The sequence below is a fragment of the Hemitrygon akajei genome, chromosome 13 (genome assembly GCF_048418815.1).
Source record: "Hemitrygon akajei chromosome 13, sHemAka1.3, whole genome shotgun sequence".
Taxonomy (NCBI): Eukaryota; Metazoa; Chordata; class Chondrichthyes; order Myliobatiformes; family Dasyatidae; genus Hemitrygon; species Hemitrygon akajei.
The window spans coordinates 66,606,042-66,678,130 of NC_133136.1; positions in this window are offsets into that span (position 1 = coordinate 66,606,042).

Below are 72,089 nucleotides of genomic sequence, written 5' to 3' on the forward strand. Positions count from 1 at the left end.
GGCTTTGTCCCAGGGCTGAAATGGCTAACACAAGCAGTCACAGTTTTAAGGTGCTTGGAAGTATATACAGGGGAGATGTCAGGAGTAAGTATTTCACACAGAGAGTGGTGGGTGTGTGGAATGCACTGCTGATGATGATGATGGAGGTGGACACAATAGGGTCTTTTAAGAGACTCTTAGATAAGTACATGGAGCTTAGAAAAATAGAGGGCTTTGCAGTAGGGTAATTCTAGGCAGTTTCTAGTGCAGGTTACATGGTCGGCACAACATTGCGAGCCAAAGTGCCTGTAATGTGCTGTAGATTTCTATGTTCTGTATTCTAAGAACTTCCAACTAGTAACAGATCTACCAGCCCTGATAGTAACCTAATTCTGCGGGATAGCCCTTACCAGACTTGAACCTCTGACTCAGCTCACACACAGTCTTTGTGGTCAATTTTACGCTCCTGTGGGCTTAGACAAGCTGTGTGCTTTGCTGGTATGGCTGAGCTGAAAAGTGGAGCATTCTGTTAGCAGTGACAAGGCCTCAGGCAGAGTCTTGTTGATCTTTTTTAAGCCTATTCCATCAGAAACCTTTCTAATTACTTCTAAGTGTCCCCAATAATCTCAAATGACCCTTGATTCTGTGAGACCCCCTGTAAAGAATTGCCCAGCACTCAAAGATATTGTAATATTAATCTCTGGTGTTTGAGTTCTATGTAAATTCAAGTATTTACATGCTGGATTAAACCATCAAAGAGTTGCTTGGCACTCATTTTAGTTCAAATGCTCCAAGTACAGTCAGGAGAGCTGGCAGCAAATTCCATGATTCCCAATCACTTCTGTGATCCGGAAAATCACTGGAGAGAGAGAACTTGCCCCCTCCTCCCGAACTCCTTTCCACAAATATGGAATCCACAGTTGACCCTGTCAGTAGGAACTTAGATTATAGAACATAGAACAGTACCACACAGGAATAGGCCCTTCGGTCCACAATGTTGTGCCAAAAAACAATTAAATTAGTAATCAAATAGCTAACTATTTATAAATATCTTCTGTATACACAATGTCCATATCCTTCCATTTTCCTTTCATTCATATCCCTATCTAGACTTCTTTTGGAAGTCGCTAATGTTCTGCCTCCACCACTCCCCCAGGCCAAGCATTCCAGGCACCCACCATTCTCTGTGTGTTTAAAAAAACTTGCCTCTCACATCTCTTTTGAAATTACTCCCTCTCAGCTTAAATGCATGCCCTATTGTATTAGGCATTTCAACACTGAAAATAGATACCGACTGTCAACTCTATCTCTGCCTCTCATAATCTTATAAGCCTCCTCCACGTTGTTCTAGCACTTGCCCTCTAATTCTAACTTGTAGCCTAATATTTTAGTTTTTATGTGATCATGACCTGTGCCAGATCAGTCTATAATTGCTGACTCTTGTTTCTTCAATTAAATAACAGTAGACAGGCCAGCTCTATCTCATCCCTGTGACTTGTCTTTTTCCACTAGCAAATATGTTTTGCAGCCATGCTATTTTGTTGACCTGTTCACATGCAGACCTTTCCATTATGTCGTTTACTGAGTACAGACACATCCTGCTACAGAGCTTGAGGGCTCACGATCATTAACCATTGTATCATGAGCAAAAGTGGAAGGGTGATGTTGCCCGGAAGGCTGGCTGCCCTGCACTTGGACAGTTAATTTTAAAGTTAAATCAATGTGTTTTTCGGAAAAGGAAAATCAAATGACAGGAGTCAGCAGAAGTCCAGCATGTGCAGTGTTTATGCTTTTGTACCATATGATGTCCATTGACTACTCCATCAACAGTCAGCGTAATAGTCCACGCTTGGCTTAAAGGCTAAGGTATGTGGTGGAACTGTGATGAGTCACCAAACCCATATGTCTGGAACCAGGCTGGAGGAAGAAATAGCACACATGCCAGCTTAGAAGGTAAAGCTGAGCCCGCACATCAATTTCCATTAACGTGCAAATGGGTCTTAAAACTAAAGACTTTGATGGACCAAGCAACAGAAGATAAAAGAAAATGCTACAAACTTTCAAAAGGTCGGGCAGCATGAAGAACCATTCAGATTTATCAGGCAAGATTTTGCCTTAAGGAAACCATACTGACTTTGGCCTATAATTCTAGGTCTATAATTTCCTTTCTTCTGACTCCCATTCCTCCAATCTGTTTAAGTCCTTCTGCAGATTCCCTACTTCCTCGATACTACGTGCCCCTCCACCTATATCTGCAAACTTGGCCACAAAGTAATCAATTCCATCATACAAATCACTGACACATACCTTTCAATATCCCTTCCAAAATCTAACTTAAGTTTTAGCCCAGTACTTTTCTAGACAAGCATGTTTTCATCATTATCTGTTCTCAAGGCTGTAGACTGGTACTCTCTCTAAGTTCTAAAAACATTGCTGTGGACTGTTTTCCTCACTTTTGGGAGGTTATAAGGTATCAAGCTACATTTCAAAAATAAACTTACTTCCCTGTCTAGGCTCTGAAGCATGGTCTAACTGCCAAAAACCCACTATTTGAGTGGTGGGTTTTGTGTTCATTTTTGAGGGTTGATGCAGAGCACACCTGGTCAACAGCATGCAAGATACTCAAATAAACTTCATTGAATACCCTGCTTGTACAGTATGTGAACTGCTCATGGCTAACTGAGTGGCAGAGGAATAGCACTATTAACTACTGCTACAGTGGGTTTCCACTCTCTACCAAGGCGGAGATACTTACAGCTAGCAAAGTGGTTTAAACAGTTTACTTTATTATTGATGATACACATCTAAATATAGACATGTAGTTTTTAAACACACTTTTAAATCTCACAGAGGATTTTAAAAAGATTTCCAAATTATGAAAGATTTATAAATTTTGAAGGATTTCCAAACATAGGTAAAATTCTTATGAGCTAAAGGAATATACTAACAAGTAGCAGACAACCGTATCATGCATCACAGAAACTGAGTGTTAAGGAATGAATTCTCATTCTTCTTTCTCTTATCCCATCTTTCTGTCATTCTCCTTGTCATTCTCAACAATCGCCAATGATCTTTAACATTTCTACTATTTTGCTCTGGGTTGGCATTATTTGCTTGCGACGTCTCTCAGAATCTTCTGCTGGGACAGATTAATTCATACAGATGAGCTGAAAGCTTCTGGAGACAGAGCTCCCAGACACCCAAAATTAATATTGTGAGAGCTGACTTTCTGTGTATACAAATATCCCATCTATTGATTGATCATACCTGTGCCCATGTTTGATGTGCTAAGTGACAAAATAAATCTGTTCTGGAAACTACCTTGATCTCCATCGCAATGATGCAAATAACTTAGTTAGAGTTGCCTGTCTTGATGTAAACCAATTACCATAACCCCATTATTGGACACTGACAACATGACACTGCTGGACATTAAGACGTTCAGGTACTGCAGGTCTGTCTCTTCAGCAAGCCGCTCGATCGTGGGGGAGCTGGGCTTGGTGCAGACCATGTTACTCCTTGCTACAGGAAGGAGTCAGAGCTGGTGCATGAAGGCAGTGTGCAGTTCAGCAGCGAATAATTGTTGTTCTCATGGTCACAAGACCCAGATGGACATTGTTAATGTAGAATCAATGGACCTGTTCAAGAACTCATCTGTGGATCTGATTGAATACATCATGGTTGTAATGGACTTTATTTAAACAGCTGTAGAAGAGTGAATGCCCCCACAAAATCATTCAGAGTCTTCCCTGATCAGAAGCCCTGGATGAACCATGAGATCCAAAATCTGCTGACAGCCAGATCAGAGGCATTCAAGTCTGGTGACCAAGAAAGTTACAAGAGCTCCAGATATAATCTCCGGAAAGCCATTTCACAAGCAAAGTGGCAATTCCGGACCAAACTAGAATCAAAGAAGGATGCTCGACTGTTGTGGCAGGTCTTGAATACTATCACATCTTATCAATTTAGATCAAGTGACATTGTAGACAGCAGGTCCTCACTTCCAGGTGAGCTTAATGCCTTCTGTGCTCGCTTTGGCGGTCAAAACATGGAGGAACCATCACAAACTCCCACATTTCCCAATGATCCTATGATTTCAGTCTCTGAAACTGATATGCATGCAGCCTTCAGGATGTTGAACCCGTGAAAAGCATTTGGCCCACATGGGGTACCTGGCCAAGTAGTAAAGACCTGTACTGATCAACTGGCAGGAGTGTTCTCTGAGATCATTAACCTCTTGCTTCAGCAGTGTGTGGTACACACCTGCTTCAAACAGGCTTTAATTATACCAGTGCCCATAAAGAGTATGGTGACCTGCCCCAATGACTATTACCCAGTAGCACTTACATCCACAGTGATAAAGTGTTTTGAGAGTTTGGTGATGAAACATATCAACTCCTGCCTGAGAATCAATTCAGATCTGCTCCAATTTGCCTACCAGAGCAACATGTCCATGGCAGGTGCTATCTCATTGGTTCTTCACCCAACTTTGGAATATCTGTACAGTAAAGATACATACATCAGGATGCTCTTTATTGACTATACCATCAATTCCTCAAAACTAATGAATGGGTTTCAAGACCTTAGCTCAATACCACCTTGTGCATTTGGATCCTGGATTTCCTCACTTGTAGACCCCAGTCAGTTTGGATTGACAACAGCATCTCCTCCACGATCTCCATCAGCATAGGTGCACCATAAGGCTGTGTGCTTAGTCCCCGTTCTACTCACTTTGCAGTTATGATTGTGTGACTAAGCACAGCTCCAATGCCATATTCAAGTTTGCTGATGACATCACTGTCGTAGGCAGTGCCTCTGTTAGGAATTTGTGGAGATTCAGCATGACATCTAAAACTTTGACAAGCTTCTATAGATGTGTAGTGGTGAGTATACAGACTGGCTGCATCACAACCTGGTATGGAAACATCAATGCCTTTGAACAGAAAATCCTACAAAAAGTTATGGATATGGCCTAGTCCTTTCAGGTAAAACCCTCCCAACCACTGAGTACATGAAATTATGTCACAGGAAAGCAGCATCATCATCGGAGGCCACCAGCAGTCAGGACGTCCTGCCTTCTCATCGCTGCCATTGGGAAGAATGTGCAGGAGCCTCAGGACTCACACCACCAGATTCAGGAACAGTTACTACTCCTCAACCATCAAGCTATTGAACTAAAGGGGGATAAGTTCATTCAACTTCACTTGCCCCATCATTGAAAGGTTCTCACATCCAATGGTTCACTTTCAAGTACTCTTCATCTAATTTTCTTGATATTTATTGTTTATTTATTTATCATTATTATTTCTCCTTCTCTTTGTATTTGCACAGTTCGTTGCCTGCTGCACTCTGTTGGAGCGCCCTAGCTGGATGACCTTTCATTGGTTCTGTTATGGCTATTATTTTATAGTTATTAAGTATGCCCACAATAATGAATTTGAGGGTTGTATACAGTGACATCCACTGTATGCACTTCGGGAAGATAATTTACTTTGAACTTTGAGCATCATTGGTGATGTCCCATTGGTAGCAATAGAATATACACTATGTTGCCAATATCTTCAGTGGCTTCCATTCATAATGCGGTTCTTTATCTGCGCAGAGGATGCTTCGAAGGTTTCTGTCATATCTCCTGTAATGAAGAAAGTAGCTCAAACAATGGCTGTCATTTAAGTCTGAAGAAGAGAATTCCTCAGTTAAAGACAAAAGCCTAATATGCCACCCCATGAATATAAGGAAATGATCTTTGCACAATGCTTTGAAATGCAAAACCAAATCATCCTCTGCACTATATAAACTTTTGGCATGGAAAACACTGAGTGTATACTTTTAAAAAAACTATATTCATCTGGATTTTATACAATCAGCCACTGCAGGCAAAACCCGTATTTATTGCCTCTTTGTAACTGGCGATAAGCTGCCTTTTTGATCCTCTGCAGTCTGTTCTGCAACAATGTTATGGATAACAAGTTTTAAAAAAAAGATGAAGAAATTGTGATATGATTCCAAATCCGGGTGAATTGTGACTTGGAGGGAAGCTTATGGTGGTGGAAGAAATTAAAGTCATAGCTTTCTGAGGAGATTTTAATTCACACTGCAGTGGTCATTAGGTCTCCTTAACAACATGCCCATGATCCTGTTCAGCATGGTAAGATTTTGCCTGAAAGGAAAATGCCTCAGTAGTTTTCACAATCAACTTTTGCTTCTTTGCACAAGTTTGCTGGGGTTCTATCTTTTCCAGATGCTACGCAAGAGTTTAATTATAGGATGGAGATACTGAAATGAACGTCTCTTGAATGAAGAGGCCTGAATTCTTTAAATGAAGCACATTCATCAGGAAGTATAGAGTTATTGTTGTGAGCAAACATTAAAGTAATTAGAGCAGGGATTCAATTATCTGTGCACTACATTCTGTGAAGTTGGACTGCACGGCAGGATGTCATAGAAATTTATTCTTCAAAGTTCTGTCTTACAAATCGATGGAGCTTTTTTGATGAAGTAATGACGGTGATCGTTTAACGCAGAGCTATGGATATTGTCTAAATGGATTTTAATAAGGCATTTGACAAGGTCCCTCATGGGACGCTCATCCAGAAGATTAAGATTCATGGGATCCATGGCGAATTGGCCGTTTGGATTCAGAGTGGCGTGCCCATAAAAGACAAAGGATGATCGTCAAGAGGACTTCTCATAGCTGGAGGACAGTGATTAATGGTATTCCACAGGGATCTGTACCAGGATCTCTGCTAACTGTGTTTTATATAAGTGACCTGAATGAAAATGTACCATAGATGGGTGGGTTAGTAAACCTGCAGATGATACAATGCAGAAGTTTGGTGGTGTTTTGGATGGCAAACAATACAGAGGGATTTTGATTGGTTGCAGATGAGGGCGGAGAAATGGTAGATGTGGTTTAACCCGGCCAAATGTGAGGTGTTGTAACTTCCCAGGTCAAATGCAAAGACACAAAGCAGTTTTAAGGACAAGATCCTTAACAATGTTGATAAGCAGAGGGATCTTGGGGTTCAAGTTCATAGCTCTCTGGGATACTTAAGTTGATAGAGTGGTTAAGAAGGCATATGGCATGCTTGTCTTTATTCATTGTACATTGAGTTCAAAAGTCAGGAGTTTGTCTTGCAGCTTTATAAAACTTTATTTAGGTTGCATCTGGAGTACTGTGTACAATTCTGGTCGCCCCCATTATAGAAAGGATATCAAGGCTTCAGCGAAGGTGCAGAAGAGGCTTACCACGCGACTGCCTGGATTAGAGAGCATATGCTACAATGAAAGGTTGGACAAACTTGAGTTGCTTTCTCTGGAGCGACAGAGGCTGAGGGAAGATCTAGAGGAGGTTTATAATAATATTATAAGTGGCATCGATGGTGTAGAAAAAAAGTATTATTTTCCTAGGGTTGAAATTTCTAATGCCAGAGTGCATTCATTAAAGGTGACGGGGTAATTTCAAAGTAGATGTGAGGGGCATTTTCCTTACAAAGAGGCATGGGTGCCTGGAATGCGTTGCCTAAGGTGTTGGTAGAAGCAGTTATATTAGAGATGTTTAGATAGACACATGAATGTGCAGAAAATTGAAGGAAATGGAGGCAGAAAAGATCAGTTTAGTGGCCATTTGATTACTAATTTATTGTTTTTGCACACCATTGTCGGCTGAAGGGCCGATTCCTGGGTTATACAGTTCTATATTATCAATATGCTCAGCTCAGATGAATGGTGGGCGATATGGACATGTTAAGGATTGTGCATATTGGTTCACCTGATGTACATTTTATTTTGCGGGTTTTACATAAAGTTTGTCTCTAATGTGGCGCATGCCATGTCCTCTGTTGCTATCTGCTTCCTCCACTCATTTGAGAGATATGGCTGTGGATGCTGAGAGGGACTGTTTGCCTGGCAGTCATCTTGATCTGCTACTCTCCAGTATCTGTTTCATGGCCATATGTACTGGATCTCTTTGGTCTTCTTCCCCCAGCAGTGGTTACCATGGTTGATTGACAAAGCCATGCAGTATACAGCAACTGACTATCATGTAGTGTTGCCCGATGATCCAGTTTGATGTCGGTGACAAAATATCTTTGGAATCAGAATCCAATTTATTATCACTGATTTTTGTCTTATTTGGAATTACTATCATTGAAATTTGTTGTTTTGCTGCAACAGATATCCAATTACTATAAATTACAAGAAAAAAGTGTTAAGGGGGAGGAGCTGTTCCTGAGTCATTGAGTTTGAGTCTTCAGGGTCCCGTACCTCCTCCACAGTGGTAATAACGAGCAAACAGCATGCCCGGATGATGAGGGCCTTTGGTGATGGATGCAGTCTTCTTGAGGCACTGCCCCTTGGAGTGGAGAGGGTTGTGTTTTCCAGGAGACCCCCAGCCTGGTTATTGCATGGCTCCATATTCATCTGCAGTACTTCAAAAGCAGACTTTATTTGTTTAAAAAATATATATACATGAAATATAAAACACCATTCTTTACATTCATTGTGCCATTAAACCATTTATTGTATGCTCTAATACAATATATTGTGGTGGAGGCAGATACAATAGGGTCTTTTAAGAGACTCCTGGATGGGTACATGGAGTTTAGAAAAATAGAGGGCTATGGGTAATTTCATGTTCGGTAGTACATCGTGGGCCGAAGTGCCCTTATTGTGATGTAAGTTTTCTATGTTTCTATGTTCCTAAAACATCAAAGTCACTTCTGTTTTTCTCTTTATATAATACATCTAATAAGTGCTTGTTACACAGGTCCTTGTCAATCAGAGTCCAGAAGCAGCAGGAGACAAAACTCCATCCTTTCTCAAAGAGCCTTTGCAGATGAGGTGAGCTGAATTGAACTGAATTGAATTTATTACTTACATCCTTCATATACATGGGGACTAAAAATCCTTTATGTTACATCTCCGTCTAAATGTGCAACGTGCAATTTATAGTAATTTATAATAAATAGTATGTACAACAATATAACATAGAAATACAGATGTGTCAGCATGAATTAATCAGTCTGATGGCCTGGTGGAAGAAGCTTGTCCAGAGCTGTTGGTCTTGGCATTTATGCTGCTGTACCACTTCCCAGATGGTAGCAACTGGAACAGTTTGTGTTTGGAATGGCTTGGGCCCCCAGTGATCCTTCAGACCTTTTTTACACAACTGTCTTTGCAAATGTCCTGAATACTGAGAAGTTAACATCTACAGATGCACTGGGCTGTCCGCACCACTCTCTGCAGGTACAGTTCCCATACCAGGCAGTGATGCAGCCAGTTAGGATGCTCTCAATTGTGCCCCTATAGAAAGTTTTTAGGATTTGGGAGCCCATACCAAACTTCTTCAACTGACTGAGGTGAAAGAGGTGCTGTTGTGCCTTTTCACCACACAGCTGATGTGTATAGACCACGTGAGATCCTCGGTGATGTTTATGCTGAAGAAAATAAAGCTGTTCACCCTCTCAACCCCAGATCCATTGATGTCAATAGGGGTTAGCCTGTCTCCATTCCTCCTGGAGTCCACAACCAACTCCTTTGTTTTTGCGACATTGATGGAGAGGTTGCTTTCTTGAAACCATTGTGTGAGGGCAATGACTTCTTCTCTGTAGGCTGCCTCATTATTATCTTAGATTAGGCTAATCAGTATAGTGTCATCAGCATATTTAATTAGCAGAGTCATGGGTATAGAGAGAGTAAAGGAGGGTGCTCAGGGCACCTGTACTGAGGGTCAGAGGGGCAGAGGTGAGGGAGCCCACTCTTCTCACATGCTGGCAATCTGACTGGGAGTCTTAGATCCAGCTGCACAAGGCAGGGTGAAGACTGACGTCTCTGAGCTTTTTATTGAGCCTGGAGGGAATTATGGTGTTGAATGCTGAACTGTAGTCCAAGAACAGCATTCTCACATAAGCATCCTTCTCCAGATGTATAAGGACTGTGTGTAGAGCTCTGGCTATTGCATCATCTGTTGATCAGTTGTGTCGGCAAGCAAATTGTAAGGGGTCCAGTGTGGGTAGTAGGATGCTGCAAGTGTAGTCTTTGACCAGCCTCTCAAAGCATTTGTTTATTATTGAGGTGAGTGTGACAGGACGCCAGTCATTCAGGTACGTTACCTTGGTCTTTTTAGGTACAGGGCCAATGGTGGATGTTTTGAAGCAGGAGGACATTTTACACTGGGAGAGGGAGAGATGTCTGTAAAGACAGCTGCCAGTTGTGCCATGCACACTCTGAGTACTCGCCCTGGAACCCTGTCCAGTCCCACAACTTTGTGACTGTCCACTCATTGGAAACACCTACGTACTTCAGCCTCAGAGATGAACAAGCTGCCGGTCGCTTCAGCGGCTCTCCTCAGGGTTCAGTGTTGGCAACATCGAAATGAGCATAAAAAAGATTTAGCTCATCTGGGACAGAGAAGGTGATGTTAGAAATCTAAAGGTGACTATTTGGTTGAGGGAACACGAGATAAAATGCACTTTTTAAATACTTAATGGCTCCAGGAGAGAGAGAATCAAGGGTAATGTTATAGTCACAGAATTGTACAGCATAGAAATGTACCCTTCAGCTCACCATGTACATATTGACCTTTTCGCCTGTCTACACTAATTCTATCTGTCAGCAATAGGCATGTTAGCTTCTATGCCTTGCCAATTTCAGTGACTTTCTGTGTCTCTTACATATGGCAAATTTATCTAACTCAATTGGATCTGTTCTCAAAGTTCATCATGTCAGAATCAGAATATTTATTTTCATTGACTTATATGACATAAAGTTGGATATTTTCAGCAGCCACACAGTGCAAAGGCATAGAATAACTAATGTTCAAAAAAAGTATTAAAAAAAGCAATAATGGGTTCACAGACCATTCAGAAGTATGATGGTATGATGGCAGAAGAAAGGAGATATTTCTGAATCATGGACTGTGGCCTTCAGGTTCCAATAACTTATCCCCGATGACGGTAATGAGAAGAGTGTGTGTCTGGGAAGGTGAGAGTCCTTAATGATGGATGACTCCTTCTTTAATACCTCCTCTTGAAGATGTTCTTGATGGTGGAGTGAGTTGTGCATTTCTGGTTATGTGTAATCTGCAGATTCTGAAAAATATTGATGGTAAAAGAAGTGAGAGAAAACAGTGCCAGTAAATTCCAGTCACATCTTCTAAATGTACAAAACAATGGTAGTGAAAAGCTGGATTACTTTATCTTTAATGATATCACCATATATATTGGCAGAATAGATCACTGAGCAATCTTCTTTAAATGATCAATAATCTGTTAGAACTTTTTGTTGTCTTATCCAAAATCTAGAAAATCAGGTAATTCAAAGTTCTATGAATTTATCCAAAAATATTTATCAGCAGAAACACCAGAAGCAATGGGAAGTCAAGATTACATCAACAATGTGATTCAAAAGAATGTGTAATGCTCTTCAATTTCTTGATTCTGGCAGAAACCCACTAGACAATCATAGACTAATATTGCGGATCTTGTCAGCAGCATCGGTTCACATTTCATTCCATGTGTAAAAAAACTCAATGAACTACATGGGATCAAGGAACAGCAGACACTTTCTCCTCCAGAGTATAAAATTGGAAAGATTGACACTGTGTACATTGAACTAGCTGGCACCAGTAGGCACAAATTTTCGATCCATCAGTGAACAGTTGCTAAAGGGAATAGACGAACCCATATCCAAATTAGATTGCTTTACTTCAATGAAGGAACATTAGGTACTAGACTCATTACTTGCTCTGATGCTGGTTAAGTACATCAAACACCTTTTAGCCTTTCAACAAATGTGAATTGAGAGGAAATTCAATAGGGTAAACTTTGTGTGATTACGTTAAACAAGCTTTACAGAAGCAGCAACTTTCATTAATTTCCAGTTGTCCCTGCCCAAAGGGAAGATAATTAGGTGAACTGTTAACCTGGCTGCACTTCTACCCCTGCCAGTTCCAATCCATTTTATCTATTGTTGGTCTTCTGGTATTTTTTTTGCACCATGGCAATACCTGACTGAGGACCTGGTGGAGAGTTATGAATAAGCATTAGAAATTATTACTTATTGTTGATAACTGCCTCTGATAATATAACTCAGGGAGTGGAGAACGAAAAAGAAACGTGGACACAGACACTTAGGGCCACAAATTGGTATTAACCATTAGCCTGACATTAATCCCATTTTTTTTTCTCCCACATTCTCATCACTCTCTTCAGATTCTGCACACAGACAACACCTGAAGTCTGAAATGAACCCAGGTCTCTGACTCTGTGAAGCAAGAGTTCTACTAGAAGTGCCACTGTGCCACCTGTAACAGACCCTTTGTTCCACCAAATCTGTACCATCTATCAAGCCCCGATCCACAGCATTCCTACAGCAATGAGCCTTTATCTACATGCCAGCGGCATTAAATACTAGGCTAGTGCCATCTCACCTACTAAATGATTTGGGAGGAAACTTTGATGACAATTGGCATTAGAAACTTAACTATTGACACCTCCTGGCACCAGGTATCGTGCAACCGCAGTGATGAAGTCAGTAGATAATAGAGTCAATGCAAAATTAGTATTTTGAGAAATGTGCGCTTGGAAATTAATGAGTGAAAACTAAGTCCACAAATTCATTAAAATACATGAAAATGGTGGGGAGAGCCAGTAAATCAGGTGCATTTGGATATATCAGTATTCAATGGCTAGTAACATTATAAAGTCTGCCAACAACATGAAACTTGGTGCAATTATAAATTGTATGAAGGAAGTAAAGGGGCTTCAAAACCAGCTGGGCAAATTGAATGAATGGGAAATTATGTGGTAGATAAAATATAGCATTGATAAAGAGGAGAATAGAAGAGTCTGCAGATGTTAGAATCTAGAACAAAAAGCACAACACTGGAGGAATTAAATGGATCCTGGAGCACCTGCAGAGGTAACGGGTGCAAATTTACATTTCCAGTCAAGACTATGCATCTGGCTGGGAGAAAACAGGAAAGGTTACCAATGTATAGAAGGGTGAAGAGGGTAGAGTCATAGAGTAGTTCAGAAACAGGTCTTTCAGCCCATCCAGTCTATACTGAAACCATTTAAACTGCCTACTCCCAACAACCTGCACCAGGACCATTGGCATCCATATCCCTACTATCCATGTACCTATCCAAACCTCTCTTAAATGATGAAATCAAGCTTGTACACACCACATGTGTTTGCAGTTTATTCCACACTCTTATTACCCTCTGAGTGAAGAGCTTTCCCCTCATGTTCCCCTTAAATGTCACATTTCACTCTTAACCCACGACCTCTGGTTGTAGTCCCACCCAACCTCAATAGAAAAAACCTGCTTGCATTTACCCTATCAATACCCCTCATAATTTTGTATACCTCTAGCAAATATTTTCTCAATCTTCTATGCCATAAAGAATCCTAACCTATTCATTCATTCCTTATATCTTAGGTCCTCCAGTCCTGGTAACATCCTTGTAAATTTTCTCTACACACACTTTCAACCTTGTTTACCTCTTTTCTGGAGATAGATGACCAAAGTGCACACAGTTCTCCAAATTAGGCCTCACCAATGTCTTATACAACTTCAATATGACATCCTATTTTCTGTACTCAATATATTGATTTATGAAGGCCTCCATGTCAAAAGCTTTCTTTATGACCCGTATACCTGTGATGCCACTTTCAACTAATTGTTTGTCTGTATTCTCAGACCCCTTTGTTCTACCACAGTCTTTACTGCCCTACTGTTCACTGCGTAAGACCTGCCCTGGTTTGTCCTACCAAAGTGCAAAACCTCACACTTGTCTACATTAAATTCCCTCTGCCATTTTTCAGCCCATTTTTCCAGCTGATGCAGATCCTTCTGCAAGCCGTGATAGCCTTCCTCGCTGTCCACCCCCAGTCTTGGTGTCATCCACTAATTTTCTGATCCAGTTAATCACATTATCATCCAAATCATCAAAGGACCCAGCATTGACCCCTGCAGCATACCACTATTCAGATGCCTTGTGTCAGAGAGGCAACCCTCTACTCCCACTGCCTGGCTTGTCCCACAAAGCCAATGTCTAATCCAATCCTGAATGCCAAATGACTGAATCTTCTTGACCAGCCTCCCATGCGGGACCTTGTCAAATGCCTTAAGTCCGTGTAGGCAACATCCACTGCCTTGCCTTCATCCACTTTCCTGGTATCTTCCTCAAAAAACTCTATAAGATTGGTTAGACATGACCTACCACACACAAAGCCATGATGACTATCCTTAATCAGTCCCAGTCTATCTAAATACTTGTATATCCAGGCCCTCAGAATACCTTCCAATAACTTTCCCACAATTGATGTCAGACTCACCAGCCAATAGATTCTTAGTTTCTGTTTAGAGCTTTTATTAAACAGTGTAACAACATTGACTATCCTCCAATCCTTTGGTATCTCTCCTGCCACCAAGAGTGATTTAAATATCTCTACTAGGGCCCCAGCAATTTCTGCACTAGCCTCCATAGGGTCTGAGGGAACACCTTGTCTGGCCCTGGGGATTTATCCATCCTGACTTGCCTCAGGAGAGCAAACACCTCCTCCTCTGTAATCTGTACTGGTTCCATGAAGTTGATGCCACTTTGCCTCACTTCTATAGACCGTGTATCCATCTCCTGAGTAAATATAGATGCAAAGAATGCATTTAAGATCACCCCCATCTGTTTTGGCTTCACACATGGATTACCATTGTGGTCTTCCAGAGGACCAATTTTGTCCCTTGCAATCCTTTTGCTCTTAATATACCTGTAGAATCCCTTAGGATTCTCCTTCACCTTGTCTGCTACAGCGAATTCATGCCTTCTTTTAGCCTTCCTAATTTCTTTCTTAAAGTGTTCTTTTGCATTTCTTAAATTCCAGAAGCACCTCGTTTGTTCCTTCCTGCCTATACCTGCTATGCACCTCTTCTTTCTTATTAACCAGGGCCTCAATATCTACTGAAAACCAAGGTTCCCTACACCAGTTATCTTAACCTTTTATTCTGACAGGCTCATACTAGCTTTGTACTCTTCATAATTTTGTTTTTGAATGCCTCCCACTTTCCAAGTACACCTTTGCCAGAAAACATCCTGTCCCAATCCACACTTCTCAGATCCTTTCTGATTGGCCTTTCTCCAATTTAGGATCTCAACCCATGTGCCAGACCTATCTCTGCATATTTACTTTGAAACTACTGGCAGTATGGCCACTGGATACAAAGTGTTCACCTACACAAACTTTTGTCACCTGCCCTGTCTCATTCTCTAACAGCAGATCCAGTACTGCATGCTCTCTTGTTGCGACTTCTATGCACTGATGAAGGAAACTTTTCTGAACATATTTGACAATTTCTATCCCATCTAGTCCTCAACAACCTTGCCACTAACTGTTCTGCCACTCCTGTTCCCATCCCCCTGCATCGCCAGTTTAAACCCCACTGTGCAGCATTAACAAATCTTCTCTCTAGGATATTAGTCCCCTCCCAGTTCAGGTACAGACCATCCCTTCTGTATAGGTTCCACCTTCCCTAGAAGAGAGCCCAATGATCCAAAAACTTTATTCCCTCCCTCCTACACCAACTCCTTAGCCACATATTAAACTGTATAATCTTCCTTGTTCTGGCCTCACTAGCACGTGGCACAGGTAGCAATCCTGAGATCACAACTCTGGAGGTCCTGCCCTTTAACTTAACTCCTAACTTCCTGAACTCTCTGTGCAGAATGTTGTCACTCGTCCTACCCATGTCATTGGTACCTACATGGACCACAACCCCTGGCTGTTCATACACGCACTTTAGAATGCTGAGGACTCAACCTGAGATGTCCTGGGCCCTGGAATCCAGGAAGAAACATACCATCTAGGAATCTCGTTCTCACCCACAGACCTTCCTGTCCATTCCCCTAACTAATGAATCCCCTATCACCACGGCATGCCTCTTCTCCCCCTTCCCTTCTGAGTCACAGGGTAGGGTAAAGGCTCTTAGATGACAGGTGAAACCAGATGGGAAGGCAATAGAGGACAAATAGAATGAGGGGGCAGGGAAAGAGAGAGAATGGGAGGGATGAACACACAAAAAGGAGAAAATTAGGTGGTCAGGTGAGTGTTTATAGAAAGAGAGGGGTATATAAATTTGGAAAAATCAATTTTCAGGCCTGGTTGTGGAAATCAATACATTGAATATAAGTAAGAAGGAGAGTGGCTTACAGGCACGAGGAATTGAGAGCTATGGGAAAAAGGGGGATATGATTTTATAATAAAGGATAATCTATAATCATGATGAATGACAGAGCAGGCCCTATGGGTTAAATGGTTTAGTGCTGCTCTTCTGTTTCTATGTTTCTATATTATTAAGTGACTGATTTCACTGACTGATCAGCAAGGTGAAGGTAGGTAAGTTTGACCCTTTGGGGAATTAGGTGATCCTGCACTAGATTATGATAAGTGTTTTCAATATGGGCCTAGTATCTTTAGGGTAGAGAAAGGAATAAAAGTCTTCTTTGTCCCTGAGACTCATCCACCTTCAGCACTTTAGAGCACAAAGCCTGATCACCCACTGAAGTGAGGAACACAGCTGGTTAAATAGGACCTAGTCCACACTCATGTTGAATGGGTGCCTTTGGCATCAATGTCCAAATTGCCATTATCTCAAGGGAAACATTCTACGATGAGTAGTCCCTGTACTCAAGAGGAAAAGTAAAGCCAAAGGATCACATTTACCTGATTCAGTCAAAGCACAGAAGGTCATCCAAGCTCATACTCTTGAGCTGTGTATCAAATATTCATCAGCATTCACTTGCATGCATCACTAATTGGCACATGTGGAGAATCTATGCTTTTTGTGACTATGCAAATCCCACAGCATATGTGCAAGGTGTCTCTACATTCACAACTTCTAGTGTCAAAGATGCTTTCATCTCTGCTTCCAGTCTGGACCATTTAAACCCTTCAGACTAACGTGGCAAACTGAGAAAAGTTCTTTCTGCCGAAGAAAAATGTCTATTTTGATTAGGTCATCAGCAAGCTGAAGAACGAATAATCCCAGCTGTTGGTGATTCTGAACGGTTCATTGCTTAACTTGGAATGAATTGTAAATACAGAAATAGTAGGGGAAAAATATATAACCAAAAATGAATAAGTGCTATTTTATCAGTGCTCATTTTGGTAGGATTGATAACCTGAGACAAATTTGTTAAGTAGCCTAATATGCCTTTTAGTAAAATGAATTACATTGATTATAGAGCATGCCCTTTGGCCTATGATGTCCGTGCTGAACATTATCCAGATTAGACTAAATCTCTTTTGCTTGTACATGATCCATATCCCTCCATTCCCTGAATGGTCATATGTCTATCTAACAGCAGGATCTGTGCAAGAACTAGAACCATTGGAAAGAGCAATTCTCATGTGTGAGTTTCACTTTGAAGAACGAGAACATGACCTGGGAAACATTGAAAAGAGTAGGCCTCTTTCTGTGTGAGTTTCACTTTGAAGAATGAGAAAATGACCTGGGAGACATTGAAAAGTGTAGGCCTCTTTCTGTGTGAGTTTCACTTTGAAGAACGAGAACATGACCTGAGAAACATTGAAAAGAACAGGCCTCTTTCTGTGTGAGTTTCACTTTGAAGAATGAGAACATGACCTGAGAAACATTAAAAAGAGTAGGCCTCTTTCTGTGTGAGTTTCACTTTGAAGAACGAGAACATGACCTGAGAAACATTGAAAAGAACAGGCCTCTTTCTGTGTGAGTTTCACTTGGGCCAATAAAAAGAAGTGAGTTTTAAGCAGCCACTTTGTGAATGCCCAGTGTTGAAGTGGGATGGAGTTAGAGAGGAGAACTGATGCTTTGCCTCTCAAGGCTTCATTGAAAGGAGGTGTTGGCTGATGAGTGAAGTTATCCCCCTTGGTTCAAGAGCCTGATGTTCCATTCAGTAAGAGGGAAGAGAGGCAAAGGATAGGAAATCAAAGGCCAGTTAGCCTGACTTCAGTAGCTGGCAAGATGTTAGAATCAATTATTAAGGAAGAAGTTTCAGGGTAATCGGAGTCACGTGATAACATAGATGGAAGTCAGCATGGTTTCCTTAAGGGGCAATTTTGCCTGAACATTATGTTAGAATCCTTTGAGGAAATAACAAATAAGATAAACAAAGTCAATATATATAGACAACAGAATCAGTCGACATTGTTCACCTGGATTTTGAGAAAGCCTTTGACAAGGTGCCACACATGAGGCTGCTGAACAAGATAAGAGCCCATGTATTACAGGAAAATACTCGTATAGATAGGAGATTGGATGACTGGCAGGAGACGAAGAGTGGGAATAAAGGGGGCATTTTCTGGTTGGTTGCTAGTTGCAAGTGGTGTTCCACAGGGGCCAGTGTTTGTTCTGCTGCTTTTCATACAATATGTTAATGATCTGGATGTCAGAATTGATGTTTTTGTGACCAAATTTGTGAATGATACAAAGATAGGTGGAGGGGCAGGTAATGTTGAGGAAGCAGGGAGTCTGCAGAAAGACTTAGACAGATTAGGAGAATGTGTATAGAAGTGTCAAATGGAATATCGTGTATGGAAGTGTATGATCGTGCACTCAAACAAAAGGAATAAAGGCATGGACAACTTTTTGAACAGGTAGCAAACTGAGAGATCCAGGGTGCAAAAGGAATTGGGAGTCCTAATGCAGGATTCCCTGAAGATTAAATTGGATGTTGAGTCTGTATTAAAAAAAAGGGCAAATGCAACGTTAGCATTCATTTGAAGAGGACGAGAATAGAAGCAGGTCATTGGTCAGACCACATTTGTAATTTATTTTTTTTATTGAAGTTCATCATCAAACAAACATTTCCATAAGATGTATTTCAGACATTGTACATATATATCATATAATCATATATGTCACAAATCTCCACATAGTATTTATCTGAGGTATACACTTATAGAAAAGAGTGGAGAAAAAACAAGCAAAAGGAAAACACTATGTACAAGTAGGGAGTGATCTTTTTTTACAACAGATTCATTGATTTGTGAGAATAAAATCAGGCCTGTGAGGCATTATGTAGTTAAACCATTTTTCCCAGTATGAATCAAATTGTTCCAGCTTATGATTAACAGATGCTGTTACCTTCTCCATTTTGTAAATGTCCATTGTAATTTCCATCCATGTATTTAAAGTTGGGCTCTCCTGTGATAACCATTTCCTAGTAAGAGTCTTTTTACTAGCCACCAACAGTATATTTGTTAAATATTTATCTCTTTTCAACCATTCTTGAGGTATATATATGGTCTTACTTTCTAAGGGTATTTCACATTTAAAGATGTCTTGTAGGGCATTGTGTATCCCCCTCCAATAGTCTTTGATAACAGGGCAGTCACAAAAAAAATGATAATGATTTGCATTTTGATTTCCACAATTTCTCCAGCAGACAGGGAGGTTACTATCATAGTGGGATTTCTGAGGGGGTGTAATAAAATATCTTATCAAGTTTTTCCATCCAAACTCACTTCATTTCTGTAAATTGGTACACTTCCATTGATACCTCCATATTATTGTCCATTCTTCCTCAGATATAACCACATTTGAAGAATTGTGAGCAGTTTTGTGCTCTTTATCTAAGAAAGGATGTGCTGCCATTGGAGAGGATGTCAAAGATTATGGGAAGAAGGCAGGAGGATGGTGTTGAGAGGGAATAATAAATATAATAAATCAACCATAACTGAATGGCCTAACTCTGGTCTTTTGTCTTATGTCTTAAGTTCATCTAGAAGTGCTGAGTAGATGGTCCAGCTTGGCCTTATTTTGAAATCCCCACCACTACAGAAGCCAGTCTTCAGGTAATTTGACTCACTCCTTGTGATATGAAGAAAGAAATTGTTGAGAACACTGGATACAGCAAGGCAATCCATTTGGCCACAGCAGCCTTTTGCGGATCCAACAAAGAAACAAAGGTAATTTTTCATCCTTTGCATCTTTTGTGCAATCACAAGAGACTGTTGGATATTGAGAACATCAAGCGTGGCAGGTCTGTCCCGCTAGCGAGTTGCTCGATACTGGTGGAGCTGGGCTTGTTGCATACCGTGTTGCTGCCTGCTACAACCACCTCAGGAGGAAGGAATCAAGGTCAGTGCATGATTGATTTGGACATTTTTGGTGTGGCCACAAGACCTTATTGGACATTGGTAATGTAGAATATTGCAAGTCTAGTTCACTGTTTCATTGGTGAGACGGCGGGGGAACTGTGTAGCCTCACTTGTTGCGTAGACCACGCCTTCAAGCCATGGGGTCACCTGCTGCTGCTGCCCCAGGAGGTGGTGTGTGAGAGAACTGGAGTCCGTGCTGTGTTGGGGGCTGCCCCTCCTGTCAGAGTGGCCCTGCATTGTCCATTTAGAGTAAGACAAATTGGATTGTGTTGGTCTGTGGCTGCAATAATACAAGATGTGTACTTGTTCTTGCAGAAATGTGGGTTCAGGACAACATCCCATGCACCAGCAATCTTCTGTCATGATGCTCAGGGATTTGGGCTATTTTACTTCTTTTATTCTGCTATCATAACTATATCCAGAGGAACACTGTTCTGTTTGGCTGTATTTGGTAACCAAGTTCAATGGTATCAAGTGTAATGGTAGGAGTTGAGCTCGCACCAAAGAGGATGCTTCAGCTTGTTGGAGTTGATCAGCTCAGCTCCAGGACGACACAGAAATTGTTCCTCAGCATGGTGTCCTAAGTGCAGCCATCTTCAGCTGTTTCATTAACAACTTTTCATCTATGATAAGGTCAAAAGTGTGAATGTTTGCAATTGAATTCGCACTTTCAACTTATATTTGCACTTTCAAAATGAATAGCTGAGTGTTTGAGCATGATTGATAAATGACAAGAAATATTCACACTACCAAGTAATAGACAGTGGGCACTTTCATCAAAGTTCCCCACACCAGTGGGTTCAGGAACAATTACTTCCCTTGAACCATTCGGTTCTTGAACCAACTGAGCCAAACATGATCACTACAGATTAGCAACCTACTAAAATGGACTTTGTACTTATTTAGCTCTTATTGTATTCTTTCTTATAAAAATTGTGTGTAATTCAGGTTTAATTTATGTTGTTCTTGTCAATGCTGCTTATATGATGCTATGTGCCTACGATGCTGCTGCAGGTTATTTTTTTTCCTTGTACCTGTGCATGCATGTACTTGAGCATATGACAAAAAACTTGGCTATGATTTTAACCACCTGTCCTTGATTTTCAAATCATTGGTATTACTCAGTCTTAGTCATCAACATCCTTTGGTTCACCACTGACTTAAAAACTCACTTACTTCAGCCACCTAACTTGCAAGGTAACTATAAGTGACACCAGTACTGAAAAAAACTCTTGACAAAATTAGAATGAAGCTGTCCACTTAACTGACCAATTTTGAATAGTCCTTGCTGTTGTGCCTGTACAATTACATTTCAATTAAACAAAAGCACGCACATGGAAGTGAAGTTAACGGGTATATTCACTTTGCATCGAGAGAGAGCGATGCAAGGCACGAGCGCAGGACAACAGATCGATGCGCATGGGTAAGTTATCAGTCAGTAATGGTGCTCGGGGAGTTATAATGCTAAAAGAAATAGATCCATACATTACACTTCCTCCCACTTTAGATTAATATAACATAAAATGGTATAAAATGTATAAATGTATAAATGGTATAAAATGTAACAAAATACTCAAGTCCCTTAAACAACCCATATTCAAATGAACATGCTTTTACAATAACAGTCCATAACTAACTTCACTGAACTAAACGTTCAGTCTTTTGGGTGGCACACTTTTACTTTCAGGATAGCCCCTCTGGACCTGTGGAGTGGCGTCAGGTTTGGCCACTGCCTTGTCAAAGACAACTTCTTCTGTTGCAGGTGTCACGTTGCTGTTAGTGACATGATCATCCCTGAAAGGTAAGTCTAGTACCTGTAATGTGTCCATCTTGTTGGATGCAGTTGACTCAGGTGTGTTCTTTGGCTGAGCATCCAGTATCTAGTCTATGTGATGTCTCCATGTCTGATCTCCAACATCCACTGTGTACATCAGTGGTCAACCTCGAAATTCCTTGCTGATTTACTTGGTGGCTGGCTGAACTGTATATTCTGCACTTCCCTCCATAGATCAGTTTTCAGGAGATCTTTGTGAAATCTCAGATTGCTACCCATGAACCGCATTGCAGGTGGTTGATGTGTTGTCACATGAACAGAGTTCCAATACTGTGGTAAACTATGTATACCTGTCTGGACACTCCCCTCTGCTGACAGCTCCTGTGGCTCCTCCCACAGACCCCTGTATAAAGGTGATTGGGGCACTGCTCCTCCCTCAGTCTTCGACATGGTCGTGCTTCCTTTTCGCTGTTAATCAAAGCCTATCATTCACTTCCAGTCTCCTAGAGTTATGGATGGTGCATCAAATACACAAAAAGGAAGCTGACCACCTTGCGCTGTAGAGAAATGTCCTCCTTGTCCATCGCTTTAATGGACTTCTTGAAGGTTTGGGCAAACTTTTCAGCTAACCCATTCATTGCTGGGTGACGAGAAGCTGACTTGAAATGTCTGATGCCATCTTTCTTCATGAATAGTCTGAAATGTTTCACTGTGTATTGTGGTCTGTTGTCACTCATAACCTGTTCGGTTAAGACATTGCTCAGAGCAGAAACAGATTTTTCTGAGGAGGTTGACTTTACTTGTGTGACATCTGCCACTTCAAGTGAGCATCCACAGTAATCAGAAACATGGAGTCCATGAATGGCCCAGCGAAGCCAATATACACTCTTTGCCATGGTTAAGAGAGTCATTTCCACGAGTGAAGTGGTGCCTGTAAGGGTTCATCCCTTGTGGCATCTCGAACAGCTTTTGATCAAGTCTTCAATCTGTCCATCTATTCCCAGCCACCGCACATAACTTCTGGCAAGACTCCAGGTGTCCTTCCTGCAGATTCTCTAACATTCTGGTGTGAGGAAACCACACCATGAGATCCACACATCAGCATTCTTTGACATAGACAGTTGGTCTCGTCTCACTGAGAACTCTGGAAACATAGGATTACCATGAGCTGGCCATCCGTGCATGGCAGTGTCATAGACTTTTGTCAATGTCAGGTCAGTCCTTGTTTCTCTTTATATTTCAGAATTTGTTACTGGCAACTGGTCCACCAGTGCTGTGTGGAACATCTCTGCTGGGCCACAGGATGAAGAGTTTTCTTCAGTTGCCAAAAGTTCAAGATGTGACAAGCTGTCAGTGTTGCAATTTTGTTTGGTACCCTTGAATTCTATGTTATAACTGTAGACTCCTAGGAAAAGTGCCCAACGTTCCAACTGGGTAATAGACATCATGGGAATTTCCTTCCTGGGATTGAAAGTGGACACAAGGTACTGGTGGTCTGTCACTAGAGTAAACTTTTGTCTGTCGAGGTAGTGCTGGAACTTCTTTATTCCCATTACTAGACTAAGTGCCTCTATATCAATTTGTGCAAAGTTGTGTTCTGTGTTCATCAGTAATCTCGAAGCAAATGCAATCCGATGTTCAGATCCATCTTTCATAACATGCGACAAAACAGCTCCAACGCCATAAGGGGATGCATCACACGCCAGTCTGATGGGTCATAATGGGTGAGTAGTTCAACTGATGTTATTAGTGTCTTTGTTTCCTTGAATGCTCCTTCACGTCTTTCTGACAATTCCCACTTTGCTCCTGTCTGTAACAGTTCATTCAATAGGTGCAGCATTGCTGCAATGTTTGGGAGAAACTGGTGGAATTAGATTACCAGGTCCAAGTATGACCTGAGTTGTGACGTATTTTCCACTTTGGGTGCCTGCAGCACTACTTCAATGTTGTCCTGTGACTTGGGTGTGGCATGTTTGTCAATGACATGTCCACAGTATGAGATTACATTCTTGAAAAACTCACGTTTCTCCCTTTTTGTGCGCAGACTATACTCACTCAGCCTGGTAAGCACTTTACCAAGGTTCTGGAGGTGCTCTTCATCATTTTTGCTAGTCACAATGATGTCATGAGGTAACATTGTGTCTCTGGGATATCTTGAGGAGTTGGTCCATTTCTCTTTGCCAAATTGCTAGGGTTGATGTGACACCAAAGTCGAGACAATTATACTGGAACAATCCCTTGTGAGGAACTTCCTGCTAAACTCCACGATCTCCATTTGCTGACAGGGTTGTGACAAGTCAATCTTTGAAAACTTCTCCCAACCTGCCAAAGACACAAAAATATTTTCTATTTGTGGCAGGAGGATACTGCATGGTACACAGCACAAGGTTAATGCTCACCTTGAAGTCCCCTCCATATGTGAACAGCTCCCCTTTCTTGATCACCAGGTGAATGGGTGTGGCCCAATCACTCCACTCAACCTTGCAGAGAATGCCAGACAATTCTGAGCTCTGAAGTTCAGCATCCATTTTAGATTGTAGTGTGTAAGGGACTGTACGTGCTTCATGGAATCTTGGTGTTGCTGCTTCGTTCAGTTCAATTCTGGCATTCATGCCTTTGAGTTTGTCAATACCTTTCCTAAACACATTCTAATTAATATTAAGCCACTGTGACAGTCTCTGGTTAGTGCTTCCATTTGGGATGCAGTTGTTCGTTGATGACACATGGACAACTTTGATAGTGTGCCAGTCTAGATGGATTTTTCTCAACTATTCATGTCCAAATATCTCCAATATCTCCATATCACCATCTCAATATCTCAATATCACCAAGACCAAGGAGATGGTGGTGGACTTTAGGAGATCTAGGCCTCATATGGAGCCAGTGATCATTAATGGAGAATGTGTGGAGCAGGTTAAGACCTACAAGTATCTGGGAGTACAGTTAGACGAGAAGCTAGACTGGACTGCCAACACAGATGCCTTGTGCAGGAAGGCACAGAGTCGACTGTACTTCCTAAGAATGTTGGCATCATTCAATGTCTGTAGTGAGATGCTGAAGATGTTCTATAGGTCAGTTGTGGAGAGCGCCCTCTTCTTTGTGGTGGCGTGTTGGGGAGGAAGCATTAAGAAGAGGGACGCCTCACGTCTTAATAAGCTGGTAAGGAAGGCGGGCTCTGTCGTGGGCAAAGTACTGGAGGGTTTAACATCGGTAGCTGAGCGAAGGGCGCTGAGTAGGCTACGGTCAATTATGGATAACTCTGAACATCCTCTACATAGCACCATCCAGAGACAGAGAAGCAGTTTCAGCGACAGGTTACTATCGATGCAATGCTCCTCAGACAGGATGAAGAGGTCAATACTCCCCAATGCCATTAGGCTTTACAATTCTACCGCCAGGACTTAAGAACTTTTTAAAAGCTATTATTAATGGCTTTTGAGATAGTGATTTAGATGCATATCATATTTTTTACTGAGTTAAGTATTGTATGTAATTAGTTTTGCTACAACAAGTGTATGGGACATTGGAAAAAAAGTTGAATTTCCCCATGGGGATGAATAAAGTATCTATCTATCTATCTATCTATCTATCTATCAAAAAGTGCTGTCCCTCCACTTTTCAACACATAAAACCCTATCTGCTATGTTTTGTCTCTCTGCATCACATTTATTTTCCATTTGTCTTTGGGAGACACTTTCTACTTGTGTAGGTCTTTAGCATCACTGAGGTTTTTTCTAATGGTAGCTTATAAAACAATCTGTTGTAGTCAATCTCTCAAATTATAGACAAAAGTGATCCTGTATCCATCTCCATTTTCTGTTTTACACCAGACACATCTGTTATGATCCATACGACTTCGCGATCTGTTTCAGTAATGTTGTGCAGTTCCAGGCATGACAGCTCACCTTTGTCAGACTCTGTGTTGTCCGATTCAACTTTACATTCAGTTACTTTGTGCACTTGTTTAGCTTTGTGTTTCAAACTTTTCATACTGTGTGGTTTTTCTTCTTTGGTTGTGCTTTTTGTCTGACTTGCACATTCTCTTTATGTGATCTAGTCTGTGACAATTTCTGCAAAGTTTTTCTTTAAACCAATAGTGATTTGCATCATGAAAGGATTTGCCACTGATGAAATTTTTGGCTTTTTGCAGCATTCAGGGATATTTTGTACGATCCATGTTCTAAACTCTTTTTCTATAGTTCTGATGCGTCCTTGTCTGCTGTCACTAATGATAATGCAATGGTCATTGCCTGTTCTAAGGTTAGGTCTCTTTCTGATAGCAGATTTAATTTGGCTTTTTTGACACTGATTAACAGAAAAAGAATATTTCATATCAAAGTGAAAACAGAACACTACAAAGTAATCTAAATTAACTACAAATATAAAACACAAAATAATTGAATGCATAAATATTTACCCCCTTCAAGTCAATATTTAGCAGAGCACATTTGGCAGCATTACAGACTTTAGTCTGCGTGGATTGGTCTCTATCAGCTTTGCACATTTGGACACTGCAATCTTTTTCCCCCCATTCTTTTTTACAGATCTGCTTAAGCTCTGACAGATTACATGGAGCTCATGACTGGACAGCCCTTTTCAAACCCAGCTACAAATTCTCAATTGGATTGAGGTCTGGACTCTGACTTGGCCACTTGAGGCCATTAACTTTGTTGTTTTTAAGCCATTACTGTGTAGCTTTGGCTTTCGGCTTGGGGTCATTGTCTTGCTGGGAAACAAATCTTCTCCCAAGTTGCAGTTCTCTTGCAAACTGCATCAGGTTTTCCTCCAGGATTTCCCTGTATTTTACTACATTCATTTTACCCTCTAGCTTCACAAGCCCTCCAGGGCCTGCAGCAGTGAAGCAATCCCACAGCGTGATACAGCCACCACCATGCTTCACGGTAGGGATGGTGCATTTTTGATGATGTGCTGTTTCTGACTTATGCCAAATGTAGCATTTAGTCTGATGGCCAAAAGTTCAATTTTAGTTTCATCAGATCATAGAATCTTTTTCCAATTGACTTCAGAGTCTCCCACATGCCTTCTGGCAGACTCTAGCTGAGATGTTTTCTTTTCAACAGTGGTTTTCTCTTTGCCACTCTTCCGTAAAGCTGTGACTGGTGAAGCACCCAGATAACAGTTGTTGTATGCGCAGTCTCTCAAATCTCAGCCACTGAAGCTTGTAACTCCTTCAGATTCGTCATCGGTGTCTTGGTGGCTTCCCTCACTAGTCCCCTTCTTGCATGCTCATTAAGATTTTGAGAATGACCTGCTCTAGGCAGATTTACAGCTGTGCCATATTCTTCCCATTTCTTGATGATTGACTTAACTGTACTCCAAGGGATATTCAGTTACTCGGTAATTTTCTTGTAACATCTCCTGACTTGTGCTTTTCAATAACCTTTTTGCAGAGTTGCTCAGAGAGTTCTTTTGTCTTCATAATGTAGTTTTTACCAGGATACTGACTCACCAACACTTGGACCTTCCAGATACAGGTGTATTTTTACTACAATCAATTGAAACACCTTGCTGTGCACAGTGATCTCCATTTATCCAATTAGGTGACTTCTAAAACCAATTGGCTGCACCAGAAGGGTCCTGACGAAGGGACTCGGCCCAAAACGTCGACAGTGCTTCTCCTTACAGATGCTGCCTGGCCTGCTGTGTTCCACCAGCATTTTCTGTGTGTTGCTTGAATTTCCAGCATCTGCAGACTTCCTCGTGTTGGCTGCCCAGTGATGTGTCATATTAAAGGGGGTGAATACTTAAGCAATCAATTATTTTGTGTTTTATATTTGTAATTAATTTAGATCACTTTGTGGAGATCTGATCTCACTTTGACACAAAGGAGTCTTTCTGTTGTTCAGTGTCAAAAGAAATCTAATTAAATCCACCATGCTTCAATATTACAAAACAATAAAACATAAAAACTTCCAGGGGTGGGAATGGGTAAATAGTTTTTATAGGCCATGTATCAGAAATGCTTTCATCATTTGACTGGTTCCTTTTGTGAAATTTAAATCTCTCAGCTGCTACTAGTAGTTTAGGGCTCAAGTGATTTGTAAAATTGCAACAATTTCTTTGATCGTTTTGCCTGATGGCTTTTCAGGAGTCACTAAGTTGCATAAGATCCTATACATTTTAGCCCCATTAAGCTAAGAACTGTGGATGCTTTCTTTTCCTCATCCATATCGCTCACATTACAATATCGTTCAACCCTCTCGATATACAATTCCCAGTCTTTATTAGCACTATCAAATTCATCAACTTTCCCAAGTGTTAGAGAAATTAATTTGCTAAGGAAATTAAATTAAAGTTGATCGCAAGTAAATTAGACACAGACGTTGCAGTAAAGAGTGCTTTATTCATGATATCATGGGGAGTGGAACCTCTAACAGTGGGTTTCAAGCTCCCAATAATACAGAGAGCACAGCTCCATTTATGCATGTACAAATCAATTGCAAAAGCAAAGGCTGCTTGATTAACCTGATGAATTGGAAAAGATAGGCTAGGCTCACATGCAGTTCTCTTGTGGTAAATTGTATCCATAGCAACAGCCAAAAATTAAAAATTCAGTCCTGTGTCCAACTTTATATTAACAAAGTGTTTGTCTCATACCCTTAAGTCTAATTTTTACAAGATAAGCAAATGCAAGTATTTCTTATAAGAATTGTCTCTAATCAAAGCCAAGGCAATATTTAAGACAAACTAAGCTGCAAACTGGTTTCCATACTCAAAAACCACCCTTTGTCTATCAAAATCTTTAACACAATATTTTTCTCCACAGCCCCTCCTTTTTGATTGCAAGACCAGTCATAATATCAGAGTTAGCATATGGGACCTTATAACCGGATGGTAGGGGTCTCATTTCCTCTTCGTTATTCTCTGGGTCATACGTATCAGTAATAAGCCAAGGGAACACAGAAATGGGGCGATTCTTTAACAGGGTAGGGTTGCACATATGAGTCATGGCCAAGACACACACTACTACAGTTGGCCCTCCTTATCCGCGGGAGATTGGTTCCAGGACCTCCCGCGGATACCAAAAAACGTACATAGTCAAGACCCTTATTTAACCTGTGTCAGTGCAGTGGACTTTAGGACCCAGCAGAACCCCAGACCTTATTTAACCTGTTTCATTGTGCTGGACTTTAGGACCCGGGGAGCTCTGAATCCGCAGTGTTTCTGTTCACAAAAATAATAACGATCACGATTGAAAATAAAGTGGAAATAATAAAGTGATCGGAAAGAGGTGAAATGCCATCGGTCATTGGAAAAGCATTAGGCTATAGTCGGTCAATGATTAGAACAATTTTAAAGGATAAAGTGAGAAAGGCTGTGCCCTGATGAAAACTACAGTAATTACTAAGCAAAGCAGTGGTTTAATTATTGAAATACGTATGTTTCTTAAGTTGTTTATATGCATAGAAAGGTAAAATATATACTATATGCTAAGACAAACGTTTGACTAACTGATGCTAAATAATATCGGATGTACCTGTTCCGACTTACTTAGTAAGAGAACTTCAGATTTTTTTTCGATCCCGATCTGTGGTAACCTACACACACCCTCTGTAGACTTTAAATCATCTCTAGATTACTTATAATACCTAATACAATATAAATGCTATGTAAATAGTCCTTTTACTGCATTGTTTAGGGAATAATGACAAGAAAAAACATCTGTACATGCTCAAGCAACAAGTGCTGGAGAGAGAACTTCCAGGTTTTCCCGATCCGTGGTTGGTTGAATCCGCGCATGCGGAACCCACGGATAAGGAGGGCCAACTGTACCACAGTGATAATAATTTCGTCACGTAATAACATTCTCCACCAAAGACCTTCCCAAAGAGCCCCCAGAACCCAAGACTGTTTTGGTTATGGAATTCTTCTCCGATCTTATGTATCTGGTTTCCACTCCTCTGGGTATGGTGGGTTATATTTTCAGATTCATCAGGAATATAGATACAGCATTCTTGCCCTATAACAACACATGTTCCTCCTTTCTCAGCTAAAATAAAATCTAAGGCCAACCTGTTTTGCAGGGCCATGGTTCAAATGGCTACTACTTCAGCAGTTAAGCCTAAATAAATCCATATATTGTTAACCACTTCATTTTTTTTTCAGTCTTCCATCTTTTCCAGTACACTGTCAGATTCCGGAAGAGAGGGCTGATTCAGCATACACTTGGTTCTGTGCACCCAGTTGGCTTTGCCTTGTATCTTGACCATCGTTAGCAGCATTTGATAGGGTCCCTTCCACCAAGGAGAGAGTGTGAGAGTCTTTTTCCAGTGATTTAATATGTACATAATCAGCTGGTTTAAATGAATGTGCATTTCCCTCCCTAGAGCAGCAGTCACTTTGCCTTGGTTCATTCTAATAGTTTCACCGGGAGCTTCTGCTGTTTCGAGGGTTTTCTTGTCAATCCATATTGGTGCTGCTTGAGCACTTGTCAAAGGGGGTTTAGAACCCCTGACCATAGGTCTTCCCATCAATGCTTCGAAAGGGGTCAATTTGGTGGTCCTGTTGTCATGTATACAGAACAATCAGTAGTGCCTCGCCTTTTGGCATGCTTTGGCTAGAGTGTCTTTCAGTACTCCATTCATCCTTTCCACTATTCCCGATGATTGAGGTTCCCAGGAGAATCCGAAGGCTTGCCCAATGCTTTAGTCAATTTCCCCCATAAAGTGACCTCCCTATCACTATTAAACTTACAAGGAAGCCCAAATCGAGGAATAATCTCCTTCATCAGTAATTTACCTTCTGTTCAGGTGTCACCTTTTCATGCGGGAAAGGCCTCTATCCATTTTGAAAACATGTCCACTATTACTAACAGATATTTATATTCCCCGCTTGCTGAAATATGTGCAAAGTCTATTTGCAGATTCATTAATGGTATCGATATCCAGAGCTTTGCTCTCAGCTGAGATGCAAGCTAGTGAGAACAAAGAGCTCACCGGCGTGCGCTGATGTTTCTGAAGGGATGAAACCCACTTCCAATACCTCATAAGGAGTCACCACAGCACACCCAGCCAGTGCCTCAAAACCATTAGGCTTACACGCTGAACCATCCAGTACAAAGAATGGGTTATCTAAAGGGACAGAACTCAAATGGGAACGAGGGGAACTAGTGGCTTCTACAATTGACAGACAATCATGCCGTTTGGCATCACTGTGACTGGGGACAAGGGTGGCCGGTTTAAGGACGGGTGCTCTTTTAAAACTCAAATTGGGTTCTGATAATAGCATGACCTCATACCCTGTTCACCCAAGTGTTGTGGTGCAGCTGAATTGAGGAGCGGCATTACTGCATGCAGAGTCAATACTGTGCAGAAATGGTCCAATATTACAGGCCCTGCCTTCTCAACCCTCACTGCTGTTGCTGCCACAGCTCATAGGTGGTCAGACAAGCCACACATTACAGAGTGGAGTAATATGCCTCTGGTCTTTTCAAGCCAACATGTTCCTGAGTCATTAGAGTGCTCACAAATCCCCCCCTCCCCCTTTCGATTTGTAAGTAATCTGGAAGGATTTAGAGTCGTTAGGAATACCCAAGTCTGGTGTGTGGAGCAGTTCCTTCTTCAGAGGCTTATTTGTCTGTTCCATTTCTGGGCTCCACCGGATCTGCCGAACATACTCAAATAGGTAACAGTCGTTTAGCAGAACTGTAACAGGTAATAAGGCTCGGTGCCTATGGGCTGCCAGGTGGTTTAACAATGCTACAGAGTCTTTCTGACAATCCGCCAGTGTCTTGGAGGCCAGCGGCAGATCATCAGCATATTGTAAGGTGACATTAGTGCCTGGCAACAGTAATGTGTTCAAATCGCCTTGTCCAATAGCTGCACATACCACTGGCCTCTCAGTATAGCCCTGAGACATCTCATCAGGTATATTGTTGTCCATTATACATAATGGTGAACAGGTATTGACTGTCCTTGTGCAGAAGGACCGAGAAGAAGGCTGAACAGAGGTCAATCAGTGTATACCATGGTGATTCAGATGGTATAGAGGCTAAAATAGCATTTGTGTCTGGTACAACCGGGAAAATGGGCTGTACTATCTGCTTGACAGCCCACAAGTTTTGTACAGACCACCATCTGTCCAGCCTGCTCAGTTTTGGGATTGGCAAAATGGGTTATTGCAAGGGCTTTGCATCATGCATGACACTCCTTGCAGTAAAATAATCTCGATAACATGTTTACTACCGTTAAGAGCCTCAGGAGATAAACAGTATTAGGAATGGAGGAGAGTCTCAAATTTTTCTTAAGTGTGATTTGGTGGGGTGCCGCAGAGGCAACTAAACCCACATGATTCTTGTGCAATGCCCACAAGGATGGGTCCACTTCTTTCAGTCAAAGTGGAGGGTCATACAGAGGCGAAGGGTTGGGCTTTTCCATCTAAAGATACACAGGATCCAAAAAAGGAGAGTCTTAAGCGGCATTGTCACTATCGCTCCAGTATCTAGACCAAAATAGACTAAGCCAATTGGAAGGGTGCTCCGAATCGCTCTTTTAACCGTTTCACTCTCCGACCCAGACCTTTAGGCTTAGAGGGGGGCTTTATTCCCAGGAATTCATGAAGTATGGAGTTGTCTCCCTCCAGCAGGTAATTTATCTGAGAAGGGTATAGCTGTATTTCAGCAGCTATCCCTTCAGGGCTAAAAATACTTGGCCCCGAAAGCACAGATTATAATGCCTCAGCCTCCATCAGTTTGAACGAGTGAGCTACTTTGGGTTGCAGACAATTTGTAAAGGTTTGCACCATTGGAGGTCCTCTCTGTTCCACTTGTATTCCTGCACTACTCTCCCATGCATCTTTAAACCGGAAAATCAAATCTGTTATGGGCTCACCCTTTTTCTGTTGGCATCTCATTACCTCCCCAGAATCACTGTGCTGTCTGGCCCCTGCTGGGGTTGTCTCTTTGGCCTGTCCTAACCATGTCTGCCTGCATCCTGAGGTTGCCTTCACCTCCATCTGCACTCGGAACCCAGTCACCACTTGTTCCCTGGGGTACAGTGTATTGCTGCTTGAGCGTGGATCTGGAGCTGCCAGAGGCGACCCACAGGAGTTGCTGCAGATCTCCAGGTAAAGGGTTAAAAATTTCACTAGTTTGTACCAACTAATTGTGGAATGCAACAGGTTTCTTAATAGGTTTAGGGGCATCTCTGATCATATTCCTAATCTCTGCAGGGGTCCAGGGTTTGAGGATTGGTATAGCTCCTACCATTATACCTGTGTATGTGTTGTACTATCAGATAGCTCACTTTCCCCATTGTAACACCTGTATAGCACCAGTCTTATTGTGTGTGACTAGTCATCACACTCTTTAGAGAAAATCAACTTACATTAGGTGCCAGTAGGCCATCAGAAGAATCCAGGTATTGGAAGGAGGCAGAGAATGGAAACCACACACTTCTGGAAATAAATTTTGTTTATAAGAAAAAGGCAATATGTAACAAAATATTTACATGAGCAAGAACAATTCAAATAATCTTTGCCACTCCAATTTCTCTAATTAGATCTAGTGTTATTCCCTATTTAAAAGTCTACTGAGAAATTGGAGTAACAAAGGTTATGCTAACTAAACAGGAATTTGGTTTTTGTTGATAACTGAGATTTGGAACCTAAGTAGAATGCTTGAATTTTGAATTGTGCTTGCTCATGTAAATATTTTGTACATATTGTCTTTTTCTTATAAACAAAACTTATTTCCAGAAGTGTGTGGTTTAGAAACATAGAAACAAAGAAAACCTACAACACAATACAGGCCTTTTGGCCCACAATGCTGTGCTGAACATGTACTTACTTTAGAAATTACGTAGGGTTACCCATTGCCCTCTATTTTTCTAAGCTCCATGTACATATACAGGAGTCTCTTAAAGACCCGATTGTATCTGCCGCCATCACTGTTGCCGGCAGCACATTCCACGCACTCATCACTCTCTGAGTAAAAAATTTGCCCCTGATGTCCCCTCCATACCTACTTCCAAGCAACTTAAAACTGTGCCCTCTCGTATTAGCCATTTCAACCCTGGGAAAAAGCCTCTGACTATCCACACGGTCAATGCCTCTCATCATCTTATACGCTTCTATCAGGCCACCTCCCATCCTCCATTGCTCCAAGGAGAAAAGGTCAAGTTCACTCAACCTATTCTCATAAGGTATGCTCCCCAATCCAGGTAACATCCTTGTAAATATCCTCTGCACCCTTTCAGTAGTTTCCACATCCTTCCTGTAGTGAGGTGACCAGAACTGAGCACAGTACTCCAAGTTGTGTCTGACCAGGGTCCTATAAAGCTGTATCATTACCTCTCAGCTCTTGAACTCAATCCCATGGTTAATGAAGGCCAATGCACTGTATGCTTTCTTAACTACAGAGTCAAACTGTGCAGCAGCTTTGAGCATCCTATGGACTCAAACCCCAAGATCCCTCTGATCCTCCACTCTGCCCAGAGTCTTAATATTAATAATATATTCTGCCATCATATTTGACCTACCAAAATGAACCAGCTCACACTTATCTGTGTTGAACTCCATCTGCCACTTTTCAGCCTAGTTTTGCATCCAATCAATGTCCCGCTGTAACTTCTGACAGCCCTCCATACTATTCACAATACACCCAACCTTTGTATCACCAGAAAATTAACCAACCCATCCCTCCACTTCCTCATCTAGGTCATTTATAAAAATCACAAAGAGAAGGGGTCCCAGAACAGATCCCTGAGGCACACCACTGGTCACCGAACTCCATGCAGAATATGCCCGTCTTTTGTGGTCAAGCCAATTCTGGATCCACAAAGCAATGTTCCCTTGGATCCCATGCCTCCTTACTTTCTCAATAAACCTTGCATGGGGTACCTTATCAAATGTCTTGCTGAAATCCATGTACACTACATCAACTGCTCTTCCTTCATCAATGTGTTTAGTCACATTCTAAAAAAATCAATCAGGTTCGTAAGGCATGACCTGCCCTTGACAAAGCCATGCTGACTATTCTTAATCATATTATGCCTCTCCAAATGTTCATAAATCCTGCCTCTCAGGATCTTCTCCATCAACTTACCAACCACTGAGGTAAGACTCACTGGTCTACAATTTCCTGGTCTATCTCTACTCCCTTTCTTGAATAAAGAAACAACATCCGCAACCCTCCAGTCCTCCAGAACCTCTCTTGTCCCCATTGATGATGCAAAGATCATTGCCAGAGGCTCAGCAATCTCCTCCCTCGCCTCCCACAATAGCCTGGGCTACATCTCGTCCGGTCCCGGTGAGTTATCCAACTTGATGCTTTTCAAAAGCTCCAGCACATCCTCTTCCTTAATGTCTATGTGCTCAAGCTTTTCAGTCCACTGCAAGTCATCCCTACAATCACCAAGGTCCTTTTCCTTAGTGAATACTGAAGCAAATTATTCATTAAGTACCTCCGGTTCCATACACACTTTTCCACTGTCACACTTGATGGGTCCTATTCTCTCATGTCTTATCCTCTTGCTCTTCACATATTTGTAGAATGACTTCTAGTTTTCTTTAGCCTGCCTGCCAAGGCCTTCTCATGGTGCCTTCTGCTCTCCTAATTTCATTCTTAAGCTCCTTCCTGCTAGCCTTATAGTTTTCTAAATCTCTATTATTACCTAGTTATTTGGGCCTTTTGTAAGGTTTTCATTTCTTCTTGACTAAATTTTCAGCAGCCTTTGTACACCATGGTTCCTGTACTGCACCATCCTTTCCCATCTCATTGGAACGTACCTATGCAGAACACTACGCAAATATCCCCAGAACTTTTGCCACATGTCTGCCGTACATTTCCCTGAGATCATCTGTTCCCAATTTATGGTTCCAAGTTTCTGCCTGATAGCTTCATATTTCCCCTTATTCCAATTAAACCTTTCCTAACTTGTCTGTTCCTGTCTCTCTCTAATGTTATGGTAAAGGAACTAGAATTGTGACCACTATCTCCAAAATGCTTTCCTACTGAATGACCTGACACCTGACCAGGTTCATTTCTCAATACCAGATCAAGTACAGCCTCTTCTCTTGTAGGCTTATTTACATATTGTGTCAAGAAACCTTCCTGAACATACCTAACTAAGTCCACCCTGCCTAAACCCCTTGCTCTAGAGAGGTGACAATCAATATTGAGGAAATTAAAATCTCGCACCATGACCAATATGTACCAATATGTACCAGGACCTCTGCTTGATCACCTTCCCACTTCAGGATATCATGGACGTGATCAGAAACAGCCCGGACCCTGGCTATAATGTTTTTATTCACTGCCTCCTTCCAATACCTGGATTCTTTAGATGTCCTGTTAGCACCCAATGTAATCTGATTTTCTCTAAAGTGTGCAACGACTGGTCACACATGATAAGACTGGTGCTACACTGGTGTTAAACTATGACTGTTGCTAGGTCATGCTACCTGCTCTGTAGGTTGTGCTCTCTTGGTCTGTGAGCGGCTGTGCATCCCTGCACCCCCGTGGAATGTCCACAGGTTGTGACTGCTCCCATTCCATGGAAGCTGAAGCATTCCCTGTGCTCGAGGTACTGGGTGCGGAAACCTGTTCATATGAGGGAAGCTGGCTCCCGGAATCGAACTGAGATAATTGCATTTGTCATTGCAGCTGCTGGGCTCTATGTTGTGAGGTGGCCGTGGCAAACTTTGCTATTTCCATTATAGGATTTTCCAGCAGCCTGTCATCTCAAATTATAGGACAGAATCCTGCAGGGGGAGAAAGAGTGGGAGGATGGGGAGGATCTCCTTCCATTTTTTGCATTTTTCCTTCTCCATCTCAGGTTTAGGTTTTGGTGGCTGATGCATTTCGGCCACTTCTTCCCATTTATTGAAACATCATATAATATATTCCAAAATTCATTTCCGGTCTCCATCCCTTCCTTTGGTCTCACCTTCCCAGTGATGAATTTTCTTTAATCAGAAAAGCCTCCATAGGGCCATTCTCCCTGGTTGCATCCATATAAAATCACTAGAAGAAGGAATCACGTACCTGCTAGCTCCAGTTTCCAGCCATACTCTGTCTGCCAGGGAGCCGGGATGCACTAGGGGCTCACCCAGAAGTTACTGCTTTATCCTTTTCTCAGTGTGTTTATTTATCAGAGCCTTTGTTGGCGAATCAGCAGGCCTCGAGGATATGACTTTTCTCTTTGGCATAGTGCCGGCAGCAATTGCACATTTACTTTCATTCCCTCCTATTAGTTTTAGGTCAACCTGCAATCAAATTTCATGAGTTTTCGGTCATAATACAATTCCTTACCTCTTTCTGGCTAGAATTTTTTCTCAGTCTTCAAAGTCCATATTGTCCTTTAATTTGACTATCCAGAGGACTTCCCTGTGGGTTTCGAATTCTGCCTTCCATCGACCGTCTTGCCCCTCTCTTTATGAGCTCAGGGATGGTCACCGGCTGGTGGGGCCCCTCTACCACCGGCCTTGTCCTACTGATCTTGTCTCCCCCAGAGACTCACAGCTGTTCACAGTCAACTGTTCCCCACAAATGCTTCCCAAGCCTAACTCAACTGTCAGAGAAATTTACTATCACTGGGGTTTGCTTGGATCCCAAATCTATAGAGATCTCATCCAAATCACCAAATTGAAAGGGAAGTTAATTTGCTAATGAAATTCAATTAAAGTTCATTGCAAGTAAATTAGACATGGACTTTGAAGTAAAGAGAGCTTTATTCGTGATATTGTAGGGAGTGGAATCTCTAACGGTGGCTTTCAAACTCCCAATAGTATAGAGAGCACAGCTCTGTTTATGCATGTACAAATTGATTGCAAAAGCAAAGGCTGTTCGATTAACCTGGTGAATTAGAAAAGATGGGCTAAGTTCACTTAGAGTTCGCTTGTAATAAACTGTATCCATATCAACATCCAAAAATTAAAAATTCAGTCCTGTGTACAACTTTGTATTGACAAAGAGTTTGTCTCATATCCTTAAGTCTAATTCTTACAAGATAAGCAACTGTAAGTATTAATTCTAAGAACTGTCTCTGCTAAAAGCCAAGGCCTTATTGATAAACTAAGATGCAAACTGCTTCCATACTCAAAAGGCCAATATTAGCACTTTGTCTATCAAAATCTGTAACTCACAGTATTTTCCTCCACACCAACTAAGGCCATCGTCACCTTATTTTCACTTTAACTTTGCTAGTTTGTGTCTCTCACTATGAACCGTGGATGATTATTCATGTATCTCCGTGTTAGCATCATGACTGTGTCCTCTGTACTGATTCATTCTTTGCTCTTGCTGTTTCTCTCTCTTCCTCCAAATTCTGCCATCTTGTAACTGTCGGTGCATTTGATCATATTTGCTGATATTTAGGTTTGTACTCATCGTCAATTTGTTGTGCCTGTACAATTATGTATCAATTAAACAAAAGCACACACGTGGAGGTGAGGCTAACTGGTATATTCACTTTGCAGCGAGAGAGAGCGGTGCAAGATGTGTGTGCAGGACAACAGATCGATGCACATGGGTAAGTTATCAGTCAATAATAGTGCTCGGGGAGTCATTGCTCGAAAAGAAATGAATCCTCCACCACTATTACAATTTGTACCATTTATAAAATGCACTGCATTTGTCACTGTCAGCATCTCTGAGAGTCTATCCTGGTCCCAGCATATCGATGCAGTTACAAAGAAGGCACAACAGTGACTATATTTCATTAGGGGTTTGAGGAGATTTGGTATGTCACTAAAGACGCTTGCAGATTTCTACCAATGTACTGTGGAGAACATTCTAACTGGCTGCATGACTGAATGGTAATGGCGTGGGGGGGGGTGGAGTTGTAGGGCAACTGCACAGGCTCGAAAGAAGCTGCAGAAAGTTGTGAACTCAGTCAGCTCCATCATGGGCACGGGTTTCTGTCACATTCAGAACATATTCATGGGACGATGCCTCAAGAAGTTGGCATCCATCACTCAGGACCCCATCACCCATGTCATGCCCATTTCTCATTGCAACATCAGGAGCCTGAAGGCACACACTCAATGATTCAGGAACAGTATGGCTGCCGCAAAAACAATAAATTTCACAACACATGCCGGTGGTTTTAAACCTGACTCTGATTCCAGTTCACTTGCCCGGGGACTCTGGGTGCACCCACCTTTCAATCTTTACCACCAAGAAGAACAAAGGTAGAAGGTGTGAATGAAGGGCACCACTGCCATTTATGTTACAATATAATATACTGTCACTCGGTCTAAATTCTGCTTCTACGTACTAATTCTGGGAGCACTTCATTAGAGAGGCTGCAGCATTTTAAGAATGGTGCCTTACCATCACCTTCAAAAGGACCATTTGGGATAGGAAATAAATGCCTGGCCAATGGCACCTGAATTCCACAAAAAAATATTAAATTCAAAGAGAAATTATAGTCTTTGTGGAAGTAATGAATTGCCATATTACTGAAGTATCTGGAAGCAGCATGAATACATAATAGCCCAGTCTGTGGTTAAGGCGACCATAAATTTATGATCATATTACTCCTTACATTAAAGTGAAGGAAGTATAACTTCTAAAGATGAGTGACTAGACAAAGTTGTGGTATATTTTTGTGAGAAAGGATATTTAGGTATCTGGATTTAGATGGAAAGAATTAAAGGATCAATATATATATATTAAAACATGAAGGAATAATTCTTCACATAATTTAGTGCTCATTTTTAGTGCCTGAGAGGTTGATCGATCTAAAACATTAACACCAGTTGAGTGACTAACTGTATTTTATTATGATTTAGAACTGAATATCATTTTCTCACCTGAATTTGATATATCACTTGCAGAAGTACTGTAAATGTAGTGTGAAGAAGTCTTGAATATTTTATACATTTTCAAATGGCATGGCCTCCACAGAGCCCTGATCTCAAGATTGTCAAGGGTATTTGGGATCACCTGGAGAGGCAGAAGCAAGTGAGACATCCAAAGTCTGCAGAAGAACTGTGGCAAGTTCTCCAAGATGATTGGAACAACCTAACAGCCACTTTTCTCGTACCTAAGAGAACTGATGCAGATTTAAAAGCAAAGAATGGTCACAGCAAATATTGATTTGGTTTTTTACAGTTTACTGCTCCTTATGGTAATCTTTTGATAGTTAGAAATGTTCCATTGCATTATTTTGAAAGTGTCGTTGCTTTACAGATTTTTAAAAGTGTGCCCAAGTCTTTTGCACAGTACTGTATGTGTAAGAGACAGCAGGTAAAATCGGTGATTCAGTTGTTGAGATAAAAAGATCTACATCATTAATATTTCAACATAGCTAATACTTGGATGTACATTAATATCAAAAGCATTGCTAGGTAAATTTACATCTTGCCATTAATTTTATGTATTCTGAAACTTGTGTTGTTAGCTTTGATTGGTGGTAGGTACCTGAACGATATCTGGGCCTAAGAAAGGTTTCTAATGAAATCTAGAACTAGGTAAAGCTCTCTTGTTTTTATGCTCTGTAGAACCTTTAGCTGAATCTGTTAGAAAAGATATATGAACATAAAAGTTTGAAGTTGATATTATTATCAAAGTACATATGTATACTGGGAGATGGGGTGGAGATACAGCTCTACCAAAGGAAGTGAAAGGCACCCTTCCTTCTGCTAGCCTGCAGGTCACCCTTGGGCAAGGTGTAACACCTGCTTGGACCCCGATCAGGGTCACATGAAGCCATGGGAGCAGGTGCATATCACAAGTCCTGGTTATGCAACCACGGATGCCTGGCTCTGAAGAGTATTGATATTGACTGGGGTGGCCCGTCTTGTAAAGCCACTGCCCAGAAGAAGGCAATGGCAAACCAGTTCTGCAAAAAAACTTGCCAAGAACAATCATGGTCTTGGAAAATGAGATTCATTTTCTCAGGGTAGAGCTGAAATATGCCTCTCAACTCAGCCTCTGAATTCTGTTCCACTATTTTATAATATCATGGCTAATCTGATTGTAATTTCAACTCTTAAACATTTATTCATATTCTGCTTCCATAGTTCTTTGAAAAAGAGTTCCAAAAACTCACATCCCTCTGCTAGAAAAAAAATCCATTTAAACGCTTAAATGGACAAAGCCTTATTTTAAAGAGAAATGTCTATTCTCCCACACAAGTAGCCATCCTCTCCAGATACACTATGTCAAGACTCTCCATGATCCAATAGGTTTCCATCAAATTGCATTTCACTCTTCTAACTTCCAAAGGATACAAGTCTGACTTGTCCTGACTCTTCTCATAGGACAATGATCCCATTCTAGGTATTCATCTGCCTCCAATGCTTCATCTATCTTCACATCCTTCATTAAGGAAGGAGGCTGACACTGTCCTAATAGTCTACATTTGATTTAATCTATGTCCTATAATAATAAAGTATAAAAACCTAAATCTGCAATGAATTTCATTGGCAATTAACGAAGTTATTCTGTAGTTTTCCTACAGACTTGTTGTCCTTGCATACTAACCGTTGAAAATCCTGATCTCTCTGCATTTCAGACCTCTATAACAAAAACCATTTATATATTATACTTCCTTTTAAAAATATTTTCTTTTAAGATTAACAGCCACATTTCCCACGTTATACATTATCCACTTTTTAACCTAATTGCATCATTTGCAGCTACTTCATGTCTTCTTCATAACTTCCCTTTCTATTTGGGGATAAGTAAGTGACTATGAATCTCAGATAGTGGAGACATTCTGTTTAAAACTTCCAGTACGTAGGCAAAAAATAAATAAAAAAGGTGAGTGAACAAATACATAGATGGATAGACAAAATGACTCACACTAGACCAGTAGTCCTGCATTCTTCCAATTAATTTACCCTCTTCATCTGTGAAAAAAAAACAGAACATAATTATTTAACATCTTTGCTCTTCCCTTTGTTCCATCCATAAATTTATCTGTATCAGTTTTGGAGAACCTCATTAACTTTTCATTGAGTTTTTGTTTTCATATACCTGTCAAATCTCCTGCAATCTGCTTTTGCATTGCTTGCAGACCTACTCTTGTGTTCTACTTTCCCCTTCCTTCAAAAGATCCTCGTTCCTTCTTTGCTGAAAACTGTTTTGCTTCACCATCCTTATGCTTCATTGATCTTTTGACATCATTATAACCATTTTTCTTTGATCCAGTACTATCTATAATTGTTCATGATAACTGTGGCTGGACAATTTTATCTGTTTTCTTTTGTCTCAAAGGAGTACTTGTCACAAACAGCAATAATTTTAAAGAAGAGTTATTACTCAGAGAGTTCTCAACAAATCAAAAAGTTATTCAAATATCTCAAAAAGTTATAATTTGGTATTTTCATCGCCATGAGACTAGCTTTCCAATCTACCAAAGACAAATCAAGTTTCGTGCTTTCAGAGCTTGCCTTATTCAGATTTAAGACTTTGTTGACAAATTAAAATAGATTTCTTCCTAACTTTAAATTCTATATTATTATGTTTACTATTTCCTAAAGCTCCTTTATCCAAACGTTCTCAATTAACCCTTTCTCCTTAATACTAAATGTATCTTGGCTTGTTATCTTATTGGTTCCTTTACATATTGATCACAAAAAAAAGCATACACACCATAAGTCTATCCTTTGCATTGTCACTGTTAATTTTGTTTGCCCAATCTTTATGTAGATGAATACCTCCCATGATTATTGTCTTTCAGACTCAGATCATTTGAATGTCATATACACCAGGGTGCAATGAAAGTCTTTGTTTACGTGAAAACCAGAATAGTTTTATTCCACACACCTGCAACACCCTGTCTATGCCTTGCATTAGAAGTATTGTTTGGAAGCCTATAAACAAAAACTTCCTATGCTTTCTGCTCCTCAGTTATACTTTCACAAAAATATCACATTACAGGAATCCTTGGCTTGTGACCAGCCAAAATGGAGAAAGAGTATTTGGAAAAGCATTGAGCACCTCAAGTCCTATTGACAGGAGCATGCAAATGGTGAAATAAAAATGGCAAAAAGTGTGCAGGACTATCCAATCATTGCAACAACAGAACACAAACTATCAAATCCTTTCAGGGCAGAGGTTTCATCAGGCATCTCGGAAACCACCTCAGAACTGTGGTGAAAACACATCATCCTCAGCCTTAACGTACTACCTGCGAAGTAGAGCCCAAGCTAAGACAAACTTGGGTTGACTTCGCGGGAGTGGCAGAGGCCGAAGAGGAACCTGACAGAAGTTTGTAAAAGTCTGAGCAACGTGGATATGTTAGACAGCGGGTATCTTTTTCTCAAGGTCAAAATGTCCAATAGGAGAGCACTTATTTCTAGTGAATGTTCAAAGCAGATTTGCAGTCAAGACTTTTGCATGGAGAGTGGTGTGTGTTAACTTAATTAGTTTCATACAACTTTGTTCACTGAAGGGCTGGTTCCTGTGCTGTGTTGTTCTATATTCTATGAATGTGTTAACCACGTCCTATACCCAAATCAGGCAAAAGTCATCTGTCAGTATACACTTTATGTCTATGATTAACTCAATTCTTAATTACACTTTTCTAGTTTAACTGGCTTATAAAAACAACTCGTGCTGAAAACAAAAATGAAATTCATACAAGATCATTCACAACATTTCTGTTCATGTCCTTGAACCTAAGAATGTCAATATGGAGTTTTCTGAAAGGCTCAGAAATGAGTGGATTACTGGAAACTAGTGCTCCCTGGACCATAGTTAACTATGTGGACAGAGCTAATTCACTGATCTGCATTGTCATCACTGGATCCTCCAACATCAGTATACAGGGGTCATCAGAGACCAGAAATCTTGTTGAACCACTCGTATATGTACCATAGTTACAAGAGCAGTTTGAAGGCTGGGTGGGCTGCTGTTAACTCAAAACTTTTAATTTCAACATCTATGTATGCCAGACTTGTGATGTAATATTTTCCATTTGTCTGGATGATTGTAGCTCTAATACTGCTCAAAAAACTCGGTAGCATTCAGGTCAAAATGGCTGATAATTACAACATACTAATTATCCTGAACATTCACTACCTGTACCACTAACTGATGTAGCTGTAGTGTGCGCCGTGCACAAAGTGCACTTGACAGACCTGCGGAAGTTCCTTGATAGCACTTCCCAAATCTTTTCCACTGTATATGGTGGGATAAGGGCCATCTCTGGTGATAGTAAGCCAGCATGTGCTGCTACAGTGTATCAGTATGAAAATAGCCAATATATAAGCAGTGCTAATTGGTTAAATTAGAAATGTTTGCAAAATAAATGTACAGGTAAGAAGCTTTTGTAACTTTCAACTGAGAACAGCAGGGGTTTGGGACTGTATTGGTTTCCTTAAACCAAATATCATCATTACCAGTTCAACAGATCTTAAAGCAGACATTCTTGCTAGGAACCATTGTGATCTTAGGAAACAACACAACACCAGCTTCCCAGAGGCAATAAGAGATGGGCATTATATTCTGTCCCACATATCTCATAACTGAATGAAATAGAGATCTCCCACATCATTTAACTAACTCTGTCTCAGTGTAACTGTTGCTTGGGCAATTTTTGCCTGTCCTGCACATTCACCCACTTGACTGCAATAGGGAAGCCTTAGAAGTCAGCTGCACCCAGAATACATCAATTTAGCACACACAAAAAAATCAATCCTTCCTTTTGCTGTGTTTCTCATTCTCTCTTTTTGTATTGTACTTCCTGTTCTGTAAACCAGGTTTTGTCTGTCTGCCTGTGAGTTGTCGTTTTTTCTGCCTTTCAGTCTGCTTCTCCACAGGCTCTTGCTGTAGGTTTCATGTTTCTCAAATCCTAATGTGCTTTTCTCTGCCTTGTCTTCCTATCACTGCAACTAACGACATACATCTATGCATACATCTGTGACCAACTGCTTTCTTCACATAAGACCCCTCTTACTGCACCCAGCCCCGTTAGCACAAGAATGACTGTGCCCCTGAAGTACTTAATCAGCTCACTCATCATGCATATTTAATGTTAGTGATGAAAATCAAAATGCTGAAGAAGATTAATTATTAATTTACATTTTACTGCTTCGGGTGAATTGTATTGTTAATCGTTAGAGCAATTGCTTATCATTTTTAAGTTTATTCTAAACTTGTCTTGTTAATCAGATTTAACAACACTGTTTTATTCCACTGCTAGAGAAAGTAGATTTGAATCGTTTTTCCCAAACTTTGGAAGGAAAATCTGTTTCATTCTTTTTGCTTTAGAGAAGATAGAAAAGTCTGTAGTTATTGTGAAGTTGAAATAGCAAAAGGAGGACAAAGCACATCTGATAAAAGACTTTTCTGAAACACTTTCTCTTGAAGCTCTTCATTGGCTTGTTTACTATGTGCATTATTTCAACGCTAATCTGGTGTACTATAATTACATCGGTATGACATGGTTCCAGCTAACAGATGTAGGAAATTCTCCAGACAAGTACTATATCAGCAGGACAAGAAGTTATGTTAACTTCTGCTTGTCTCATCACTTGTACCCCAGTAGCACTGAGAATCCAGATACATGCTTTGCACCCAGAGTCCCTCGGGATGTGCAACATTCAGTGTTAGGACACTTTGTATGGTCTGGAGATGTATCAGACAGAGTTCTGCTCTTTTCCCATCACTGCCTGGCGAGTGTGTAACCACATACCACAGACCATACAGGTCCTTTCCCAGTGACAGGCTAACATTCTGCAGAAGTTTGTCTTGTCATTTGAGGTTCCATGACAAATCAAAGGGTGGCAAGTATATACATCCAGTGATAAGATAGTTCAATCTGCTGCTTCCCAGCATGAGAGAGACTGAAATATTGAGGCAGAGAGATCAGTGACTTCCCTTGGTAATATCCAAGCACCCTACAAGTATTATGAAACATAACAGTTCATTGACATTGGTGACCTTAAACACTGAGAATGTCATTACCTCAGGATAGATGTTCTGGCTGCCACAAGTAGCATACTTCCAAAAAAAGCAGCATTTTTATGAAATACAGAATCCAACATAACATTATGTATTGTTGTAGGTTCCAGTTTACTCATGAAAAAACAGGCCATATACACATCAGAAGTCAATGTATTTGGTATTCTTCAAACACTCGATAATCCTACTAAATCCATGACCTTTTCTAACCAGAATTCTTGAGAATTAAATTGGGCCAGTATTTGCTTTTGATTAAGCCTCTAGTACTTGCAGTAGATTGGGACACAGAAGTCTCTGACCAACTGGTCGATTATTCCTTTGCTTCTGAAGCCATGGTACCAATACCAGTCATGTACTAGATAAACCTTGAAGCACTGTACATAATAAACAAGTCAATAAACAGTCTGAAGAGAAACTGTTCCAAAGAAGCCTTTTATCAGATGTGTTTTATCCTCCTCCATCTGCTTTTGTAAGCTTTTCTGCTCTTTTGACTTTACAATAACTATAGATTACCTTCTCCTCTCTGAAGTAAAATGCTGAAATATTCAACAAAGAGAAATGGATTTTCCTTGTCATTCAAAATAGGGCATCGAAACCTAATCCTTGTCACATATCTTTTCTCTTCACTTGAAAGATGCAGCAATCCCTGCCTCAGAATAAAATGGGGATAAATTCATGATCTTCCTGTGTAGTACATTCACAGATAAAACAGACAGACAACCAGTCCCACAAGATTTAATTGGATCTGTTATTCAAGTCTACATAGTCTACTTCACTTTAAGACCCAATTTATGGTGAAACTGCTGAGAAATAACAATAGAAGTAATCATTCCAGATGAAGGATTGATGCACCTGACTTGAAATGCTTAGAGATATCCTTGCCTTCTTTCAGCGATAAGTAGGCTGATGCTCCATCCTCCAGGGATGTATCTTGCACAGCATAATTCAACCGTCTCCTTAATTGTCAGAGTTTCAGTATGGGTCTGCTATCAGGGAGCAGGAACAGCAATGAGATGACATTGAGGAATTGGAGTGTTCCCCAAATCCAAAGAGTGTTTTCTTCTCCATATCTCCGCTGAAATAATTTGGAATGAGATTCAAAAGAATTTTTTTTCAGAGACAGGAAGAAATAAATCTGAATACCATTAAATTGCTTCTATTTTTTGTTACCTTAACTAGATAAATAAACAGATCAATGCAGCATGGAACAATTAAATGTGGACTTTGGTTGCTTTCAGTTTTAATGCAAAATAATTATGCTACTGCAATACTAACAATGTGCTCAAGGAACTCAGCAGGTCAGGCAGCATCTATGGATAGGAATAAAAGAATCAATGTTTCGGGCTGAAACCCTTCATTGGGACTGGAATTGTAGGGGGAAGAAGTCAGAATAAGAAGGTGGTGGGGTGAGAGGGGAAGAGAAGAAAGTACACCGTGGCTGGTCTACTGTACCCGATGCTCCTGCTGTGGCCTATCAGTGAGATCTGACATAGAATGGGAGACTGCTTCATTGAGCACCTTCACTCTGTTTGCCACAGAATGTGGGATTTCTCAGTGATCACCCGTTTCAATTCCACGTCCCATTCCCATTCTGACATGTCAATCCATGGCCCCCTCTACTGCGATAATAAGACCACAGTCAGGATGGAGGATCAACACCTTATATTCAGTCTGGGTAGTTTCCAAACTGATGGCATGGACATTGATTTCTCAAACTTCTGGTAATTTCACCTTCCCCCATCATTTCTCATTCCTGTTTTCCTCTCACAGCTTCTCTATTTACTTGACCATCTCTTCCCTCTGGTGCTTTTCCTCCTTCCCTTTCTTCCATGGTTTTCTATCTCCTCCTATCATATCTCCCCTTCTCTAGCCCTTTATTTCTTCCACCAATCAACTTCCCAGCTCTTTACTTCAGCCCTCTCCCCTTACAGCTTCACCAATCACCTACATCCTCTTCCCCCACATTTTTATTCTGACTTCTTTTTCCTTCTTTTCCAGTCCTGATGAAGGGTCTCGGCCCGAAACCTTGACTGGTTATTCCAATCCATAGATGCTGCCTGATGTGCTGAGCTCCACCAGCACATTATGTGAACTGCTCCAGATTTCCATCATCTGCAGTACCACTTGTGCCTATAATTACGCTATAATCATTTCTGCATAAATGAACAGTCTCTTTGAAGTATGAAAATAAACTTAAAAAGCATTTACCTGTCAGAGCAACTTAAGAGAAATGTCATGAGTTGGAGTATTTTATTTTAAATGTTTATAAAAACAATCTCATAATTATTGCAACGATCAATAGAAATCCAACACTAGGATAATTATTCAAGGAATTCAATACCACTAACAGGATTCTATTTTTCTTTTTGAACAACTTATTGAGTTTCTGTTCTTAAATCAAAATTGATGAAATTTAATATTTAAAGTTGTGAGTTTCCAACTTGTGTTACCAAATTGAAAATAAACAAATTTGCTGAAACTTGCATACTAAAGACTGTGACATCAGTGAGGGATATGGCAATAGGCAGTATGATAAGTATGCATGTGTGAGTACAAATTTATTGTATTTCTTGACAAGTTAGTCAAAACAATTAATTAATCAGGGCTAATGAATTTTTGAAAGGTCATTTTGCACTGACAGGGTTGCATTCAGAATTTATCTCTTAGATCACACTCAACAAACACTTTGCATGAATAAAGAACCAGGAGTGGCATAAAAATTCCCTCCAACCTTAAGTAAACAATAAGCTAATAAAATATTTCATTATTTTCACCCTGCAAGCCAACCTGATTGTCAATCTGGCATCACTCCATTCTTGACCAAAAAATGGGATCATATGAAATTGTAAACACAAGGAAATCTGCAGATGCTGAAAATTCAAGCAACACACACAAAATGCTGGTGGAACACAGCAGGCCAGGCAGCATCTATAAGGAGAAACACTGTCGACGTTTTGACTAGGTCTCAGCCCAAAACGTCGACAGTGCTTCTCCTTTTAGATGCTGCCTGGCCTGCTGTGTTCCACCAGCATTTTGTGTGTGTTGCTCATAAGAAATAGGAGCAGGAGTAGGCCATCTGGCCTGTCAAGCCTGCTCCACCACTCAATAAGATCATGGCTGATCTGGCCATGGACTCATCTCCACCTACCTGCCTTTTCCCCATAACCCTTGATTCCCCTACTATGCAAAAATCTATCCAAACTTGTCTGAAATATATTTAGAGGAAGCCTCCACCGCTTCATTGGGCAGAGAATTCCACAGATTCACCACTCTCTGGGAAAAAGCAGTCCCTGCTTATCTACATCCTAAATATACTCTCCTGAACCTTGATACCATGTCCCCTAGTTCTAGTGTCACCAACCAGTGGAAACAAATTTCCTGCCTCTATCTTATCTATTCCTTTCATAATTTTATAGTTTCTATAAGATCTCCTCTCATTCTTCAGAATTCCAGCGAGTACAGTCCCAGGTGACTCAATTTCGTTATCTAACCCCCCTTATAGTCATACCCCCCTTATCTCTGGAATCAACCTGGTGAACCTCCTCTGCACTGCCCCCAAAGCCAGTATATCCTTCCTCAAGTAAGGAGACCAGAACTGCACGCAGTACTCCAGGTGTGACCTCACCAGTACCCTGTGCATTTACAGCATAACCTCCCTATTCTTACATTCAAGCCAACCTTTTGTGATTCATGCATAAGCACTCCCAAGTCCCTTTGCACAGCAGCATGCTGCAATTTTTGTTACCATTTAAATAATAATCTGCTCTTTCATTTTTCCTTCCAAAGTGGATGACCTCACATTTACCCAACATTGTACTCCATCTGCCAGATCCTTGCCCATTCACTTAACCTATCTATACTTCTCTAAAGACTCTCCGTATCTTCTGCACAATTTACTTTTCCACTCAATTTGGTATCATCAGTAAACTTAGATACACTACTTTTGGTCCCATCTTCCAGATCGTTAATGTATATCTGGAACTGTCGTGAGCCCAGCACCGACCCCTGTGTCTCACCACTCACCACTGATTACCTACTAGAGTAACACCCATGTATCCCAACTCTCTGCTTTCTATTAACCAATCCTTTGTCCTTGCTCATATATCACCCCCAACTCTATGCATCCTTATCTTATGGATCGGTCTTTCATGTGGCACCTTATTGAACGCCTTCTGGAAATTCATCTGTTCCACTCTATCCACTGTGCTCATTATGTCCTCAAAGAACTCCAGAAAGTTTGTCAAACAGGACCTGCCTTTGCTGAATCCATGCTGCATCTGCCTGATGGATCCATTTCTTTCCAGATGCCTCGCTATTCCTTTTTTAATGATAGCTTCAAGCATTTTCTCAACCACGGATGTTAAACTAACTGGCCAATAGCTACTTGCCTTTTGCCTACATACTTTTTTGAACAGTGGCATGACATTCACCATCTTCCAATCTGCCAGGAACTGCCCAGAGTCCAGAGAATGTTGATAATCATCACCAAAGCCTCTTCTATAACTTCTGCTATTTCTCTCAGTATCCTGGGATGCATTCCATCAGGATCAGGAGACAAGTTTTCTCAGTACATAGCCATTGTACTGAGGTCCTCACCTCCCATAATCTAGCTTCCCTTTCTTTATTGCTCGTTTAGTGGTTCTTTGTTGCTTTTTAAATTGTTCCCAGCTTTCCAGTTTCCCACTACTCTTGGTGACTTTGTATGTACGAGCTTTTAGTTTGATGCCTTCTTTTATTTCCTCAGTTATCCAAGGCTGGTTCTTCCCACCCTTACTGTCCTTGCTTTTAACTGGAATATACTTCTGTTGAGCGCCGTGAAAAATCTCTTTGAAAGTCTTCCACTGTTTTTCAGCTGTCCCTCCATATATCCTGGGTTCCCAGTCTACACTCCCCACACCCTCCCTCATACCACTGTAGTCTCCATTGAAACCCATGTCTGCCACCTACTTGACCCGTGGCTCAGGCTCCTATCTCTAATCACAGTCCAGCCCCAATTCCCAGACCTTGGCATCATGCTGGTCCTTGTTCAAGGAATGAAACGATAGTTCTGACCTGCATCCGCAGGTCATTTACTTGTGGAATTGGGCGGGGGGGTTGAATGCAGTACATATTTTCACCGATGTGCATTAGTGGGTTCTGAACTGGTTCCACTATGGTGTTATCTGTTCTGGGAAGCCCAAAGCATTCCTGTCCTATCACATGAAATACTCTTCATGGCCTAACATGGCCTGTGTGAATATCAGAATTCTCGATTGCTATGGAAAGACCAAATATAAAGTGGAAGAACAACATGTTAGGTTTTGCATTGGTAGCTTACAGCTCAGTGATATAAGCACTTAATATTTCAACTTCAGGTAACTCACATTCACAGTTTTCTCTTCCCACACAGACTGATCTATCCACTTAGTATTCCTCTCACTTTGTTCACATTTCATATATTCCTCTCCACGTGGTTCCATTCGGCTATCATCTTTTTCCTAACTACTAACACACCCCCTGTGCCCTCTTGTACTGCTAAATACTGCCAATATTTCCTTTCAGTCCCGATGCAGGCTCTTGATCTACCCCTTGTACATCAACAGATGTTGCTTCGCCCACTGAATTCGCTTAATGTTTTATGGTTTTATCTGAGTACTTCCTTTCCTTTGGCCCCAGTGCATATCACCATGGACACTACTTATTAAACTTTATGTGATGGACTTCGAGAGTTTTGTAGTCAGTTGTGAATGGCTATTAACTGGTTAATTCGTTCCTTGGAGTCAGTTTCCACAATATTACCCCATTGCAGTCATCCATTAAATAGTATTTCAAGGAAAGTTGTAGGAAGTATTAAATATGTAAATATTTAAATCTGTCATAATTGTTATCATCTATTTAATTAATCCAGGAATTACTGAATACATCATCAGAGGGCTCTGCACCTTATGGAATTCAAAACCAGATGCATTGCTCTGCTGTGCACCCTCCAGGGGCAGAGGCAACTCTTGAGAAGAAGAAAACATATTCAAGCTTCAGCTGGGCTAAATGAGCAGTGGTTCAGCCAGATCTCAAAACCACTTTTCACGTGCGAATATTTCTTACTGAAGAAGTGGGTGAGTGTGGTAGTTTAGTTACTTAAGGAGTACAAAGTACCAAGAGTGATGTACTACTCGAGACATCATCCTTGGATGTGACATTAAACCCAGAATGCTCATCAAAAGAAAAGCAGTGGGATTTGCCCAGGATTATATCTAAAATATATCCTTCAATCTCTAAAAACATATTATTTGATCATTTTCTGATTGTTATTTTGAGGAGTTTGCTGTGCACAAATCGTCTACACTACTTCTTACATTACAACAATATTTTGTTATTTCTCCAGTTGAAGACGAAGGAGATTATTGATGTAATGCAGTATTTAAGGACAGGTGGTAGAATAAAATCTTTAGACAAACAAGATTACTGCATTACTTGGGTAGAACTACATTTGCTATGATTTCTAGACAGTTTAACAATCATGTCATTTGGAGGGCCCAAGACTTTCCAAGTAATCTAGGCCTTAGGACTCACTAGAATGATTTAATTCTGGAATTACCTACCATCTCCAGAGGCAGTACATCTGTCACCACTGTAACAGTTCGGGTAACAGGCTCAGTGGCAATAGCAGGTTCAAGGTGGTTGGGGGTGAAAGGAGGAGTAAGATGCAGTGTTGATTATGACTTGTCTGTAGAGCTCTGTGGACCCAGTTTTCCAAACCATATAAAAATGTACGTGTAATTTTACTGAAACCTTCACTTTATTTACATCATAATGATTTTTATAATGGTTACAACTCTTTACAACTACTTGCTGTTTGCCAATGAAACAAAACAACAACTAAATACTTTGTTAATCACTCTTTTTCTGGTAAACGCTCACCACAAAAAATAGCCTGTAACTTCCCTTTGGATTTGGAGGTAATTCATTGCGGCAGAACCAAGGTGAGGCAAGGCGAGGCAGCGGACCTGCTGCCGAGAGTTAGGAAGTCCTGAGGTTCAATCGATTTAAGCACCAGACCAAATAGGAATGGCCAGGTACAGGCCGAGTCAAGGCAGTGGGTTCCAGGCCCCAGAGCGTACCGAAGTGACTGAACCTAAACTTTGGATGATAAATTAAGCACTGCGCTGATTTGGAAAGATCAGGCACAGGCCAAATCGAGGTGGCGGTGTCCAGGTCCCAGAGCGTAATGAATCAACTGAACCCAATGTTTGGATGACAATTTAGACACCAGACCAGATTGAAAAGTTCAGGGTGTCAGGTCCTGTGGCAGGGTTTAGCTCTGGACGTTTACTCGGCTCTGTGCTAAACTAAGGGTCTGTGGAAGAACTCTCTTTGTGGACTTCAGTTCAGAAGGCTATTCACTTGCGTTTATTGTTTGTATGATTTGTTTTTTTTCTCTCTGCACAGTAGGTGTTTGATGGATTCTTTTTTCTTTTTTAATGGGTTCTTCTGTGTTTCTTTGTTTTGTGGTTGCTTGTTAGGAGACAAATCTCAAATTTGTATAATGTATACATGTAGTTTGAACTTTATGTTCTGTGAATAAAAAAAAATTGGGATTAATTTCAAAATTAGTGGAGATTGATGGTTGATAGCTGATATAGGTTGCTGGACTGAAGTGCCTGTTTTTTGCTGTATTTAAAGTTCAAAGTTTGAAGTAAATTTACTATCAAAATATGCTATCACGTATTACCTTGAGATTTATTTTCTTGCAGGGAATTACAGGAAAAAAAGAAAAACAATAGTATTTATGAAAAACTATACTCAAAAAGATACAGATTGACAAACAAACAATGTGCAAAAGTTAAGTATGCAAATTAAAAAATACTCAGAACATGAGTTTAAAGAGTCCTTGAAAGGTCATAGAATCAATTCAGTGAAGTAGCGATTGAAGTTATCCACACTACTTCAGGAGCCTGATAAAGTCGTAGGTTAATAACTGTTCCTAAACTTGTGGGACGTAGGCCTTCTGTCCCTCCTGCCCAATGATAGTTATGAGAAGAAGGCATGGCCTGGATGGTGGGGAACTTTGATGATGGATGTTACTTCCTTGTGGCAGCACTCCATGTAAATATATTCAATGGTGACTCTATGACATGTTTGCATTTTGCCAAAAATATGCTAAAAATGATCAAAGCCAATGAGGTCATACCTACTCCAAACACCACTGACACGTTGACAGTGTTGGCTATAAATCTGGCAGAGACAAAGTAAAAATGAAAGCAGTGCTTTATCTGCCCTTTCATTGCCAAGTCCATTCTTTGTGGTTGCTTGGGCTACTTAAGTGGGAGTCACATGAAAGCAACCTACCATATGTAGTGTTCATTCCGGCTTTGGTTAGCAAAATCTAGTGGGATAGAAGAGAAGAGCTCTTCAAGAGTGGACTTTGCAAAGGCTTTGTGTTGATTTACCATTAATTCTATTGCAAGAAAGGTTGGGTAATCCAGAGTGTGACAATACATGTTCCGGGCAAACAGTTCACTGCACCTTTGCTAATAAGCTTTGTCTTTATAAGTGAACCAATGCTCAAAGTACACTTCCCAGGTGATAGCCTATGTGCTTCAGGAGTGACCACCCAGAAATCAAAGGTCTTCTGTAAAAGAACACACAATGACAAGGTTAGAGCTAAATAATTATCTGCATTAAAACTTATATTGATTTACATTACTCATTCTACATATATAATTTTACTTTCAACAGTTTTTAGTTACATTCGGTAACTTATAATAATACAGACAAAAATAAAATAATTTACCTTATGCTTTATCTTAATAATTATACTAAACAATTGCCTATCTCATGTTTTATAGCACAGAACTAGATCCAGATCCAGCAAAGAGTAGTCTTTATCTGGATATCTAAAATTTATCTTTATCTAGATCCAGCAAAGAGTTCTCTTTTGCCTAATAAATCATTTCTACTCAGGAGGGATGCTATACTAAGACAGTGCCTCATTCACAAAGTATTTTGGTATTTGTTTAAGGACTAGAACACTCTTATTTACATGTACTAAGTAAATAAAACAGTGCTGTTTCAATATGATTCCATACTTAATTCAGTTATTTTTTGGAACGCCTAAGTGGCCATAATATTTCAGTTAGACTGAAGTAAATCAGAGAGTCTGATAGTGATAATTCATTGTCTGTTTTGAAACAGTAAATATTTCTAAGGTATTTGCTATTATGGATATTTCTCATTGCCTTTAGAATAGAACTTTGACAGAGCCTGAATAATATATTACTGTAAGTAATTGTGGGCTTCATTTTAGACATAAATCTGTACTGTTTTTCCCATTTCCTTTATAATGAGATAAGAAAGATTCTATATTCAGTAATTGAATCAAGATTACTCTAACAGGTTTGAAAATATGTAAGTTAAAAGGCTATTAAAAGCTGACCATTATATAAAGATGTATGATGTATAATCAGATGCTTTGGTTGCATTGTATGGTTTCGGGTGTTATAGATACATACCTGAAAATCATCAGACACTTGAGTTTGTATCACCTCAGGAACCATTGGTGCTCTGCTTACAAATGAGTCAACACTACAAGGTATAGAACTGATAACATGGTGAATGAATGTGTGTGTGTGTATATATATATATATATATATATATATATATATGAATTTTATCAAATAAAAAAAAACTTCATGCTTACTCGGATGAGTGCAGAAACAGCCATGTTTAAATAAAATGCTTTTCTGGTGTTGCTGTACTTATCGAACTCAAAACGTGTTCATCATTACCTTACAGCCAGGGGTCATGGTCTCGAAGTGAGAAATCGATCATTCAGAACTGAGACAAGAAAAAATGTCTACACTCTGAGGACAGTGAACCTTTGGAACTTTTTGTCCAAGAGACTACAAAGCCCCAGTTGCAGAGTGTACTCAAGACAGAAGTCAATAGATATTTGGATATTCAGGAGTACAGGATATAGGGATAGTGCAGAAATAGGGCACAGAGAGAAAAGATCAACCAAGACTATTGAATGGTAGAACAGGGGTACAGACTGTATGGTTCTACTCCTTCCGTTTGAAGGTTAAAAACCATTAGATTCAATACACACTAATTCCTCATTTATGGATTATCCAGCAAACATGTTATATTGACTTTTATAGCGTCATCCCACCCACTAACAAGAGAAAATTTGAAGATGCTGGAAATCTGAGTAACACACACACAATGCTGGATTTTGTGTGTATCATCCCACCTAGCCACTTCTCACACACCTCCAGCCATTCCATTCTTGGCCAGCACTTAAACATCTATCCCTGAACCCTGAAACACTTATAACTGTGAACAATAGGCAAGAGCAAATCCAGCATCTCCAGGAATTCCTCCAAACCTCCTCTGCTTTCTTAATGATTTGTTTGAAATTTTGGAACTTCATACCCTATCTCGTGCAGAATTTACCACATGAACATGAGTAATTTAAGAAAAAGACCCTCCACTCTACTTTCAGCAAATGATGGAAAGGTTTACATGATCCACCCAGATGCATATTAAGTGCATTTTTAAGAATAACACTCACCCATAAAATATTCTCCTTCTAGTCTGCTGTCCCAGTTCGCTTCAAGAAAATGAAAACACACTAATTATCTGCCAACATGAAATATCTAGCCCTCTGTTTCTCATGTCAGAGAATAGTTAGTGGGCGGCGGACTGTTCAGAAAGTTATTGCTGCTAGTAGCAATGTTCAGGGAATAAAATATTAATAATTTTTGTTTATTGATGCATAGTCTCTGGAGAATCCAAATGTCAAAGGAAATTAAATAAAGTGGAAGTTGTTAAAAAAAACTAGCTAAAGATTCATTGGTTTATCCAGCAGTGCCCTTTGTAAGGCCTCCTGAATGTTTACCACCACTTAACAACCTTTAGCAAATTGCTGGTGTTATTGTCCAGAAATACTGTGCTGGATTGTAGGCCTGACACACATTCAGATACAAACCCGAATGAAGTGTCCTCCCATTTGAGGTATATGCTTTTAATGCTATTGCTCTCCTAACACAGAAAATTCACTCATCAGAATGCAAATTCAGTAGACAGATTTACCCAAGTTCACCAAGTTAAGGGGAATGTCACAAGTGCTTTTCTTCAACATTGAAAAAGAAAACGAAGCTGAAGAGGAGACCGAAGTGAGATTGTAGATGTTTGAAGTCTGAAACAACACACTCAAAGTGCTGGAGGAACTCAGCAAATCAAACAGTATCTACAACAAGAAATGAGCAATCTACATTTCATGCTTAGACCCTTCATCAGGACTCAAAAGGAAGAGAGTAGAAGCTAGAATAAACTCATGAGAGGCATGGGAGGAAACTTACATACATTACAGATGACCTGCTGAGCCAAATGTCTTGCTTCTTAATGAGAATTCATTATATGAATCTTTGCAGCAATGTGTCAATAAACCAAACAGCACCCTGAAATTTACACAGCATCTGGCTCTACCACTAACCTGGGCAGCACATTCCATGCACCTACCACTTTTTGTGTAAAAAAACTACCTCTGATATCCCCCCCTGAACTTCCCTCCAATCACCTTAAAATTATGCCCCCTCATAGTAGCCATTTCCCGCTTGGGAGAAAGTCTTTGGCTCACTTATTATCTTGTACACTTCCATCAAGTCACCTGTCGTCCTCTCCAGCTCTAAAGAGAATACCCTAGCTCACTCAACCTGTCCTCATAATACACACTCTCTAATCCAGGCAACATCCTGGTAAATCTGTTCTGCACCTTCTTTAAAGCTTCCACCTCATTTCTTTAATGAGGAGACCAGAAACGAACATAATACTAACATTTTATAGGGTTGCAATATTAACTCACAGATCTTGAAATCAGTTCTCCAACAAGTGAAGTCAATAGACATATGCTTTCTTAATCATCCTATCAACTTTGAGGGATCTATGGACATGGACCCCAAGATCCTCCTGTTCCTCTGCACAGCTGAGAATCCTGCTGTTCACCTTGTAATCTGCCTTCAAATTCAATCTTCTGAAGTGTATCACTTCACATTCCTCTGGAATAAACTCCGTCTTCCACTTCTCAGGCCAGCTCTGCATCCTATCAATGCCTCACTGTAATCATCAAAAACTTTCTACACTGTCCACTACTCCACCAACACAAAGAACTTTTACAAATATAGTGTGTTTGACAGAATTAGGTAGAAATGGCCTGCAGCAAGAATAGGGAATGACAGCAGATGATAAGGAATCAGGCAGTAGGAGAAGGTAAAAGAAATAACACATCCTGTTGTGGATGAATGAAAGTTGCGGAAAATTTGCTGAAAAGTAATTCTTAATTTGAGTACGTTGCCTTATTGAGAAAAACTGAATTACTTTGTTGAAGAATTCATTACCTTCTACCTTCTTCTAAGTTCATCCCAGAGGAAAATCAAATCGAAAAATAAATTATTCAGTCATCTGTCAAAAGCGACCTTTTTCTCAGTCTATTTTCTTTGTAACTGAAAGCCTATATTTTGATTTTTAGGCTATCTTTTTAACTATTTGAAAGCAATAACATGTACACTCTGTCAATGTTGAACTGAGTATAACATAAGTATAAGTCACTTGATTCATTTGGGGTCGTGAGTTTATAGTTTGTGCTTCAGGCAAACCGTGACCTGCACAGCAAAACTGGAGTGGAAATAATTAGCATCCAAAACCTGCAGGTAAAAATGGAATTACTGAGAGAAATCTGAAAACCTACTTGATTCTCTAACAAGTTAAATTGTCAGAAAGTACTCTGTTAAAATTATGACTATATCTAAATAATAACAATTACTATATGGAATAAAAACTACTATAACATTTCAGATTAGGTACCACCTGAAATTATAATAGATTTTAATCCTTTATCATTTTTAATGTTAAATACAGATGAAATTAACAATATTTGAATAGATAAAATACAGAGAATTCCATTATAAATTGATCAGAATAGAAAAATGCACATTTTGTCCTTAATCTTAAAGGGTCAGGAATACATGACTGTAGAAGTTATGGATTAATTCTACTGAATTGTAATTAGTGCCATCTAGGTATTAATTCAGTTCTAGGCACTATGTTTCATTGTGGCAATAAAATGCCCTATGTTGGTATTGCAAGTTTTAAAGTGAAAAATCACAATAGATTAAGGGAAAAGATGCATAAACTTGATTCTGAATTATCATTTAACTTTGGCAAATCTGCTTTGGAAAATTTGAAAATGCTGCACCATTTTACAATCATAAAGTATTTCAAAATTGGAGTAGCATGTATTGACATTAGAAATATATTGCTTGACATATTCACATTAGATTCATCATGAGACATTTTTAATTCAATGCAAGATACACAAAATGCTGGAGGAAATCAAAGTTTTGGGCCAAGACCCTTCTTCAGGACTGAGAATGAAGGGGGGAAATGCCAGAATAAAAAAGGTGGGGTGTAAAAAAGGGGGCTAGCTGGAAGGTGATACGTGAAGCCAGGTGCGTAGGAAAGGTCAAGGGCTGGAGAAAAAGGAATCTCATAGGAGAGAAGAGTGGATCATGGGAGAAAGACAAGGAGAAGGGGACTGAATGGGAAGTAATAGGTAGATGAAAAGAGATCAAAGGTCAGAGTGGGGACTAGAAGAAGAAGAGAGGAGAAGAAGTTTTTACTGGAAGGAGAAATCGATATTCATGCCATCAGATTGGAGGCTGCCCAGAAGGAATATAAGGTGTTGCTTCTCCACCTGAGGGTGGCCTCATCTTGACACAAGAGAAGGCCATGTACCCCCATGTCTGAATAGGAATGGAAATCAGAATTAAAATGTATGGCCACTGGGAATATAATGGTTGGATTGATAGTGAACATCATTTTGAGCATCTATTCATATTACATAATATTTGTGCTGCCAACTGCAGTTTGTGAATCATTGTGAATATAGAAATTTGTGAGTAATGTGTCTAAACACTCATCTCTTAGCCATTACATAATGTTATAGAAAGATGAAAGCAGATGCATTAATTCAAAGGTTTCAAAGATACATTTAATGTCAGAGAAATGTATGCAATATACATCCTGAAATGCTTTTACTTTGCATCCATCCACGAAAACAGAGGAGTGCCCCAAAGAATGAATGACATTTAAATGTTAGAACCCCAAAGCTCCCCCCCACAGTTCCCCCGTCCCACACACAAGCAGCAGCAAGCAATGATCCCTGCCTCCCCCACCAGCAAAAAAGCATCGGTGCCCCCCACCGAGCACTCAAGCGTGCAGCAAAGCATCAATAAAGACACAGACTTTCAGTATCCCAAAGACTAATCATTCACCTGGTAAGTTGACATACCACAGGCTCTCTCTCTTCTTAATAAGGGAAAAAGAGGTGTCTCCGTTTCACAGCAAGAAGGGAGACATAACAAAACAACTGGCTGATTTATGATGGTAAAAGTTTGTTAATGTTAATTCAGGTTCAGTTTGAGAATTCCCCAGAGTTGGTGGACTTAAATGTTAATCTGACTCCTGAACAATGAGTGTGTCATTGGATTTCTGTTTGGAACCAATTCTTAGAGGGCACTGTCAGAGATTCTGGGATATACAGGTTACGATCTTCTATTTTCATAAGCCATCCCTTCAGCCAGGTGTTAGCCAGCCAGGTCAATAATATTAAGGGTTCAGCTTTGTACTGTAGCAACCAAAGGATCAGCATTTTCACTGTGTTGCCAACGTACTTTTCACTAAGTTGGCTACAATTATTAGTGTAGGGCAAAACACATGGGGCCCAGATCCCTGAAAGAAGTTCTGATTTGTAAACATGGTGATCCTGTTTGCATCCGATGTAATGGAGTAAGTGCAGAGAATAGTCCTGCTCAGGTATGTCCACGTGGATGAATCAGCTATTGAGAAGGTGTAAATGGGTATTTGAATGGCATCTATAGGGTATCCTGCCAACAATCCAAAAACCATGACCTCTACCACAAAGAAGGACAAGGAGCCACAAGTTCATGGCAAAACAATCACCTGCAGGATCCCCTCTGGGTCACACACCAATTTGATGTGGTAATATATTGCCATTCCTTCATTGTAATTGAGTCTAAAACCTGGAAGCTCCTATCCAACAACTTCATGGGAGTACCTTCACAGAAAAACTGCAATGGCTTTAAGAAAGTAGCCTGACATCGCCAGCACAAGAGTAATTAGGGGTGGGCAATAATGTCCTTATCTCCAAAATAAATCTAAAAACAAACAGATCTGGTGCAGGTAGTTTGCAAGTAAAGCAACACACACAAAATGCAGAAGGAACTCAGGAGCAACTATGGAGGGAAATAAACATTCGATATTTTGGCCAGAACCCTTTATCAGGATGCGGTTCAGGTGTTGATGGATCTCAGCCTGAAATGCCGACTGTTTATTTCCCTCCATAGATGCTGCACGACCAGTTGATTTCCTCCAGCATTTTGGCATGCTGCTCAAGACTTCCTGCACCTGCAGAATTTCTTCTGGATATACTTTGCAATCAAACCTTGGTGTGCAAAATTATAATCGTACAATGGAAGGCCTTAAAACTAGAAATTTTATAGCCAATCTGGGCACATTCCCATGAAGGAGAAGAGGAGGAAAGTTAACACCAGAGCTCCATGGATGAACAAAAAGATGGAGAATTGAAGGGAATAGACCAAAAAGGGCATACGAGAGACGGCAAGTTGTTGATATACCTGAGAACCAAGCTAATTACAAAAGGTTCAGAGGGGAAAAGTATGTATTTCAGTAGAGACGCCACCGTACAGGTAAAAATGCTTTATCTCCTCTTGGACAGAGTGATTCATAGAGTCATATAAGCACAGGTTCAGACCCTATGATCTACAAACACCTATTTACATAAATCCCATTTTATCTTCTTCATACTTACTTTAAACTGCTAACAAGACATCTTTGGGAAGTAGGAGAGGACCAGTGCACCCAGGGAAGACCTATGTTTCCACAAGGAAAACATGCAAACTGCGCACTAACAGCATCAGAGGTCAGGACTGAACAGAGGTCACTGGGGCAGTGCAGCAGCAGTTCTGCTGGTTATGCCATTCTGCTGCCCTCATGTAAAAAGGAAAGGAGCAGCAAAGGGAGAGCATGAGAAAAGACTGGCATCCTGCAGAAGCAAATCACAATTGCATCGTATGCCGTGAAATTTACTATTATGCGGCGGCAGTACATTGTAATACATAATAATAAAAACTAAATTACAGCAAGAAATTAGATTAAATATGTAGTACAAAAAGAGAAAAAATAATTAGTGAGGCCGTAATCATGGGTTCAATGGCCATTCAGAAATCTGATGCAAGAGAGGAAGAAGCTGTTCCTGAGTGACTGAATGTGTGCCTTTAGGCTCCTGTACCTCCTCACTGATGGTAGAAATGAGAAGAGGGCATGTACTGGGTGATGGGGGTCTTTAATATAGGAAACTGATACAGGACTTTGTGATATGGTGCAACTCAAACTACCTGCGTCTCAATATCACCAAGACCAAGGAGATGGTGGTGGACTTTAGGAGATCTAGGCCTCATATGGAGCCAGTGATCATTAATGGAGAATGTGTGGAGCAGGTTAAGACCTACAAGTATCTGGGAGTACAGTTAGACGAGAAGCTAGACTGGACTGCCAACACAGATGCCTTGTGCAGGAAGGCACAGAGTCGACTGTACTTCCTAAGAAGGTTGGCGTCATTCAATGTCTGTAGTGAGATGCTGAAGATGTTCTATAGGTCAGTTGTGGAGAGCGCCCTCTTCTTTGTGGTGGCGTGTTGGGGAGGAAGCATTAAGAAGAGGGACGCCTCACGTCTTAATAAGCTGGTAAGGAAGGCGGGCTCTGTCGTGGGCAAAGTACTGGAGAGTTTAACATCGGTAGCTGAGCGAAGGGCGCTGAGTAGGCTACGGTCAATTATGGATAACTCTGAACATCCTCTACATAGCACCATCCAGAGACAGAGAAGCAGTTTCAGCGACAGGTTACTATCGATGCAATGCTCCTCAGACAGGATGAAGAGGTCAATACTCCCCAATGCCATTAGGCTTTACAATTCTACCGCCAGGACTTAAGAACTTTTTAAAAGCTATTATTAATGCTTTTTGAGATAGTGATTTAGATGCATATCATATTTTTTACTGAGTTAAGTATTGTATGTAATTAGTTTTGCTACAACAAGTGTATGGGACATTGGAAAAAAAGTTGAATTTCCCCATGGGGATGAATAAAGTATCTATCTATCTATCTATCTATCTATCTATCTATCTATCTATCTATCTATCTATCTATCTATCTATCTATCTATCTATCTATCTATCTATCTAATGATGAATGCCACCTGTTTGAGGCATCAGCCCTTGAAGATGTCCAGGATGCTGGGGAGGCTAGTGCCCATGATGGAGCTAACTGAGTTTACAACTCTCTGCAGCTTATTTTGATTCTGTGCAGAACCCTGAGATAACACTCAGAAACTTAAAATTGCTCACCCTTTCCATTTCTAGTACCTCAATGAGGACTGGTTTGTGTTCCCTCATCTTTCCAATTCTGAATTCCACAATTAATTGTTCGGTCTTGCTGTAATTGAGTGCGAGGATTTTGCTGCAATTCAACTCAACCAGCTGATTTATCTCACTCCTGTAGGCCTTCTGTAGACCTGAAATCCTGCTTTCAATAGTTGTGCCACCAGCAAATTTATAGATGACATTTGAGAAACACAATCATGGGTGTAGAGAGAGTAGAGCATTATCAGGGAAGTGGAGATGTATTTCAATTCCACACAAAGTATGGTCTTCAGTGAGGAAGTCAAGGATCCTGTTGCAGAGGGAGGTGAAGTCACCCAAGTTTTGGAAATTTTTGATCAAAACTGTAGGAGTGATTGTGTTAAATGCTGAGTTGTAGTCAAAAACAGCAGCCTGATGTAAGTACAGGTGATCCCCCCCCCCCCCACAAAGGTAGAGCATACCTATGAAATGGCGTAAAGTGACGAACCATTAACTTATATGGGAAAAATTTTTGTAAAAGTGAAAATCCTCTTTGTAATGTGAAAACAGGTTACCAATGTAGGTCTTTTGTAAAAGCGAAGTGGTAGTGTGGAGGAGCAGAGGGATCTGGGGGTACACATCCACAGATCCCTGAAATTTGCCTCACAGGTAGTTAGGATAGTTAAGAAAGCTTATGGGGTGTTAGCATTCATAAGTCAAGGGATAGAGTTTAAGAGTCATGATGTAATGATGCAGCTCTATAAAACTCTGGTTAGGCCACACTTGGAGTACTGTGTCCAGTTCTGGTCGCCTCACTATAGGAAGGATGTGGAAGCATTGGAAAGGGTACAGAGGAGATTTACCAGGATGCTGCCTGGTTTAGAGAGTATGGATTATAATCAGAGATTAAGGGAGCAAGGGCTTTACTCTTTGGAGAGAAGGAGGATGAGAGGAGACATGATAGAGGTGTACAAGATATTAAGAGGAATAGACAGAGTGGACGGCCAGCGTCTCTTCCCCAGGGCACCACTGCTCAGTACAAGAGGACATGGCTTTAAGGTAAGGGGAGGGAAGTTCAAGGGGGATATTAGAGGAAGGTTTTATACTCAGAGAGTGGTTGGTGCGTGGAATGCACTGCCTGAGTCAGTGGTGGAGGCAGATACACTGGTGAAGTTTAAGAGACAACTAGACAGGTATATGGAGGAATATGGTGGGGGGTTATATGGGAGTCAGGGTTTGAGGGTCGGCACAACATTGTGGGCCAAAGGGCCTGTAATGTGTTGTACTATTCTATGTTCTATGTTCTATGCTCTATGGTATAAAGTGAACATTCGTAAAGCAGGAGACACCTGTATTAATATTGTCCAACTAATCCAAGGCCATGTCAAGACTCAATGGAGATTGAATCCATGTAGACCTATTGTGACGTTAGGCAAATTGCTGTGGGTCCAGTTCCTTGCTTAGACATGAGTTGATTTTAGCCATAGTTAACCTCTCAAAGCACTTCATCACAGTGGATGTGAGCGCTACTGGACGATAGTCATTAAGGCAGCTCACCCTGCACTTCTTGGGCACTGATATGATTGTTGCCCCTTGAAGAGGTGGGAATTTCCAACTATCGCAAAGAGAGATTGAAAATGTCTTTGAACACCCCCATCAGTTAGTTGGTACAAGTTTTCAGAGCCCTACCAGGTACACCACTGGGGCCTGTTTTCTTGCGAAGTTTCACCCTCTTGAAAGGCACTCTGGCGTCAGTCTCTGAGACAGAGATCACAGAGTCAGCAGATGCCGCAGGTATCCTTACAGCTGTACTTTTATTCTCCCTTTCAAAGTGAGCATAAACGGTATTGAGCACATCTTGGAGTGAAGCATTACTGCCATTCATGTTAGGTTTCCACTAGAAGATCATCAATTCAGTGAAAGACACAGAACTTGTTACTCTTTCTGTAAAATAAGATGTCATTCGGTGAGTGTGGACAGCTGGCACATTCCGGCTGGAAGAGTATGTGCTAAGAGATGCATTGAAGCTCGGCACAACCAGTGTAGGAATTTCATAGGGAAGGAAGGCAGTCAGAGGTCCTGCTGCCACAAGACGCTGAGGGATTGGGCCCTATGTAACAACCTGGCAAAGACTTCAATGGTGTATTGCTCAAAGGGCCACTTGAGTAGCATTGGTATTTTGTACATAGTTGATTCTGTGAATATAAAGAAAGTCATGTACTTTGGTAGTTTTTGTGTATGTTTTTTGTGAATTAAGTTTTCTTTGAAATAGAAGTATGTCAACAGGAAAAGGGTCATAAGTGCAAAGTTGAGACCAAAAAAAAAAGATGTTTAAACATCAAGGTAGAGAGCACATCTATGTTATTAAGTAAATTATTTACCTTCGTTTCCACCATGGAACAAGGCAGGAATTTCAACAAAGGAAAACATAATTGAGATTCTGAATAGGTTGGGAATGGATAACAGGGTTTGTTGCTCTTAAAATTGATCGATTAACCGATGCAGATCTAGGTTGCTCAGGGAGCAAAGGAAAGAAATTCCGGAAACCCTGACCATAATCTTCCAAATATCTGCAGATTCACGAGTGGGATCTGAGAACTGGAAATGGTAAAAGCTATACACTGCAATAAAAACAGGCAATTGCAGAAAAACTCAGCATCAGTGGAAAGGAAAGCAAACATTTCCGGTCCAGAACCATGCATCAGAAGGATGTAAATGCTACGTTCTCGTTCAAGAAAGGGAACAGCGATAAAAATAGCACCTGCAGCCCAGTTCGTTTAATCTTGATAGTGGGGAGAATTTTAGAAAAAGTAATCAGAGACAAAATCAGCAGTTACTTTGAAAAATGTGGCCTCATTATGCAAAGCCATCACAGACTTGAAGTTTCAATTGTTTCTCCCTTTACCAGCTCTTGCTTGACTGCTGAGAATCTCAAGTACCCTCTGCTTTAATATATTATTATAAGTGCATTCATAATAGCCATAATTTATCAAACACAATGCCCACTGTCAGTGATACTGTCAGTGATCCACTGATGTTATCAGTGTCTGGAGTTGATACATCCAAGATATTGAGTGCAACTTATTGTGAAGAGCTTTGTAGACAAGATACTGTATGCCTATGCTATTGGGGAAAGTGTGAGTGCATGGATTGAAAACTGGTTATCACATGCAGACAGAGAAAGCTGGAAGGATATAATTAGCAGTGGTTTCCAAGGAACAGTTCTTGGCCCTTACTGAATTGGAGGAGGGGAAGAATGTGAAGCTGTGCAAGTTTGCCATGAAATAATGGAAGTATGAGAAGCACATTTAGATGCTGCAAGTATTCTCATGGTTTGGAGGGAAGAATATTTGCAAAATAGCTAAATAGAATGAGTGGCAAAACTTAGTAAATAGAGTTTCAGGTGTGAATGTGTGCGGGCATACACTTACATAAGAGTAATCAAAAGGCAGACTATTATCTAAATGGAGTGAGGTTGTAAATGAGTGGAGTATAGAAAGATCAAGCAACACACACAAAATGCTGGTGGAACGCAGCAGGTCAGGCAGCATCTATAGGAAGAAGTATAGTCGACATTTCGGGCCAAGACCCTTCGTCAGGGCTTCGTCGATGAAGGGTCTCGGCCTGAAATGTCGACATTGTTTCTTCCTATAGATGCTGCCTGGCCTGCTGCGCTCCACCAGCATTTTGTGTGTGTTGCTTGAATTTCCAGCATCTGCAGATTTCTTCGAGTTGGAGTATAGAAAGATCAAGGTGTTTTGTCCATGAATCACAAAACACAGGCAGGTTCAGCTAGTAGCAAGTAGTTAAGAAGGCATATTGAACATTAATACAAAGGACGTTGGTGTTTAGATACTGGAGCACAGGATATTGGTGAGGCCAAACCTAGAGAATTATCTTCAATTCTGATTTCCCTTATTTAACGACAAAATGCTAGCACTGGAGGCAGCGTAGAATAGAGCTGGCAAACCAGGACCATGTGGATTTTTTGCCAAACGTAGTGTCAGACCCTGCTGTTATTTGACAATTTACTGCCATCAGTTCTTCCTTTGATAGCTCTGCTGGCTATTTGTCTGTTATTTGCTGTTAAAAATAGCTGCACTAACATTTTTCCAAATACTATACATTGGGAGTAGATTCACTGCTTAGGGAAACAGATGATTCAACCAACAGATTGAACACTGCCTCAATAAGAACCAAATCTTGCACAGTGAAAGTCATGCTGATGAGACCACTATCCTTCAGCTTCAAGAAGCCAGAGAGTAGTTGGAAATACTAAATATACCGGTTGTAGCAATCCATGCTAATAGCATCGTAAAGCACATTGGTGCACTTATTATGAGCAAAATACTAACAGTCATTATACCAAAGACTTACTGTATATTTAATTTACAAAATGTTCTGATTAATTACCATTATATCTTCCACTTTCTTCGGTGGGTAATTAAGGACCTTGTGATTCTTTGTATTGGAAAATTTTTCCCTTGGGCCTTATTAAGTGAATCACGTGAATATAATTGCTTGGACTGTGCATACAATATTCATGTGTCAGGTTTGCAAAATGCCTGTGGAAAACTTTCTAATTCTAAATTAATGCAGAGCAAAGCCGGCAGTGTTTTCTCTTCAGACATGCCATGCCCATATATCTGTGTATTTTTGGAGATATAATAATAGGTCAGATAAGATAACTTTAATAGAGATAGAGTGGATGGGAGGAGTCATCCCCAATGATGATTTTAGACTAGACGTCACAGGTATAAAACAAAAGAGAAGAGGAATAATGGTGGCATAAGGAAAAGGTTTATTTTACACAGTGCATGTTTGGAATTTGAAATGCACTACTCACAGTTGTGGTGAAAGCATGTTCCATTGCGGCCTTCAGAGGGTTTTGTGTTTTAAAAATTTGCAACGACAGTTTTGCAATGCTACAGTGGTCAGGGGCAGAAATGGTGAGATGCTCTCGTGGAGAACTAGCTTTGATATGATGGGCTGTATGGTGTTCTGCTGTGCTGTAATTATGCTATAACTCTATGATTTCATGAAATTACCACTCAGCACTCAAAAAGTCAGTCCCACAAATTAAGCAGTGAATTATAAGCTTATGTAGATGGAGTGCCAATATCACACAGAAAATGAGATCCATGACACTGGTTTTAAAATACACACCAAATATAATTGATCCATTGGCTTGATCAATGTTTATGTACACCAGATCGGAATGGCCCACACAATATTTTTCTCTGTTGTTTTAGATAATTGTGGGTATGTCATTAAAAGTGACTCATACAGTAATGATCCTGAACAAAGCTTGGCACAATAGAACATATCAACACTTTGCAAAGACTGGTGAAAGAAAGGGTTTGTATTTTTTCTCTGAAGACGTAAGAGAATGCAAATGCTGGAATCTGGTGCAAAGAAAAATATCTTACTGGAGGAAATCAGCAAGCACTCAGCATCTGTGGAGACAAAGGAATTTTTGGGCTAAGACTGAATCAAACTGAGAGTGTAAGGGGAAGATAGTGAGTATGAGATGGAGGCTAACTCTATCTGCTTGTCATTTTAATTCCTTTTCCCATTCCCACATTGAACCGCCGGTCCTTGGATTTTTTTCACCACCACTCTGAAATGCACGTGATTTATCAGAACAGTGCCTCCTATTCTGTTTGTGTCACCTACAATCCAACGGTACTGTATTTTCCAATCTCAGGTAACCCAGACCCCTTAATTTCCTTTCACACTCCTATTGGTCTTCCAGGTCTTCTTCCCTTTATTTACCATTTCCCTGCTTCTGTCCCCATTACCAAGACTCAATACCATCTCTCACACCCCCCGGGTTCCATCTACCCAACACCCATAACCCTGACCTGGGACTTTTTTCTCTTGTAGTTCTCCTTTTTCATCCTTTTCTCACATGTTCCATCCACCAGTCATCACCACCCTCTCACTCGGTTTTGCCTATCACATATCAACCTCTGAATCACGCTTTCCTCTCACTTCTAAATACTGAATGTCTCTGCATATCGAACAATCTTTTGCTCCCGCGGATGCTGCTTGACCTGCGGAGATATATTATTTTTCATGACGAGTGTGTGAACTCCTAAGAAAACAGTGTTAGGAAGGAACAGGCTGTGCCTCCACACAAATAAAAATGCAAAAATGTAATTTAAAAAAAATTATTAATAGGATATGGATGAGACAGTGGCAATCTAGTAGAGCTGATGCCTCACAGCACCAGACACCCAGGTGAATCCTAAATTTGGGTGCTTTAGGTATAAAGTTTGCAATGTTCTCCTATTGACCATGTGGGTTTCCTACAGATGCCCCAGTTTGCTCCCACATCCAAACATGTGCAGGTTGATAAGTGAATAGATTACTATAAGTTGTCCCTATAGCATAGTGTCCAATATAATGTGTCCTCTGCCATCAGTTTTCTGAATGGATGATGAAACTGTCAATACTGACTTACTAGTCCTTTTTTAAACTATTTGTCTACCTTATTCTTTGTTTATTTATTTATTATAACATAAATAACTCCTTATGTCATGCACAGCTCTGCTACCAAAAAACAACAAATTTCACGACATATTAAGTGATAATAAACCTGATTTTGATTCAGTTAAACAATAGAATCATGCAGTGTTGATGAGAATGTGGGAAGATTTTAAAAAACTTATGTTTAATGCAGGATCAGAGTAATTAGGTGGTTGATAGTTACGGCCGGCTGTGTGTGCCAACAAGCCTGTTGCTATGTCCAATCTTTCTATGACTGTATAAGACTATTTCTGTCAACCAAGCACAATATATCCACTGCCACCATAGTATGATTTGGACTCCCGAGTGTAAGTAAAAAATTTCTTAAGCAATACGCCACTCTGTGAACCTGTGAAAAAAATTGAAATTGGTAGGGAAATGAAAGGGTGGAGATAGAAAACAATCAGAAAACAAATGAAGAGTGATTAAAATAAAATGAAAATATTGCCAATAAGTCAAAAGAGTGTAGACATTGGGTGAATTGTGCTAATCCAGACCTTCTATTCTAAATCAGCTCCAGCCATTTGGATACTTCAGCACTTCACTGGGTTCCTTGCTGAGGGCTTACATCGGTTACCCTTTGCACCCTTGAGTCCAACAATTGTCCTTTAGCTAGCAAAGTGCAAAGTTTAACCCTTGAAACATTCTTAACAGCCACTTTTCTAGAAGAACACAGCAACCCCCATGTAGGTCCCACATTCTTCTTGCTGCTGGCAAAAGGAAAGAAGTACAACAGCCTTAGGTCCCACACAAATAAGTTCAGAAACAATTTATTGCCCTTCAACCATCAGACTCCTGAATCAGCACAGATATCTCTACTCACTTCAAACACAAATTGATTCCACAATCTATGGTATTACTCTTAAGGAATCTAAAACTCATGGTTGTAGTATTATTTGTTTAATTATTTATTTATTGTTATATTATTTGTTCTGCTTATATCTGTGCAGTCTGTCTTCTTTTGCACCTGGGTTATCAGCCTTTGTACTTTACAATTGATTCTATTCTATTTCTTTCTTCAACTATGAATGCTTGCAAGAAAATGAATCTCCTGGTAGTATATGGTGACTATCACATACATGATAATAAATTTATTTTAAAGTTTGAACTGCAAAGGATATTATTAACTACAGCTCAGCATTCAATACAATCATCCCCTCAAAACTAATCAATAAGCTACAAGACCTTGGCCTCAAGACCTCCTCGGCCTCAATTAGATCCTCACTTGTAGATCACAGTCAGCTGGCAACATCTCCTCCACAATCTCTGTCAGCACAGGTGCACTACAGGGCTTTGTGCCTAGTCCCCTCCTCTACTCACATTACTCCTTTGACTGTGTGGCTAAGCACAGCTCCAACACCATATTCAAGTTTTCCGACAACACCACTATTGTGGGTTGAATCAAAGGTGGTGATGAATCAGCATTAGGAGGGAAATTGAAAATTTGTCTTAGTGGTAGCGTAACAATGACCTCTTACTCAATGTCAACAAGAAGAAGGAGCTGATTATGGAGTTCAGGGGGAGGAAAGCAGAGGTCCATGAGCCAGATCTCACCAGAAGATCGGGGTGGAGAGGGTCAGCAACTTTAAATTTGTCGGTTATTATCTTAGAGGGCCTGTCCTGGGCACAGCATGCAAGTGAAATTATGAGGAAAGTATGGCAGCCCTCTACTTCCTTAGGAGTTTGTGAAGATTTGGCATGACATCTGAAACGTTGAAAAGCTTCTGTAGATGTGTACTGGAGAGTATATTGACTGGCTGTGTTGTAGCCTGGTATGGAAACACCAATTGCCTTGAATGGAAAATCCTTCAAAAAACAGTGCATATGGCCCTGCCTGTTATGGTAAAGCCCTTCCCACCACTGAGCACATCTAAACGAAGCACTGTTGCAGGAAAGTAGCACCTATAATCAGCAACTCCCCACCCCCTAGGTTGCGCTCTCTTCTCACTGCTGCTATCAGGAAAAAGGTACAGGAGCCTTGGGACTCACACCACCAGGTCAGGAACAGTTATTACTCCTCAAGCATGATGCTCTGGAGCCAAAGGGGATAACTTCACTCAGCTTCAGTTGCCCCATTATTGAAATCTTCCCACAACCTATGGACACACTTTCTAAACTCTTCATCTCATGTTCTCAAAATTTATTCCTCAGTTATTTATTATTATTATTATTATTATTATTATTATTATTATTATTATTATTATTATTGTTGTTGTTGTTGTTGTTATTATTTCCTCTTTTTGTATTTGCACAATTTGTTGTATTCTGTATGCTGGTTGATACCCTAGTTGGGTGGTTTTTCATTGATTCTGTTA